Raw genomic sequence first — 72,089 nt, forward strand, 5'->3', positions numbered from 1 at the left:
ATTTACTTCCCGTTGCTATTTTTGATAAATGAGTTCAAATTTGGTAATCGGTTCAATGTGGGTACTGTGACGTTACATTATTTTCGTCTGCAAACATTTTCTTCCTCTCCATAAAATCAATTCGTCTAGTATTGAAAAGTATATTACACCACTTTTTCGTTAAAATCTGAATTGCATAACGTAGTTCCGATTTCATACAGTATTCAAACCAAAGATAAAAGGTGCACATCAACACAGGATTTCCTTAGTCATAGATTCATATCATTCACTATCGCATATAGTTCGTTAAGTTCAGTTTACAAAATCAAACGTTTGATATCATCGAGATTATACCTTACAATTTCTATGTTTAAAATACCAAATACAATCAGCATAAACAAGTGACGGGATTTTTCTTCGCAAGTATTTTCACTGACAGAGGAATAAAAAAGAAAAGCAGGTATTTGAAACTATTTTTCAGAGTAGGTGGAACATACGGTTGGGAAAGAGAGTAACGGACAAGGTATTGGTGTAATTCCATGGTTGATATATTCCCTTTTTTAAATTTTTTTACTTCTTAAACAGGAAATGTGGGGTATACGTCGATTAAAAAAATTGCCTTTGGATAAACATTGCTTAATTGGTTTGGGTCCTCAATGCTCTTCGACTTTGCACTTGTTTGACTTTTTAACTTTTGATATCAGCTGATGAGTCTTATTTACACGAAACACGCGTCTGGCGTCTTAAATTATATTCCTGGTAATTTGATAACTATTATATCAATTAATCTTTAATTTGTTATCATTGACCGATAATTAAGCCGACAACAACCATTTTGTTTTAGCTCAACGGGCCCAAAGGGCCAAGTGAGCTTTTCTCATCACTTTGCGTCCGTCGTCCGTCGTCCGTCGTTAGTTTTTACAAAAATCTTCTCCTCTGAAACTACTGGGCCAAATTTAACCAAACACGGCCAAAATCATTATTAGGGTATCTAGTTTGAAAATTGTGTTCGATGACCTGGCCATCCAACCAAGATGGCCGCCACGGCAAAAAAATTAAACATAGGGGTAAATGCAGTTTTTGTCTTATAACTCGAAAACCAAAGCATTTAGAGCTTATCTGACTGAGTCAAATTGTTGATCAGGTCAAGATCTATCTGCCCTGAAATTTTCAGATGAATTGGACAACCCGTTGTTGGGTTACTGCCCCTGGATTGGTAGTTTTAAGGAAAGTTTGCTGTTTTTGGTTATTATCTTAAATATTATTATAGATAGAGATAAACTGTTAGAAACAATAATGTTCAGCAAAGTAAGATTTACAAATAAGTCAATATGACCGAAATGGTCAGTTGACCCCTTTAGGAGTTATTGCCCTTTTTTTAATCATTTTTCGTAAATCTTAGTAATCTTTTACAAAAATCTTCTCCTTTGAAACTACTGGGCCAAATTAATCCAAACTTGGCCACAATCATCTTTGGGGTATTTAATTTTAAAATTGTGTCCGGGGACCCGGCCATCCGAACAAGATGGCCGCCACGGCTAAAAGTAGAACATAGGGGTAAAATGCAGTTTTTGGATTATAACTCAAAAACCAAAGAAAATCTGACATGGAGGTAAATTGTTTATCAGGGCCAGATCTTTCTGCCCTAAAATTTTCAGATGAATCGGACAACCTGTTGTTGGGTGCTGCCCCTGAATTGGTCATTTTAAGGAAATTTTGCTGTTTTTGATTATTATCTTGAATATTATTATAGATAGCGTAAACTGTATCATGTGTATACAGCATTAATGTTCAGCAAAGTAAGATTTACAAATAAGTCAACATGATCGAAATGATTAGTTGACCCCTTAAGAAGTTATTGCCCTTTATAGTCAATTTTTAACCATTTTTTGTAAATCTTAGTAATCTTAGAAAAATCATCTCCTCTTAAACTACTAGGCCAAATCAATCCAAACTCAAAATCATCTTTGGGGTTTCTTGTTTAAAAAATGTGTTCATTGACCCAGCCATCCAACCAATATGGCTGCCATGGCTCAAAATAGAACATATGGGTAAAATGCAGTTTTGGGCTTATAACTCAAAAACCAAAGCATTTAAAGCAAATCTGACAGGGGGAAAAATTAATTATCAGGTCAAGATCTATCTGCTCTGAAATCTTCAGATAAATAGGACAACCCGTTGTTGGGTTGCTGCACCTGAATTGGTAATTTTAAGGATATTTTGATGTTTTTGGTTATTACCCTGAATATTATTATAGATAGAGTTAAACTGTAAACAGCAATAATGTTCAGCAAAGTAAGATTTACAAATAAGGCAACATGACCGAAATGGTCAACTGACCCCAAAGGAGTTATTGTCCTTTATAGTCAATAAAGTTTAACAATTTTCATAAAGTTTGTAAATTTTTACTTACATTTTCCTCTGAAACTACTGGGCCAAGTTCATTATAGATAGAGATGATTGTAAGCAGAAAAATGTTCAGTAAAGTAAGATCTACAAACACATCACTATCACCAAAACACAATTTTGTCATGAATCCATCTGCTTCCTTTGTTTACTTTAATATTCACATAGACCTAGGTGAGCGACACAGGCTCTTTAGAGCCTCTAGTTTCTATCCCCCTTTCTTATAAACAAAGGAAATATGTCTCAACGATATAACTCATCTTCTTAATAAACCAGTTAAGTTAGTGTAAGGTTATTGAGATTTTAAAACAAATCCCTCTTCAAACAAAAATACTACCGCACGAAGATTAAAAAGCAGTCAAACATATTTAAATACAAAGCAATATCAAAAGCCGAAACACCAAAATGTCTAGGCAAATTTGAAAACATATTCGAAGAAGAAAATTATGAAGTATTGTCTCTTTTGTTCAGATCAGCGGATATATGGTTTGAATAATATCAAATATGTTAAAAGATCTACTTGTTTTTGTCGGTAAATCAGTGTGATGGATTTTTGCTGTTTTTCATGCCTGCTTTTTTGTTAATTAACCGACAGTTGTTGTTTTTTGTTTATTTAATTTATCTACGTTTGTCATGCACAGGCCTTTAATGGCGTATGGTATAATGTTTACTCATTGTAAAAGAACGTACGGTTACCTATTGATGATTACATCTGCGTCTTTTCCTCTCTGGTGGATAGTTGTCTCATTGCCAAGCTTACCATAAGACCTTGCTGTAGGTGTGCCATTTTGATATGTTGAATGTATTAATATGCATTTATTTCTCTTCGATATACTGACTTTAGCTCGTATAAAATAATTCTCTGTACACTATGTATGTGACCTTTTGGAATTGTAAAACATATAAACCAGAAAAAGTTTTCAATGAAGATTAGGCTAACATAAATCAATTATTAAAATATATTCTATACAAACAGTTCTGTCAATAAAATATGATCGTTAAATGCAAAACAATTTACTTACGAAATATTATTAGGAAATTTTGGAAAAAAAAGTCTAAACTCAAAACCAGTTCGCGTGTTTATGTATGGTATCTGATAAAAACCACAATCACCACAATAACAATTATCATAATATCCTTCCATCAATGTGTTGCATACATGTCAGATGTTCACTGAGACGTTAGTACATATCATTATATATGGCCAATTTAGATTAATTGATAGATTTTCATCCCCGCCTGCCACCCTTAAGTCGTCCCGCCCCGATGTTTTTATTTAATTAAAAAAATGCTCTTCCTATAAGATACCGGTGACCACAGGTAATTAAACCAACATAATCTAGGGTACATATTCTATTGTTCTATGATGACACCATTATCTTCCGAGATTAGAGCTTGATTACCGGAAGAGCTTGAAATATTCGGGTTACGAGTAAAAGGCGTTGTCCAAGAAATCAAATCGAGGTATGTCACACATTTTAGTAATTAGAAAACCATGGATTTTCTTTTATTAATACAATGACTTTGTGTCAGGAATGATATCCAAAGCACAAGCATCGTGGAAAATATTGGAACAACAACAAAAAACAAGACTTGAATACTGAAATTAACACAAGCACGAACTTCAGCGATGTATGACAGTATATTGAGTACAAAAGGTCCGCCAACTTACAAAATGTATTATAGCAAGCCTTTTGTTCGAATGATGTTTGTTCTTTGTTGATAAACAGCAAATCCGCTCTGTCCCCTGACCCCAAATAGAGTCATTTAACTTCTTTTTCTTTTTTGTTTAGTACATATTTTACTTTGTACATGTATTTATATTTGCACTTAAAAATCTTAAAAATCTGACAATCTTAAAAGCATCAACCCTATTATTTTAAACACAGTTTGAGTGATCATTTCACGCGTACTCATAACACTTGTGTTGCATACCCAATGCTTCATTTTGTTGGCACTACAAACCATAGCTTAGAGGGCAAAGTAAATTGGATGAAGGTAGTCTAAAAGAGAGCATTTCTCCACGGCTTTACTGAAACAAGTAATTCTGTCATATTCCTTACTTGGTACTGGCATTTCTTTATGCAAAAAAAATATTTCTAGAGCAGCAATTTCATGTAGAACAGTGGTTGCCAATCAGAAATATGTATTCAAGAATTTGTAAACTATCTAGAATTTCTCATAGATACCTGATATAAGCTTATTTTTAACCTTGCATATGAAGAACACATTACAAACGGGTTACGTAGGAAATAAAGATTAAAAAAATTAAATCCTCCCACCCAACCGATTAAAAAAAAACCCATCTGAATGAAAATCTACTAATTAATTTCAGGTGGCCTTATTATGAATACGCCTTGATGGGAGACTGGTAGATTTGAAATCTCAATGTCACTGATTGTACAGAGAGAGGTTATTGAAAAATAGATTGTAACGAATTTCAATTACACATTTATATAAATGTTTACCATTTGCAACCGGATCAATGATACTAGCTCTATCAACATGCATAAAAAACCCGAAATGATGTATCTCGCAACTGCAAACTTATGTAGGATGACCACAAAAAGAGACAAAATAATGAGAAAACATCGAGTTAAACAAACATCATCGGTATGGAATATTTCAATTTCTGCATGATTTCTTTTCATAGATAATGAACACCGATGCTCAAATAGGTCCAAATCATCTACACCTACCAGCGCAATCAGATTTACCCATATCACGAATAAGAGCACTTCAAAAACTGGGTGGACTACAGATCAGTCTAGGTGTAATATGTGGAATCCTTGGTATTGTTGGAGCTATTTTAAGTACCACCGACATGGACAGTGATTGCAAAAAATATAACCACTACAACAGCTACTATAATTGTGGAAATGCACACACTATCTTTGTACTGAATTTGATTGACATGGCTTTTTCTGGTTGGGTAAGTTACTTAGAAATCATATTGCTTTTAAATAACACATATGATTAGCTCTCATCATATATTTAAACCTATTGTGTTACATTTTAAAAATGTCACGGTAAGTTTATGATTATATTAACTTTATCGTATATTGTTGTAAAAGTTCGATAAGGAACAAAACCCAAATTGCGAGGTTTCAGAGGTCATTCACTTCATTTATAATTCCAATGGTGTGTGTTATTTCTCTTGTGAACATCATGTCAATTGAAAGGACGTATTTTCTAGTGTCTTTGATTTAACATGTCTATTTAAACATACAAGTACATGCATACCGAAAGCTTGGGCTCTTACACTTAAAATAAGCTAGAATATATTATCTAAAAGGTAGCAATAGATTATAATATTTGAATATCAAAATAGTCACAATTTTGTGATTTATTACATGTCGTATTGATTATCGTATTAATCATTTCATAAGTGCAATGTTACTTTAAAATCGTTACCTAAAATAATATCGAGTTAACCTCACGTAAACAAAATTTTAGGAAGCATTTCAGCTTATCCTATGGACAATACAGTGCTCATTCTTTAGATTTTTGTGTTTTGTTGTGTACCTCTCTTTTAGTTCTTATCCACGGCGTTGTTAGTTTGTTTTCGACTTATGCGTTTGAATCTCCCTTCGGTATCGTTCGTCTCTTTTTTACAGTCATTAATGTAGATAAATACTATACTAGCATACCAAGATTACAAATTCTAATAAGTTTGTACATATAACTTCCACTGACGCAAAGTCCCATATGTAGAAGAAAATTTGCCAAATGAACTCTTCAACGATACCCGGCTTATAACTGTGCACACCGGACAAATGTTTCGTCTACAAAAGACGAAATAGTGCTGCTCGAATAAAAGCAATTTAGAGTCCAAATAAAGCACAAAGTTGAAGAACATTAAGTACTCTTAATTCTGACTTTTTTTGCCAAAACGAGCTAAGGTTATATATTTATGGGTTGGAAAATCAAACAGCTACTGATAAAAAAGCTGTTAACAGTGATAAGTTCAAACAATGTAATATATTAATAATTAAACACAAAAAAAGTAATCTGCATTTTGTCGTGATTGTCTCGAGTTATTGATTCACGATGCTGAGGTTGTGCAGTTTTTTTTATTCATTTTAGTGTTCCTTTTATTTTCCTTCGTGCTATTATGTTTCTGTTGGTCTTATGAATTTTGAAGAGACTCGGTATTTATGTATCCTGCTATCGTTTTTTTTTTATTACTTTGGCATCCCTGATAAGTCTTGAGGAACGAATCGGACGCACGAGGTTACAGTGTTGTTCCATTTTGTTTATCCTTGTATTTATATTTTACGCAATTCGTACTTTATCTACAACGTGTATATTATAGTGATTTATGTTAACACAATTTGGGCTGCTGAATCTCAATTAGTATCATATTTACCTATTATGTCTGTTTAGGTTGTTTTAACAACCATTTTCCTCGGAAAATGCATGCACCAAGTAAGACATATGACCGTTGTTTTTCCCTAGGTTCTTTATATACTGACCTTCAGTTGGTTGTTTTTGGGCTGTTTTGTTTTTGGGAGTTTGGTATTTTTGTTAGATTTTTTAGTTCATATAAAACTATCAATATATCTTACTATACTAAATTAATGCATTTACAACTCACATTGAACTTTTTATCACATAATGTGACACTATATATATACTGTTGATTAGGCTGTTCAACTGTTGGTGGAGTGTTTGAATGTCTTCATTGTCTTGGTAAGCTACGTATACAGCACAACCCTCTGAAGCTGTCTCAATTAATAGTTACGCTTACAGTTTCGATAGTACACTAACATATATTTTTGCAGAACATGTTGTGTTTTTTCTTTTCGTTAAAATGTCCTTTTTAGTAGTGGAATTGTAAATATACCTATTGTAGTCATTACAATCGATACAAAATTTTAATCCTGGTATCTATGATGAGTTTATTCCTTATTTATACTTAAACATTTTGGCAATATGGGATGTTGTAAGGCATTTGAAGGTAAAAAGACTAACATTTTTCATATAGGGACCAGACCTGTCAAAATATTGATAATACTGATAAACAGCTCTTTTACCACGATACATATATATATGGCTAGTATGAAGTTAAACATAAAGTGAAAAAATAATTCATCCCGAGCATCAGTGAAATCTTTATTTAAAATGTGTTTTATTTATTGATAATGGTGCGATGCACTCATTCCTGCAACAATGTCCGATATAGATTGCCATTTATACAATTATAATCAATGTTTGTATAAATATGAAAGCAAGCGTAAAAATGAGAAACATCAACGATCAGTTGCAGTATCTAATGATGAATTTAAATCTTTCGCTATCGTCATGATATAGGTTTGTTTTGGAAGAGATTAGATTATTACGATATGTTTTGAAGATAGATTGACATATGCATGGAAAGAATAAAAACATAATTCCTCCACTCATGATTAAAAATAATTAGAAAGGACCCTTGTAATTTCAATTAAGCAATTGAATTTGAAAACAATGTTTTCGTTCTCCTTGAAAAAAAAGAAGATAAAAGGGGGACATATTCTTAACTAGAAATCGACGAAACACAGATAACATTATAACCATCAACAACAAAAATGCGAAACACAAACAGCATACCACAAAGCACTATTGTACACCAAAATTTAAAATCAAACACAACCTCATTCTTGATCTGGATCTCAGTTACTCAGGCAGGTATTCAAATTACAATATCAAAATAGTTTGTCATAATTAATCAAAACAACTTCCTCGTTAAATGCTTTTCATGTAATTGTGGTTTCTAATCGTATGGTGCAAACCCTTTTCATTTGAATATTGAATGAGATTAAACTACTCAAAATGTCCGACACAAAATTGCAGTAACATTTTTTTTTTTTTATAATTATTATTTTTTTGTTCTTTGGTTTCATGCAATAATATGAACGGTACAAATTTTATAGCGCTTTTTAAAATGTAAAATTGATTTCCAGTTTTGCTATTGATAAAGGATCAATTTCACATTAGCATTTTACTACTAAAAAATCGGTAATGTTTAGCGCCGTCAGTAATTCCCGACATACTATAAGTGGATCTTTATTTGCGCCGTTTGTGAATTCGCGATTTGTGGCTGTACACAATTTAGCAAATGATTTAAAACGATGTTGTTATCATTTTAAACGTAAAGGTGTCTAACTGTCAAGAGTGTTGTTTATACAAGAATATAAATAATTGCCGCTTGTTTGAAATAGATTTCATTTTATTTCGATTGTCATGAGTTGGCAGATTTCAAATTGGTTTTTAACACTGCCTTTCATTCAGAAGTAAAATTTTAATTTGTGATATACATTTGTCATCTTAAAAACCCGTTTTTATAAATTGCCCCTGTACATAATCCTATTTGTCAAATTGGTATATGTTCATGGATGGTCTTAATTCTGTGAATCAATCAGATATCCATGAAATACTCGAGGAAGATTAGTTTTGGCGTTTTCATTCTTACCGCGACAATAGCGAAATAAAAACTGCAGCAAATATTTCCCTGTTAACAGTATAGCTAAAAAGGTAAATCAGTTCGACATCATAGGCTTTAAGGACTTTATATAATTGATCGAAAATTCTGCTCTCTATCTATTTTACTATGTGAATCTTCTTCAATTAAGGACAATACAAATGTTTGTTTTTTTCAAACGTAGAAAAGAAAAATCCTTTTCATATATAGATGGACGCATTTGGGAAAATATAAAATCGTCAAAAGAAAATGTTTCCAGAACAATATACATTAATTATGATGAAATAATTATGTAGAATATTCAAGAAAAAAGTTTTTTTTAAAACTACTAATAATTAGAGATTCCCTAAAAAATATATGTTGCTTTCACAGCAATTTTATCGTTTGTCGGGGAATATTTTTTAAATTATAACTTTCTATAAATATTGTGGAATAATTTTTTTTGATTCAATTTGCGTTTAATTTAAATAATATTCATCTATCTTCTCGGGTTTATACATTTAAAAAGTATATATATTTCATACAAGCAGAGTACTTCTTTAATTCTCATTATTTATGAATGACTTTGATTTAACGGAAACGAAATAATCTCTGTTCACAATGGACACACACAAATAACGATAATTTTGAATTCTTTCACGTCAAATTTTTTTTTGGCTCTGGTGACACATTTTAAAGATTGAATGACAAAACTATTTTATTTATTATTATTTCTTTTACTGTTAAGTCTGTTTTTTGTTATATCTTCTTTACGTGACTCTGCATTTATGTTTGCCGTCATATTTTGAACGAAAGAATTATTTTATGTCTACCTGTGCGAATTTCAAACGCGCAATTTTACACCAGTACTGAAAACCTTCCATCCTTTATGGGAAGATTTTACAAAGATAAATAAAATCGTATAATATAAGCAAAATGAGGATGTTAAATTTGATGTATGCCTTTGTGTGCTTCTTCGTTACATTTGTTGTTTTTAAAGTGATTAAGTGCCAGTCTTTGTAAGAATCAGACAATTTAGGTAAAAATTACAACATGATTAGAAAAAACCCACCGAGCTAATCATGCCATTTAATACAAACCACCATTCTGAGTTAAAAAGTATTAGTCTTTCGTTTGTGTGTGTCTGGTAATATCAAATGACTTGGTTAGAAAATTGGTTAGAATAAAAGCAAATTACAGAGTTATCTCCCCTTATTCGTTAATTTCTAGTGCATTTCAACCAAAATGTATCTTCTATTACCAGATCTGAAAATGGAAATGAATGTTATTTTTGTGCAAAACTACATATTTTGAATTGAAATCAATGTCAAATTGGGTGGGTTTTTTTTGTCATGTTTTTACCACTGTCTGATTCTTAGGCAGACTGGCACTTAAGATGATAACACAATGTTGACTGCTGAACCACTATTTTTGACTTTATTACTTATTGTGTCTGTTTGTTTTGTTCACGCATCGTTGAAATTGTAATGGAATTTAATGCGACTGTCATACAAGTGAGAGGTTTCGCTAGCTATAAAATAAACCCAGGTTCAATCCACCATTTTCTTCATGGGAAAATGCCTGTACCAAGTCAGGAATATGACAGATGTTTTCCATTCGTTTGATGTGTTTGAACTTTTGATTTTGCCATTTGATTTGGGACTTTCCTTTTTAAGTTTTCCTCGGAGCTCAGTATTTTTGCGTTTTTACTTTTTAATACGACATAAAACTGCCAAATGGTTCCGTTTATGAACTGCTGCTGATCAAAAATCATTCTCAGAAGGTAACAAAGGCCAAGAGCCTATATGAATACTTTCTTTCGCGTTTGGCCATTTCCATACAAGGCCATTTTGTGGAATTGAATTTCACGATTGTCAAATTTACTAGATGTATTAAAATTAGGAAAAGATCCAGGTTTTACATAGTCGCTACCATAATCAAAGCTACCCTTTGTTTTGGCTGTTTGATTTGCTCTTTTTGATTTTCAATTGAACCTACTGAAAAAAGGGCTTCTTCGTTTTTGTCTAACATAATCAACGCTAGCAATTGTTTTGGTTGTTCTGATTTGCTCTTTTTGATTTTCAATTGAACCTACTGAATAAAGGTATCCATAAATTATACAGTGGAACGGCAAAACCTAAGAGTTTATAAGTTTACAAGATATCAATTGCTAAATGCACAATGCCTATTGGATACACAAGTTTTTGTTATTAACTTTGTGATCTCCATGTTATGTAAAAAGATGTTATTGCTCTCGACAAAATATTGTCATGCATTACTACGATATTTCAAATGCTGCTTTTGTTCCATCAAAATTAAAAATAATCTAACATTTACATTTGGTTTTTTCCCTCATCTATTTATTTATTTTCAGTTTATACTTACAGGTTGTTTTCCACTATTTATGACAGAACAACGTAAATCTAGCTGGAAATGCTTAGTACGTACTTCTTATATTGGTAGTTAAGTAAAAAAAAAAATCTAAAGTTTTATAACGAAAGGATTAGTCTTTATGATCTAAAAATACATTTTGAAGACCTTTGTTAAAATACCCATTATAAACAAGTCGCCACGATCACCGCTTTATTGTATCCCTTTCCTAACAAAGAAATTGTCGGTATTTCGTTTCTATAGTCCTGATGTATTATGATTTATTAACAGAATCTTATACACTAGCATGGTATGGTAGTATTACAGACTATCTTGAAAGTTTAAATTTTCTAATAAATTTCCATTGAAATACAGAATATATATAGTTCATCAGTCTGTTCGCAGAAATATTGTAGAAAGTTGTTGAATTTCGCTAAGATTCTAAATATGTTCTGTTTATCTAAGGAGAAAAAATAAATATATGAAATAAGGAGACGTGGTATCAATGTTAGTGAGACAATTATACGACAGAGTTGAAATAACGTCGATTAAACAAGTATATGTCACCGTACGTCCTTGACAAATGAACAAAAGTATTCCATCCCTTATTGTCGGCTAGAAAAGACCAACATTAACTTTGTATGTGTCTGTCCCAAGTCAAGAGCCTGAAATTCAGTGGTTGTCGTTTGTTTATGTGTTACATATTTGTTTTTCGTTCATTGTTTTTTTTACATAAATAAGGCCGTTAGTTTTCTCGTTTGAATTGTTTTTACATTGTCTTATTGGGGCCTTTTATAGCTGACAATGCGGTATGGGCTTTGTTCATTGTTGAAGGCCGTACGGTGACCTATATTTGTTAATGTTTGTGTCATTTGGGTCTTCTGTGAATAGTTGTCTCTTTGGCAATCATACCACATCTTCCTTTTTGCAAGTTGTAAGAAATGAAAAAATATCTTCAAACACACAAAGCCATTGATCTCATTTATTTCCAAATAATAACCTTAATATATCACAAGAGACTTCAACGACAATGGACTTACTATTACTTTAAATAACTTTAGTTATCGGCAGTTATACCTATATTCTGTAATTTATATTTCTGGTTTAAAGATGTTCAATAAGATCAAATTAGTCTAGTAATATATTTTAATTTGTAGACCATTGCGTTTCTGGTTTGTAATATTATATCAGCAGTTGTGTTTTCATCCACTGTGTTTAGCTTGGCAATGGTCGGAATATCAATTGTGAGTATTATGAAACAAAATGAAGTAGTCCATTTCATTTCATTATATCTAACACTGTCTTTGACAAAACAAATGATAAATAACAGTGGTATATGCATAAATCAGACTAGTATGGTATTAAGGTGTTTTTCTATTATTTTAGTTTTTGTGTCAACTAGTACACATTTTTGTTTAGGGGTCATATTGTTGATATTTTCGATATAAGAACAATGAAATTGCAGTTGATGGTATTCATTTTACGGTATTTGATGCACACATCGAAAAATAATGTCTTATGAATGGTGCGCGATGTCTAGATAATTGAAATTCATAAACCTTATAAAAACTTAAAAGAGCTGATATGATAAAAACAAATGTACAAACCAAACTCAACGAAGATACCTGGCTTGTAATTGAGTTCTTCAAATGCGGGTTTCGTCTTCCAAATGACTTATCAGTAACACTCGAATCAAAATGGTTAAAAGGCCGAATAAATAAAAAAGTTGAACAGCATTGAGGACAAAATATTCCGAAAGATTTTGCCAAATACATCTAAGGTAATCTTCTTCTTGGGTAATAAATCCTTAACAATTTGAACAATTCACATTTTGTATCAGGAACAGGACAAGTTATACATGTAATAAGAGTAAGAGATGCTTGTTATATATTTTTTAGTATTAATGTTTTCTTTTTCTTATCATTGTAAATTTTATAAAAGCAATACCGGTTTTTTAATATCGTACTAGAGTTATAAGCTAATGACTGGGCTTGGAAAATTTCTACAGTCTGTTTGTACATAAGCAGTGAAAAAATAGTATTGATAATAACATTACACAGTACCAATTAGACTGAAACAGATTAAATCAATTAAAATCAAAGTTGGAACGCTTTGTTTTATTTCACTATTTCTTTGACTTATCATCTAAAAATTCTTTTCAGGCTGCTTTTGATAATAACACTGGAAGTACCGGAGGTGTTATTACAGTGTCTGCTTTCCTTGTTATATTGTCCTTCGTCGAATTTATCGTGGCCATTGTTGCTGCATCATACTGCTGTTGCTGTTCACAGCTCAATACTGGAGATGTCAGTTTATTTTTTCTCTAAGTCATATCCTTGAACATTGAGTATTTAATTACTGTATTATGTATATATACTTTCTAAGCGGTGTATTTATTTTCCCGAATTTCGCGGTATGTATATTTGCAGAAAACAATATACACGCGAATACAAATGCAGCATAAACTAATGTAAACACCTTTGAATAATTGTCTACAGAACTTAAAACTGTACATTCTGATCATCTGGTTTCCCTTTACATTACCTCATTCGAATAGTGAAACTGTGAAAACAACACATATGATCCATTCAGAAAATCAATTAAGAACAAAAGGTAACAAATAATGACCCAAGCCAAGTCTGACATTTGTAGTGTGTAACTACAAATTGATCGTATACAAATCTCTTACTTACAGATTATTGTTTTGAGGATTGAATAATCTTTCTTTAATTTGTTAACAATATCACTGGCCTGTTCTTTGTTAGTTTTGCTATGAGTGATAAATAAAGACGTAATTAATGAAAATCCAAATATTTTATGAAAAAATTTTTAAACATAGGAATGTATAAATGTGATATATTCGGCAATAATGCTAAATTGAATACACGCGAATGCATAAGAAATACCGATTTCGAGAAAACAAGTACACTCGAATTGAATATATCAACATGAAAGGTAATACATAAGGCTATTTATATTTTTAATCCTAAATAAATATATATCAAGCAATTTGTCAAACGATAAACCATCAGGTTACTCACTTTGAATTCATGTTGAATAATTTATAAATATAAGGGTAAAACATTCAAACAATATTTAACAAAGTGCGCTACATAACAAACAGTAGCACAACATGCCCATGCAATAAATCGACTGTTCACGAGAGATTTCTGGAACACGCATTAATATGTATTCATTTTATTTTGTTTCAGCAACAAGGTGTCATATTTATAGACATAGCACAATCTGGAATGATGTATAACATGCAAAATACTTCAATAGCCACAGAAAACCAGCCAGGAAACTATCAAATGCCTATACCCCATATGCAAGGATATTATGGTCAACAGCCGACGATTTTACCTAATAACCAACAACAACCAGGTCATTCACATGGAAATCAGATGCCAATACAGGGATACTATGATCAGCAGGCGGGAAATATGATAATTAAACAACAACAACAACCTGGTCATTCACAAGGAAATCAGATGCCAATACAGGGATAAAATGGACAGCAACCACCATCATTTGTGACGGCTAACCAGCATCAAAACATAAACGCACAGCAGTTTTAACACCAAACTGCACCTACTGTAGATAAAAAAACATTTCTGTTTGTCGATAATTGTATACGAAGTGAAACGAAATAATTTTCAGATTTAAAATTACTCAAATATTACAAGCGTTCTGTCCTATGAGATAAAATTGTGTGATAGTAAGGCTTAAGAAATAATTGTTACCCAGTGAGAAAACCACTGTAATTTTGTTTTTGATATATCTCCTCACTAGGATCACCTTAAAGTAAAATTAAATTGTGCATATTATGTTCAGGACAGATTAAGTTGTGTCATTATCGATATGTTTTTTGATAAAAAATAATATCGGTATTCTATTGGAACGTTGATTTCTTACACTGTTTAATTCTGCAACTCCGTAAGCCTCATGATCATCTAGCTGTTTTGTTTCGATAATTGTGCCATGTTGTTTTCCATTTCTTAAATCTTAATCTGTTTTGCTTATCTTTTGAAATCATTTTGCTGAAAACAAAGTTGTTGAGGAGATTTCTTACAATTACATTAAATGCATAAATTAAAGCGACAGTAGTATATTGATGTTCAAATTTAGTAAATCAATAAAGTAGTGACAAATCATGATAAAAAATATAGTGATAGAATCGCACAAACGAGACCGGATGTACCAACATGGTAAGCGTCTCTTTCTTTGCATGCAACACCCGACATACGAATCCACAGTCGTCAGTCATATTGTCACAATCTGGTAAAGAACGCAATCAGTAAAATAGCAGATAATACAACCTTACTGGTTTCTTAAGTTCTATGACCGGTCACTACTGAGTTGAGGCACCGACACATCGTATCAGTCAACAAATTCTTGATAGTGATCGTAAATCTTGTGTCAATTTCAATCGTCCTTGCAATAACCTTGCTGGGGCAGTTTTGTGTAAGGATCAGACCCCTGTTAACAAAGCCCGTATAGTCTGAACATTCGCGAACGTAACGTACTTACTTAGATATGTAAACTGCATGTTACGGAGCAGAGAATATGTAAATGCTGAGAAATTAAAAATGGACAATTGAAAAGTTAAAATCATCATACTTGTCATCGATTCTTGTTTGAGATATTTCCATCTGTGGCAATAACTTAGAAAAAAAATCAAGATATGAAACAGAACTTACTGTATCGATAGTATCCTGAATGTCAATATATATATATATAAAAGAGGGAGATGTGGTATAATTGCCAATTAGACAACTAGCCACCAATGTTCAATTGAAGTGGATGTTAACAAGTTTATACATTCTTATGGCCTTCAACAATGAGAAAATCCCATACGTATAATCTGCTATAAAAGGCTCCGATATGAATTCACTTGGATATATGAGATGTAAGCATCATTGTAATATGGTTTTTGAGTGACAGGACATCATCAATATATCTGAAAGTCAAGTCAGGGAACTTAATTCTTTTTATCATAGAAAAATTTGAGAGTACAAAAAGAAATCCGCCCGTAGTGGTGCGCAATAAGCACTCGTTGGAATTTCGACAGTCGGCTAAAATCTCAATCAACCACGTTAAAATTCATGTTGTCTATAAAAAAGTCAAGCATCATGGGTTTCTTTTTTTTGAAAAAACAGTGTATTTCCTTAAAACTACATTTTAATTGAGTGTTCATCATGTACATTGTCTGATTCAATTCATGAAAAAAAATGTTTAAAGTATCGAAAAAAAAATATTAGTATAATTAGTAGCTGGATTTGAATTATTCCTGTTTATGAATATGTTTCGCATTTATATTTGTAAAAAAATAGCATTGAAATACACTTTAGTGCTGAGACTGTGAATACCCTGTAGAACATATCAGATACACTAGTTACTGTCAGATGACCTTTTGAATTATCTACATTGTACATGCATAATGATTTTATTCTAAATTAAGTTGATTTTGCAGACATTTCGAATTAACTATGTTAATGTAAACAAATCATGATAACTGTAATAAAACCTTTTCCTGTGTTGTCTACAAAACATAAAAGAAAAATATGCATTATACAGATTTAAAGATTAAGCCTTCTGATTTTTATTCAACATGATTTTCGTAGGAACAAATCATTAAAAAAGAACGTACTAAGCATCGCCAGCTTGATTGACGTTGTCCTGAGATACCTAACGGTAAACAACGTGTTAGTATAGATCAAAGTCAAATAGGTCAAAACATAACAAATACCAATAAAAATATAACGAACATATATTTTTCTGTCTATCTATTCTTTAATCTGAAAACTATTATCAGTCCTTTTAAAATATTTGATCAAATATTAAATATGACGAAGCATATAAAAAAAGGTAAAAACATACCTTAGTCAAAAGTAGATTCAAAAAAGGGAAGTCCATAAAAACTGATAAAATCTAACGTTATCAAACAAACTGTTCATATATCATTTGGCCTTTTAAACATTTTTGATTCGAACGTCACTGATGAGTCTATTGTAGACGAAACGCTCGTCTGGCGTAATATACAATTTAAATCATGGTACATGTATCTATGATGAGTGTATAGTACAACTATCTAATAATTGATTTTGATAAATGTATGCAGCATGCAAATGAGAATAAGTTAATTATTCATTACAAACAAATGACTTGTCGATTATCGAAATGAAACAACGTGAATTGAATACATGTATGCAGTGGCGGATACAGGATAGGCCGTACGACTCCATTTTATCCTTGATCGCCAACAAAATATAGAGGATTCATGTTTTTCACATTCAATATTATGCGCTAGCATAAAATCGTCCAAATGTTATTTGCATCGCTCCGTTTCGGCAGGATCTATAACGGGTTTTTTTAATGACGTTCCAGGCATAGATCTCCTTAGCCATATTTAGGACAACTTATTGGAATATTGATCCTCAATGCTCTTCAACTTTGTAATTGTTTGGCTTTATAAATAAATTTGATATGAGCGTCACTGATGAGTCTTGTGTAGACGAAACGCGCGTCTGGCGTACTAAATTATAATCCTGGTACCTTTGATAACTTTTTACACCACTAGGTCGATGGCACTGCTGGTGGACGTATCGTACCCGAAGGTATCACCAGCCAAGTAGTCAACACTTCGGTTTTGACATGCATATCAATAATGTGGTCATATTTTATAAACTTCCCGTTAACAAAATTTTAAATTTTTCGTAAAACGAAGGATTTTCATATTCCAGGCATAGATTTCCTTAGCCGTATTTGGCACAACTTTTTGGAATTTTGGATCCTCAATACTCTTCAACTTTGTAATTGTTTGGCTTTATGAATATTTTGATATGAGCGTCACTGATGAGTCTTATGTAGACAAAACGCGCGTCTGGCGTACTTAATTATAATCCTTGTATCCTCGATAACTATATCCAACCCCTTTAAAAAAAATAAAGTAGGGGGGAAGACATAAGTGTTTGTACCCTTATTTACAACTTCACAAAGCATAATAAATCTATCTTATCGAGTCAGTCGAATATAAAAAGACATTACCATTTTAGATATATGTTACTGTGTTATTTAGTACAAGGTTTCTAACTTGTTCTGTTTTACGAAAATGATAATATATGAAGATCAAGATGTTGACGACAATTTACCTATAACATCTACGGGCAAATATTAAATATAAAAAAAAATTGGCAAAATCAAACGATAAGCCTGAATTTTTACGTGCAAGCTTACAAGGTAAGAGGCACCAACAGACATGTCATCCTACCGGATGTAACTATTCCGAGTCGATCAGTCTTACCTACAAAATGTCACACCAGTTTCGGGAAGAAGCATTAAATATCAAATTGTAAGTTAATGTTTCAAGTTAACCCGCCAGTCGATTGAACTTTTGACCTCCAGCAAACAAACTTCTGTGTATTTGTTTCACGACAAAAAACGATGAAACTAACCAGATAGCATCATACAACATTTCCCATTGTATCGTGAAGTTATTTCATGAATAAGTCCTCGTGTTAGATTCTACTTGTCCTTTAGGAACATCTCAGATCAATCCCTACTGTTGGTGACAAGTTCTTATTTTTTTTAATGATTGTTAAGTAGACTGCTGATAGCGTTTTCTTTGTTTTACGTTTGTTTGGCCGTCATTCATCATGCATTAATCCCTGTACATTCGGGACGAATAAGTCCCATATTTGTTTAATAGTATTAAAAATCGCCACACAAATTAAGGAAATGAAAGACTAATTAAACACAGTTCGCTTTTATTCATATTTAATCCATTGGTGTTTTATCTGTCATAGTTAAAGCAATATTAATTTTGACAAAGCATCGTATGTTAAAATAAAGAAATTTTAGTTAAAGGGGGAAAACGTCATTAGACATCAATCAACTAATCTCAAAACAAATAAAGTCAAAATCACAAAAAAACTATTGTCAAGGCTTCTGACAAAAAACACTAACCTTGTTTTATTTGTTACTTATCAATTAAAGAATAATAAATGTTCTGAAAAAAATGTGCAATACACCAAGTTTATGCCAAAATTAATATATGTATCAAAATGGAGCATACCGAACGGAAAATCAAAACTGATAACTTGAAGAGACAACGACAACACAATGACAAACACGAAAAACGAAAAGAAAACACTCGTACCACATCTTCTAAGATCTATAAACAACAAGGTACACACAACACTACAGATAAAACTAGTGACTGAGTAACACGAACACCAACACAAACCTGAATAATCTCAGGTGCTTTGGAAAAAAATTGTTTGTCAGGTTGTTTTTTCACAATGGTGTTGTCTGTTTTTCGTATGTGTTTCGTACCAGGGGGTTCATGCTTATATATTGGCGAGTTTTGGATGTGTCTATGGGCCACTCGATATCTCACGGCCGGAAGTCAGAATAAAATTCTCGGAACGTCTCGAAAGTTTTCTGTCGTTTATACAGGTCTTTACGGTTGTTATCTACGTGTTTGATATGGTCCCTTGATGGCTAGGCTACCACGTGACATTGTAACAATCAATAAATTGGAAAGTTAAACAATAAAGACTAAGTTGCAGTCAATAAATTGTTTATTTAAATATAAAAACCAATTTGCCTTTTCACAAAACATATGCGGTGTTATTAATGTGAATATTTACAAGCGCTTTGATTTAGGGACAAGTATAATGTCGACGCAATTATGTTTGTTTTAAAACGACCACTGTTCACTTGGAGTATCTAGGTCAATTATAACGAAGTATTCTCTATTGTCTCGATGACATGTAAACTAATTATGTTTGAAGATTTAACCACGGGATATTGTGTATTTTCATCATAGACTACGGGAAAGAACATTCTGGTTAAAATATTTATATTAGATCGGAAAACAGAAAGATAATATTTTTATTAAAAGTATCTTATTTAATGAATTCAATATGTATCTTTTATATCTACATACTTTTTTTAATTTAAATTGGTTTTTTTGAAAGTGAGTACAGATATTCATCAACTTCTGAATTAAGAAATTCTTCGGCAAAACCAAGTTTTTCTGTAGAATGTTTGAATTGATCTTAGTAAAAACAGGAAGTTCTTAAAATTGGGGATGTTTTATGAGACCTAAATAAGTCTCTTCATAAGAGGTCACAATCAATTGCATGCCACAGGATTGACCGCTTACAACATCTACCATGAGTAAAGACAGCTTCAAATACGAGTTGAGAATATGAAGACATTCATATAGGAAACAAAATATAAAGATATGATAGGTAAAAGAAATGCATCCAGAATTCCAGATTATAAAGCAAACTAAGTGCATAAATTTGTATTGCGATTGGTTTGTGCAAATTCCATAAATCATCCGGTTTGTAGAAATTAGGATCTGCCAAAGGGTTATAATCGGGAAAACATATGTACATTTCCAAATAACAAATAAAATAGTCGAGCTTTGAAATAACTATTCAAATAGTAGATGTAAATATTCACTTTCAACTGGCTTCTGCTATTCACAGTCAATTATTTCAATTCAAAAGCAAACACAAATTCAGCAACAATATTTTGGTGACCCGGCAGTCAGCGGTCCTAGGTTCATGTATTGCTTTTCTTTTTTTTTTTATAGAAGGCAACTTGTTTTTATAATCCCTTGGTATCTTGTTTTTTTATAAAATTTTCCCTTATTAGGTTGTTATACTAGTACTGATCATTGCCATAACAAACAAATAAACGAACTATATATAAGCTAGAATATGTAAATTCCATGTTTTTCGAGTATTTATCGATATTTTTTTTTCAGTTCGAAAACAAAATTAATTTGAACAATTTCTATCTGTGAACTATACACAGATTGCAAAAAATCCTACTGTCAAATCTGTGCAATTCATCATTTCAAATACAACACAAAACATCGTATGTGTCACATTAAACATGTTGCTGTCTATAAAAAAGGATTAATTGCGTAAAATGTGTCAGCAAACTGGCAGAATTTCTCTAAATTGGACGAATAATTATATTTCACTTCTTATTGAATTGTAGGTAATAGGAAATGGTTGATTTTTATCTACAGCAGATGCAGTTGGGTGTCCGAACTGCTGTGCGTTTATGTTCTGTTGCTGGCTGATCATCTCAAATGATCGTTGTTGCTGACCGTAGAATGCTTGTATTGACGTCTGATTTCCATGTGAATGACCTGCTTGTGCCGACTGTTGACAATAGTACCCTTGCATTTGTGGCATCCACATTTGATGGTATCCTTGCTGGTTTCCTGTAGGTATTTGAGTGTTTGGCATGTTATTTGTCATTCCAGATTGTAATGTGTTGATAAATATGACTTCTTGTTGCTGAATAAAAGAATGACTACATATAAAATGCATTTTCCACACATATCTAACTGAAAAATTGTTTTATAGTTCTGCTTGTATGTGTAGCCCTTGATTTATCTGTTTAATGATTGATATTATCATTGATTGTTATTCAACAGGATTTACCATTAAGTAAGATGTTGATTTTCACTTGTGACCAATTGCTTTTCTATGTTTTTATTTCATGAGTAAAATGAATGTGTATCTAATCTTTTTTGTTAATCTACTACTATATATTTTAATATATTTTTGAGTGGAGTTCGTGTTGTTTCTTATTTATTATTTATAACTGTTGATGTAAATGTTCTTTGGTCTTTTTAGTCTTTGTTTACTCCTTGGTTTTGATTGTTATTGTCCTAATATTAAAACTTTAAGCATACTAGAACAAAACCACGATGAGTTAAAGGACCTTCTCCTTACTAGTTATCTTTGGTTTTAGTGTACCGTTTGATAAAGTCATGCTGATTAAAAGCTGCACTTTTTTCGCTGTTTTCATTTTTCTTCTATAGAACCCATCTAACTACAATGTAATAGTGGTAATCTAGATAGTGATGGGAAGAACAAGAAGATCCACAATCGGAAACAACATTTGATAATTTGACTGTTTATTTGAGATATTTCTGACATATATATAGCTCTTCAACGTTTTCGATACTTATACACCATCGGATTTGAACGCTTCGGACGCATGAACATATTAAAATTGTTGTTCATTTTTTGATATATATATACATGTGCCATTAATATCGGTATCGGATTCGACCAGGAACTTGTTAATTATTGTGAAAATTTATTATGTGAAAAAAAAACATCCTGGAATGGTGTATGTTTTTCTTTATTGAGAACAGTTGTCCTATACTTTAGTAAAATATACAGTTGATTTCCTTGATTCTTTGTCTTGACGTCATGATAAAAAAGGGACGAAAGATACCAAAGGGACAGTCGAACTCATAAATCTAAAACAAACTGACAACGCCATGGCTAAAAATGAAAAAAAAAAGAAAAAAAAGAAAAACAATAGTACACGTGACACAACATAGAAAACTAAAGAATAAACAACACGAACCCCACCAAAAACTAGGGGTGATCTCAGGTGCTCCGGAAGGGTAAGCAGATCCTGCTCCACATGCGGCACCCGTCGTTTTGCTTATGTGATTACAAATCCGGTGAAAAGTCTTATTCGGTAGGTCAAATTCATGAAATGGAAGGGGATTGTAGATAACTATCACATTAGATTTCTTTATTTTAGTTATATAATTATATAGATAGTTAAACAAAGTCGATAAACTTTTGTACTAACATTTCCCGTATTGAGCTGTGAACAACAACAACAGTGTGATGCAGCAACAATTGATATGATGAATTCAATAAAAGAAAAAACAGCTAGAAGAGAAGACACCACAATAACACTTCCGGTGTTTGTAGGAAAAGCAACCTAAAAGAAAAATAATAAAAAAAGTATTAAGTAAAAGAATAAAATCTTAAGTGTAATTCCTTCCTTTTTGATACTGCATGTGTAATGTTATTAACAGTGCAGAGGGGATGTTCCACTTCTAGTACTTTAGTTTGTATGTTATAACCCGAGTAGTTTTTAAATATCAATAACTCTAATAGTCAATTTCAATATGTACTATTCTTTGCAAGCGAACTTAAATAGTGTTTTTTTTATTCCTTCATAAAAGGTTGAGTTAATATTATTAATAAACATTATTTTCTTCAGTCTAAGTGTGCATGTTATTTCTTAAATTGTTTTTAATCTGACACCTTATTTCATTGATTTTATATTTACATTGTGCATGTTGTGTCAGAGATAAGATGTAAGCATTCAGTGTATATTCAATTGTTTGTATTTATATGCCTGTTGTTTGAGTTACGTAATTTCAATTGATGTATTGTGTCTTTCTATGTTGTTATGTTACATCGTGTTTCAGGTTATAAAACAAAATGTTCGTCTGTTAAAAAGTTTCAACCTACTGCATTTGTTTGCACCTGTTTCAACGTTAGGAACATGTTGTTCAATAGTTGTCGTTTGTTGATGTGGTTCATAAGTGTTTCACGGTTCTGCTTTTTTTATTTAGATAAGACCCTTAGTTTTCCCGTTTGAATGGTTTTACACTAAATCATTTCGGGGTCCTTCATAGTTTGTTGTTCGGCGTGAGCCAATGCTCCATGTTGAAGACCGTACTCTTAAATTTAATCCATTATAAGTTGAATTTGAACTGATTGATGATTTATTCTTAGAATCATGATGTAAGTTATATAGTACTCTCAGATCAGATCATATTCTCTTTTTGTTATTGGGCTATAAAAGTTCCCGACTCGTTCCCTCTGTTAAATGCATTTCTTTTTGTATCCATCTGATAAGTTAAGCCTTTTCAACTGATTTCTATAGTTCGGTCTTATGTTGTACTGTTATCGCACTGTGCCAGGTAAGGGAAGGGTTGTGTTCCTGCTAACACGATTAACCCCGCCACATTCTGCATGTATGTGCCTGTCCCTAGTCAGGAGCCTGTTATTCAATGGTTGTCGTTTGTTGATGTTTTGAATATTTGGTTTTTGGTCATTTTTGTACATAAATTTTGGCCATTGGTTTATCTCGTTTGAATTGTTTTACATTTGATATTTCGGGACCTTTCATAGTTGATTATGTGGTATGGGCTTTGCTCATTGTTGGAGTTCATACGATGATCTATAGTTATTTATTTGATTGTAATCTTTTTATTGTGTCTTGTGGAGAGTTGCCTTATTAGCATTTATGTCACATCTTATTTTTTTTTATATTTGATTTATAATGGTTTACTTATACAAATTTTGACTTGGATGGAGAGTTGTTTCATTGGCACTCATACCAAATCTTATATCTATGAAACTTTATGTTCGTTGAAGCTAAAATTAAAATGTGTAGTTCTCCTCAGCATGCTAGTTTTTTAAATAGTTCTACTTATCTTCTTTTTTTAACTGCTAATAGAATTGTAAAACTAAAACAAAAAAGATCTTCTATCTGATAGAACACATTTAAAAATAGAGAACAACTGCTGTAATACATGGCGTATTTAGTATTTGAGAATTTTTCTTAGATGTTGAGAGAGCACAAAAATATCAACTCATGATTTATGCATATACCACTGTCGTTCATTTACGTTTGTCGAAGAAAGAATTAAACGGTAAAAACAGGAATAAATAGTGGTGACGGTTCTCAATGTTCTTCAACTTCGAACTTTATTTGGCCTTTTAAACTTTTTTGGAATCGAGCGTCACTGATGAGTCTTTTAAAGACGAAACGCGCGTCTGGCGTAGATACTAAATTTAGTCCGGGTATCTATGATGAGTTTAGTTAACTTCACAAAACTTACAGTAAGAGCTCCGATAACAGCTAAACCAAACACGGTGGATGAAAACACTACAGCTGACATAATATTACAAACCAGAAACGCTATGGTCTACAAATTTAAAATGATATTGTTATACTGCACTGACCGATCAGGAGTAGATTACCTTAGCCGTATTTGGCACAACTTTTTGGAATTTTTTGGTCCTCAATGCTCTTCAATTTTGTATTTGTTTGGCTTTTTAACTGTTTTGATCTGAGCGTCACTGATGAGTCTTATGTAGACGAAACGCGCGTCTGTCGTATTAAATTATAATCCTGGTACCTTTGATAACTAATTAGACATTGTTAAGACAGAAACCCATATAATGGAATACATTCATAATCTATAATTATTGATCTTGAAAAAACTTGACATCCGTATCTATTGCATGTATGCAACGTCTCCTAATTCAATATCAATATCAACTTCTATCTGAGATAGGCATTGACAAACGAAACAATCACTAATGGCATTCTGTACTCCTATCACGTAAAGGCGTCATTTTAGTTGAATTTTCAAAACTGTACTATAACAGGTTTTGCTAGCGATAAAACAAGGTTCAACCATTTTTTTCATAAACTTTCCTGTACTAAGTAAAGAGTATAACATTTGTTATCAAATACGTGTCTGTGTATGCTGGGTTTTGTTTCGTTAGTTTCTATTGATTCAATGTTTTTCTCTTACACTTGTGTTTCCCTGGGTTTCGGTGTGTGACACGGATTTCTTTTTAATAAATCAATTTATGAATATTGACCAGCAGTATACTACTATTGTCCGTTTATTACCATGATATAGTCTAAAATTATTTGAAAACCCATAATTCATCGGTAGTTTTTTAGTAGAAATTTGTTTCTTATGATTGTTATGAACTATAAAATTAACAATGTGTGAAGTACATACTAAGCATCTCCAGCTTGATCGACGATGTTCTGCCATGCATATGGGTAAACATCCTGTTAGTACAAACTGAAAATAAAAAAATAAACAAACAAAGGTAAATGAAAACATAAGCAATGTTAAGGTTAAGGAATTATATAATTTTCTTTCAGTAATTTTTCAGTGTTTGAAAATAACTATTTTAGTGTAAATGTTGATTTAACAAGAATGCATTTCAGATGATATCGAATTATTACTTTCAAGAGCAATCATCCACAATACCTTTTTCACATGACACGGACATCAATAGGTAACATTAAAAATGTCTATATAATTGGCAAACTCCATGTGCATTGAAGTGTATTCATAATTCAAGCCCATTATTTTATTCAAATCTTTTTAACCGCCAGGGTTTGTCTCTCTGCTCTAGTAGCTTTTTGTGAAATTTTTCAAAAAGAATCTTTTGAAACACCCAGACAGTTTATTATAAACGACAATTTTTTAGTTTTCTGTTTCACCTCGAATCACGAGCAAAACGCGTGTGAGATAAAAACTAAAAATTACGCAGTATTAGAGCGATTTACTTATTTGTATTTTAATGCAGAATAATTGTTAGATTGAGTATGTTCAAGGTCAAAATGAAAAAAGAAAATATTCAATATGTTAAGACAGGTTCTCTTTTATAAGATATTTAGATACGTGTCTGCTTTGTATAGAAAATTTCAACAAAATTATGTGAAATATTACCAACATATATATCGTATGAGCCTCGGTGGCAAAGTGGTCTAAGTTGTTGCTACTTTAATCACTAGCCAATCAACACTGAGGTTGTGAGTTCGAACCCTAACTAGGATCGCCTTTTTTCCTATCGAAGGTCGGTGGGTTTTTTACCGGACACTCCGGCTTCCTCCACCAATAAAACTGGCCGCCACGAAGTAGCCTAAATGCCCAATTTTATTAAAAACCGATCTCTCATCGCTCCCATTTTCTGATATGTCACGTGGAAGATCTAACGAAACCCGCTTTGAGGTCATATGTGAGTGAACTAGAAGTTATGAATTTATAATGATATGCAGATGAGTTGACGACCTATCAATAAGCCAATCAAAAAAATGTATTCATTCGTAGGACTGACGATTTCTTCGTAAATAAAATGAGTTACATCCCTTTACCTTACGATGAACTTTCAGGATCGTCGAAGACTCATTTTCATTCGTCGAAAAATACACACCTACAAGGTCACTCACATGTGATCTCAAAGCGGGTTTCGTTTACTTAGATCTCCCACTCGGCATATCGGAAAACGGGAGCGATGAGAGATCGGTTTTTTAACTAGATTGTCTAAATGCGGTGCTTAAAAGTGGCGTTAAAATACCAAAAATCAATTAAAGTAAACCAACATATCGTTAATATTTTACGTATATTTTAAAAGTAAAGATTAGATACACTAAATTTTGCGTCCTTTGTTTGACATAACATCAAAAAAAAATAAAAAAATTGAAAAAACAAGAGTTTATATTTGTAATTCTGGATTTAGAAAATGATATTTGAAACTTTCCAATTTTAGTTTTTTTCCTCTTCAAATTTTAACAAAAATATTTGGTAAAAAATTAGATAACAAAAATACCAAACTCTAAGCAAATTCAATTCGTAGATAAGTTATTGAAATTCCAAACGAGAGACGTACGCTATCATTGGACATCCAACCTAACAAGTCAAACTGTAAATGAGACCGCAATGGCTAAAGAAAAGACAAACAAATATTCACAAAAAAAAAACAATCAAAAGTTACCATCAAGTATTAGACATGTACGTCAACATGTTTAAATCTAAATTAGAGATATATTTCTGGGTGTGACTTAGTGGCATTTATGATTAAAATAATTTGACTTACCCAACCTGATAATGCTATGCCAACTAGATTCAATATAAGGATAGTGTTGGAATCGCCACAACTAGTAGATTCAAATCCGGAGAAATGACTACCGTAATTGCTGTAGAAGCTATAGGATTTGCAACCACTGTACAAGTCAGTGTGGCTTAGAATAGCTCCGACAATTCCAAAGATTCCACACACAACACCCAGAACAATCTGTAGTCCACCCAGTATTCGAAGGGATCTTACTCTTGATGTACGTACAGCTGCTTGTAGTTCATGTGTTTGATTTGGACCTATTTGAACATCAGTGGTCATTATCTATGTAAAGAAAGGAATGCAGAAAATAAATATTTTATTTCAAGATTTTGGTATCAGTCGACACATTCGTTTTTCTCTGTAATGTGGTAAACTTATCTAGATTTAAGATGATGTGTTAAACTTTACATGATTTTGTTTATAGAGATAAGGTATATGATGTAGTAGCAAGTTTTCATCCTTCATCAGTCAAATTCAGAGAAAAAAAATCATGTACATAAATATCATTAACATTTTGAATTCGTAGCTAATGTTCTAAACATTGATCGGTGTTTGTGATCTATGAAAATCAATTTAAGTAGAACCGCTTTCTGTACAAATTGTTTATTGAATTTTCACAGTAATTCCAGTTTTTCATAAAGGCATATAATCAATAAGTTATATTATGAATCGAAGTATCATATGACTCATTTCAAAAATGAAAATATGAGTTGATTGTGTTTTTTAATGATTTTATCAGATAAGAGATGAAATGTGTTCAACTGCTGCTCTTCCCAAACTCAAAAATGATATGTTGGTACTAATTTGTTTTGCATTAAACATATAAATTGATAGAACTATGTAATGGTTACGTTATTTGCCTAACCTCTAGTGCTTCTATGTCCTAAAGAAATCCCGTAGGTCATCTACAGATTCTGCAGATAATTATTGTTTAAATTCTATTATCCAGAGCTTGTGAGTTTTCGGATTGGAGTATACGAGTTTACGTCCCCTTGTCTATGAGAAATTATTGCGTATCCAATTGTTCAACATAGCAGAATAAGCTCCCGATACATGTTGGTTTTAGATTTATAAATTAGATAACTATACATCACAGAAGAAAGGACGCAGATTTAACACATTCAACATGTTCAACAAGAGCAAATAAAATATGATTAGAAAAAAATTAAAAAATTGACAAAAAGTCATTTATATGCTTCAATGAGAAACAAAAATCAGGTATGACAGACATTAACCACACTAAAGTTAATATCTACACTGTCTATATTTGAGCAGAAGAGTAAATACCATTGATAAAATGTATCTGCATTTGCAATGATATGCTCTAAATACATCTTATACGATTGATTCATTTTCGATCAAGAATGATTTTCTAAATTATATATTTATCAAGAAACTACAGCTAAAGAAGTACAATCAAAATCGGTAGTTAACTGTACCCCACTGCTACGTTCACAATTATAATATACGTAATAACAAGTATAAAAACAAATCTACCTTCAAAATATTTCAAACCCTTACCGTTTTTAAAATAACCAACTCCTAAGCAGTCATTACAATGTTTAAGATCAATAGATTGATTACTTGTTTAATTAGATTTAATCAATAAATATGCATTAAATTGAATCAATTTGAAAGTATCGTCTGCTAAACAAGATTTGTTTTTTTCTAATCTTGATGATATTCGCACGTTACTTTTACTATTATACTTGTTTATAAGTGATCTATATAAGTATATGCTTTTATTCGGTATTGAATTACATGATGTTCGTGCTTTGTTTTAAACAAATCGTAATTTGGTAAATAGTTCACATTGTGCACATATAGATTAATTATTGAAAAAAGTGTTTTACTACAAACAAGTAACATGTTAATTTCTATATATTGGATATGTGAGTGATACATCTTGCACAGGTAATTACGTAGTATGTGATTTGTTTTTCATTAAAACATGCGTGGATACTTGTTTTCCAATTTCACGTTAATCTTGCCAAAGTTTGGTAGCGGAAGAATGTAGACCGTTAATAAACGATGATATTTGTTTTATATAATCATATGTATACAGTAAAGTGGATTTTAGATATGTTTTGATATTTAATTGTATTTTCGTAAATGCATTATCATTTATTTACGTTTATTTTAGATGACTGTGTGTGCATACATACATATTAAGTAATTTGTTCTACTTAAGTGAAATTTATTTCATATTGGTTTAAAAAAAAATATTTCTATAGTATCCGTTTAAACCCCAATTGCCAATGCAATACGGACATTAAATGTGGTGTCGAATAATCTGGCTTTAAGATGTCGTAAATTTATAGACAATGAAACTGAGAATTGCACGTCAAATAAATTTAAAAGATAATAAGTTTGTTAATTTTGATAAAAAAAACCAACAGGCGGTTATAACAGATTTATTAATTTTCAGAACTACAGCCGTCCTGTTCAAATGGTTGACTCCATGATAATCTCCGTTATAAACGTGAGGTAAGTTTTCAATTACTATATCTTGGTAATTTAAGGGCTGTGCAACTTAAAATAGATTTAAATATTGTTTAAAATCTATTATTTAAGTCCTAGACACTCATGTGTATATATAAAGTTGCAGTTTGAGTTACCAAACCCGATAAAAGCTTTCACAAAAGTTAAAAGATGAGATATTGTTAGGTGAAATTGCCAGCTCAATTAATTTGATATCAAATCAGCTTTTTCTTTGCTTAAACATCGTTAGATAAAACCGTGTAATTTTGATTGTTATAAAGCTGAAAAACAATGACTATATTCAGAAATCGACGTCCGTTGAATGTACTATGAGGCGTCGGACGTTTGAGAAATTTTCAACTTTTTCGCATTAGTTAACTATAAAATGCATTTGGCAAATGAACATCATTATCATGATGATGTTTAGTTTGTTAGAGAAGTTCATTGTGATGTCTTTTTCCTTCTTTCCAATGCATTTTCATAATCGCTTAGAAGTAACGACATATATTTAAAAAAGCTGAGGGTCCTTGCACACAACGTAAATATTGAGGTTTACATTAACAATAAAAAAAAACAATAAATAAATGGGGCATTGGGAAAAAAAGCCATAAGGAAATACAGTATTTAACAGGTTCCGTGGCTTTCACTCCAAGGGCTCCGACTTTAGACAGGACATTAATGAAGTGACTATGTGGCTCTTTTCAAAATGCTAAGAGACCCCAATAATCTGAGTTATATCGACCTAAGACATATAAGAGATACTTAATGGTCTGGAAATCAGTTAGTACTTTCGTAATGAATATGATAGCGGTACCTGTACCCAGATGAAGCATAGGATTCAAATTCTAGTTTATATATGTAGACAGTGCAGATGGTAATTCATAATTATTCCGCTTATGTATATCAATTGTAAAATGGCTAAATAATTGTGACAAAGTTCTATTACGTGACATTACTTATTTTACCTACCTTCATTGATAGAACAAGTACAAAATCTTCAAATGCTAGGATTATGTGTATTTTAGGAAAATAAGTATGTGAACGTTATTATTCAAATTTTGTTTATGATTATGCAATATTAGAAGGACAGATGACGAAATTGAGAGAAGAAGCCAGTAAAGTCGACCTGACTTTTCCACATTAGTTTTTCGATCATCTTTTGATGTAGACGTTCCAAATTATCAAATCATTAGATTCGTCAAAATTGGACGAACGTTAATGAAAGCGCATTAGTTCAATTTGTTTAGAATGAAGTATCCTATTTCCCTTATGCTGCCCCCCAAAAACAAACAATGAACAATTTAAGACAGATAGATAGTTCATTCTCATAAAACCATGCAAGTAAAAAGGTTACAGAGAAGTTGAAAAATAATATACATAAATAAACAAAATATGCATTAAAAATGCATAAAATTCAAAAATTTCAAAAAATAAGGACACAAATTGTTACATTTGAAAAAGAGATGTAACTTTATTCTATTATACATATCTTTCTAAAATATAGTACTCTACACTATATTAACTTTTAGATTTGGATTTTTAATTTTGTTAATTTTTAATTGTTATTATAAAAAAATACCACAATATAATTAATTGTAGTCCCGAGATACATGTAAAAAAGAAATTTGTCAATGTTTCACTTTGAGTTATCTGCCGTTTACCAGTAAGCAACCTAAGCTAGAATAATTCAAATATAAATAACTTGCATATGCTTATTACTCATGAGTTATACGGATATATAAAAAGTATATCAAATCACTACTGAGTAAAACAAAATTGAAATTGCATATTAAATCTTTTGCAGATTAAATTAGGTATTCAGTTCGAAATAAATGTGTGTACATTATGCTGTAAATTGGAAGTAATATGAACTACAAAATATAAATAAATATTCAAATTGACACAAACAACACAGGCTATCTTTAGACTTATATATCAATTAAATTGTGCACCTTCATAAAATATACTATATGCAACTTCCATATAGTTTGTTGATTATCGATTATTTGAACAGTAACCTATTTGCAAGGTAAACTTCTTTTTTAGACATGTCAGGTAAACAGTAGATAACAAAAACGTTATCAAGTACATTACTATTTATTTGTTGAATATAACCGTCATAACAGGTGAAGGACTTTCTGACTTAGGATTATGAAGACGTAAAAGGTTTTTAACTGATCTTTTTTGTATGCGGCAGCACAGAAGATTGGGGACATACATACAGGAAAACTACCCAACGGTGTGAGTTCAATTATGTGATTTCAACTTTTTCCTATTAAGTTCCTGTTTTCAATTTATAACATTTATACAGGAAATATGGGATGAACATTGATTTAAAAATAATAAATAAACAGACTATGCAATGGCAGTACACATGCATTATAATCAGCTTTGATTTATTTTTAGATTTAGTTAATATTTTAAAAGGTATCTTGACTAAGAATTGGAAAAAATAACATAGTGTGTTCTTCCTTATCAACAAACAATATTTTCTAAAGAATAATCCACCATCTTCCCAATAACAAGAAGACTTCAAATAATAATGTCAGGACCTTTCACCGGATAATTTTTCATAATTCAAGTAATAATTAAGAAATTACTGATTTCAGTCTAATCGAAATAACCTTCAAAATGTAGTGCCCGCGGATGATTTTTTTTTCTTTCGAATAGACAGAAAAAAATATAACCGTCATTGAAATATAACTCAAAAATCATTTTAAGCAGTAAATCATGAGTAAACGTTGATGACGTCACGGTTTCAATAGACAATTATGTATATGAGCTGATAGAAAGTAACTTTGGGCTAATCAGAAGACGTTTTACGTCAAAACATATTCATTTAAGAAAAGAAACAGTATTCATAACCAGGAATTATCTGAATCTGAGATTTCGAGACCGCTTCTTTACAAATTGTAAAAATTATGAAAACAAATATACCGAGTAATATAGATAATAAACAGAATCATATTATAATAAGTGTTTTAGGTTCAAAGCAAGTTTGTTTTAGTTTATAAAGTTGTCGAACAAATTGCAGAAGACATACATGTTTTAACTAAAATATAATGTGTAATCCACAATTAAACAAACTTAAGCTTTTTAAAAAGTATAACAATCTCAACATATACTGTGACACTAACTGTATTTATCTAATATCGATCAAACGAAAACATCTCTAAAAACAAAATGCGTATTAAAAATGTAAAACATTTGTATCTAAAGGGCCAACTTGGAGTAAAGTAATATTGTCAGCTGAATTTTACTCTACAACTCTGTTTACATTTTATCAAGAACTTTCCAATTGAGTTTGATATTTTTGTTTGAATGTAGTCTTTTACTGCCACTACCAAAGGCGAGAGTATTGGATGCGCACTTGAAAACTATTAAAACACCACCAATATTTGTATTTGCCTTTCAACTAAAATTCAAGAGTCTGTTATTTAGTAATCGTCTGTTCTACCGTCTAATAATGTTGAATCGTGTTTTGTTTAAGAAAAAAAGGTCTTTTACCATCTGATTTGCATTGTTTATTCCGGAAGTCTTTATTGTTTACGGTATACAATGTTGTCATTATTGAAAAAAAATTAAAAGCATTCAATATCATTTTGCCGTTTTTTGTAGAAGACGGGCGAAAGATACATGAGGGACAGCCAAGCTCATAGATTGAAATTAAATAGACAACGACGTGGCTGACAAAAAAGACAAACAGACAAATAATAGTTCTGAAGACACAACATAGACAACTTAGGACTAGGCAACATGAACCCCATTAAAAACAGGAGGGGATCTCAGGTGTTTCGGAAGGGTAAGCAGATCCTGCACCAAATGTGGCATCCGACGTGTTGCTCAAATAATTTCATACCCGGTAAATGGTCTAGTTCGGTAGGTCACATTCGTTGAAACGGAAGAGGATTGTAGTTACGACACAAGGAACATATCCGATATCATTTCCGAAACTGATATTCCATACTGGTCAACGAACTTATGGTGGCGTCCGTACAATTTACGAAGGAATGATTACATCTTCACCATTTGGAACTCTTGGTTTAATAACCTCATTGTTAGCAGTGACCTTCTTTCACGGAAATAATAAATGGAAATACAAGCCCTTGAATATCGTATTAATTCGCTGGTATATACTAGGTATGCAGCAGGTATGCATTGCTGGAATTTTGCTACATAAAAATGGAAAATTCACAATTGTTAAGCTGACATTATCTCTTATGTTGTCAAGTTTTGTTTTCAACCGACTCTCATTGTCAATTTCTAGATGTAATTCAAAATATGACGCAGACTGCATGACGATGATGTCTGGAAATTTAAAATCTCCGGCCGTTCAAACATACTCTCCGTTTGAAGTTAAAATTTTCAATATCCTATTCTTCATCACAAAATTCCGCTAACTAGTCAATAGATCCTATATAATTATTGTAATGATTTAAAATATTCCTATCCTGAATAACCAAATATTATTTAAGACTTGATGTAGGGCAAATGTTTTTCATCATAACAAAATTAATCTGCAATACCATGTAAACTGCTGGTAAAATGAACGACTCATTTTTGAACATAGCCTAACATATATTAAGAAAGACCGTAACCGTAAAAACAAATCAGTGTAAACCTTCACTAACAAAAACATATCCTTAATAATACATGCATGATTATCTTTTCATAGATTAATAAATGAACACCGATGCTCATAGAAGTGTATTGCAAACACACCAAGTGCAACCAAATGTACGGACATCAGGGATAAGAGGACTACGGATAATAGGTGGACTACAGATTATTTTTGGTATTGTGTGCTGTATCCTTGGTATTGCTGGAGCTATTATCAGTAACACTGAAATAACTAGTCGATGCAAAAGCTTCTACAACAGCAACGGTTATCAAGTTGATGTGTCTACACATCTAAGTTGTAGACAATCAAATAATATCCTTATAATGGATCTTATTTGCATGGCATTATCAGGTTGGGTAAGTAAAACGGATCATACTATAGGGCTTCTTTCATATATTATGATTTTCAAAATACTTTCAATTTGATATTTAAACCTGTTGTCAAAATACCTGTTGTTTAATGGTAACCATGTTAAAATATCGAACTTCAAGGTATAATGAAAAGGCTTTTAACCAATACCAAAATCAAAAGCTCACACACATTCAACAATTGGAAAACAAGTGTTACTATATCATGTATATATCGCAACGACATAAGAATAAATCGTAAAGAATATTTTTTTTATATGATCGTCACTGATGAGTCTTATGTAGAAGAAACGCGCGTCTGGCGTACTTAATTATAATCCTGGTACCTTTGATAACTTTTTACCTATTTCATATATGTCTGTTTTGTTCAGACTTTAAATCATTTTTTAGTTATTTATATATCTCAGATAGACAATAATGACTGTTCATTACATCTCTTTTATTCGTCCTTATATGTTATGCTATTTTGTTTTATTCTACTTTCAGTTTATACTAACAGGATGGTTACCGTTATGCATGACAGGACAACGTCAATCAAGATGGAGATGCATGGTATGTTATTCATAGATTATATTATTTTTAGAATAAGAATCATTATTAAAAGTCTTATAGCCTGTATAGCTAAATCATTAAAATTTATTTTGTTGACATTGTATAAATGATACCAGCAAGAGCTGCACAAAAGCGGAATATTTTACTACTCCGATGAAATAATGAAGTATTTTGTTTCTTTAGTCTATGGTAGCAATAAACAGTTCGGAAAAATATTAAATTTTGCCTTCATGAATTTTACCATCTCCTTTTCATTGCTTTCTTGCAGTATTAAGTTTACTGTTTGTGTCATATATTATGTACATATGTACGCTGATATTTTATATTCGTTGTAGAAAACAATAAAAAATATTATTTCTTTTGGGTGTATCCATGGCAACAATCTACATTTATTTGCTATCAAATATTGCAAAAAGGGAGGACACGATGTCACATATTTCCCCAAATTTGGCTAAACGTAGAATTTCAATCGCTTGAGATAATACCTTTTCTGAAACTGTTTACATATATCTTTCATTAAATCCAATGAAAATCATATGTCTTTAATCTCATTTTTTGGTAAAAATGCGTCAGAAACTTCGTGCAGAAAAAATAGTGTTAGGAAACATAGCATTGATTTCTTGATCAATGAACGGTCTAGCTATGAAAATATGTAGAGTCAAACAGAAAATAACCCATAAAACTTGAACAAATAATCTTGATGTTCCTTAAAACCACCTTGATAGGCTAAATTAGTACTCAGCTGTCTAAAAATAAATTTTCTTTCATAATAGTTTTCGTATTTGAAAAATCCACTATACACTGCTATTAAAACTAGTCTTTGTATCAAATATTAAGAATTTCAGAATCAAATCAATTGGATGTCAAGTGTAAGCAGTTCCTGCTTTATAATAGAACTAGTCGAGCTACTCAAGTTGATGGGTATTAACCGGTGAAAACCATCTCACAATAGCACATTGGTAAATGGCACTTGTCGAATCTTAAAACATCAATGAGTTAATTAACCATCAGGATAAGGACAGAATTTAAGTGACTTTTATCAGCCAGTGGTTGACCATGATCGCATTATATGGCATTTAAATCAAAACAAGTTATAAAACAGGCTAGAAAGAAGTCACTTATATCAATTTTGTACTATTGGTGACGATCTTGCACTTAGTGGATAGTGTAGTTGATGTAGATGTTGAGAGGACCTTTTTTCAATATTAAACATATTTGATTAATAATCACCTGTTTCATCAATATTCAGTTGAGAGGACATTCAATATAAACACTATACGTTTATATATCTTTTCGGAATGATCGCAGTTCAGTATATTTAGAGTCTTAATTCCTTCATATCTTGTTTTTGTAGTTTTAATAAGTATCTGCAACTGATATATGTGAATGGCTTTTTAACTACATACCTATTACGCCGATTGCATTGTGGTTTTGTAATATTGCTTATCATTTGTAGATAATAGCTTATTTGGTTTGTAACATAATATCAGCAGCTGTATTTTCACCAATCGTGGTTGGCTTAGGAATTGTAGGAGCACTAGATGTGAGTATTTAACCAACTTTAATATCATATCATCCATTGTTTTGACAAATATGATAATGTTTGACAGTGTGTTATTCTTAAATCTAGATAAAATACATATGCTATTCACATGATAGTATTGAGCTTTCTTAAAATCTATTACAAATTCAATGCTCAATACCAATTACTATCAATTCATTAGTTTTTATACAACCGCTAACATTTTTGCGGTCGTATATTGGTATCACATCGTCGTCGTCGTCGGTGTCGTCGTCGTCATCAGCGTCGTCCGAATACGGATGGTTTCCGGATAATAACTTTAGTGTAAGTGAATATAAATTAATAAAATTAACACAATGTTTATAAACACAAAATGAAGCTTGGAATTGATTTTGGGGCCCCCCGGTTATGGTCCCTAAGGTTTAAGAATTAGGGCCCAAAGGGGCCAAAACAAACATTTATCTAGTGTCAGAACAACTTTAGTATAAGTAAATAGAAATCAATATAATTTTAACACAATGTTTATAACCACAAAAGGACGCTTGAGATTGATTTTAAGGGTTATGGTCCCTAAGGTTAAGGAAAAAGGGGCCTAAAGGGGTCCAAAACAAGCACTTATCTAGTGTCATGACAATAAGTTGTGTATAAGTATTTCAATTGTTCTGAAATCGTACCGCCATCTTTAATACCATAAGTAGAAGGTTGGGATATATGTTAATGGTCTATGAATAAAGGGAAAACAAGGGGCCAAAACAAGCATTTTTGTAGTGTCAAGACAATAAATTGGAGTTATCTTTTTTTGCCAGAATGGTTGTTAAATCACCTAAAACCAATACTTCTAGAGTTATGCCCTTTATAAGTGGAAAATTGAAGAATTGTTTTAGTTTCTGTTCTCTTAACTTACGTTTGTCTTAACTAAATTTAATGAAATGTGTATATAATGCTTATTTCATTAAACTCAGTTCAAGTTCAATTATTGGCAGCTTCACTTTAACAGTTCTAGAGTTATGACGGGGCATTGTCTGGGTCCCTTTTAACATATTCCCCATTTATTTTTTTAAAAGTTACTATTTATTAATATTAATTTTGACCATGACTGTATGACATTTTATATTTTGATATTTTATTCTATGTTGCATTTAAATGAGTAGTTATTGTTGCGAACTCCATTAGTATTTGAATTGATATCATTTTTGGAATAAAGGAAAGGGGAGGTGAAAACAAAAAGGTAGGGGGGCACATTCATTCTGTGTCAGAAACCTATGATGTGTCAACTATTTAATCCCAATCCAAATTTAGAGCTGTATCCAGCTTCAATGTTGTGTCCATACTTGCCTCAACCGTTCAGGGCTCGACCTCTGCGGTCGTATAAAGCTGCGCCTGTGGAGCATCTGGTTACTGTTAATATTAATTTGAAATTATTTCATCAACATGTTCCTTTTAACGCTATTAAGCTATTAACGAATCACAAAAATATTTTAATAAATTACCGACTTAAATCAAAATACTATGGATTGATTTAATTCGTGTGTTTCAATTTTCTTGGACAGCAAAAAACTTACACTTTCGTTTATATCATATTTCGTCGTTTTGCCATAATCTACACGCCTATGGAAAATGTTTGAACATTGAAATTCATTGTTCTCCTGTACCCATGATATCCACGATAATTGCTATCCAACAAATACTTATCAATTAAATGTATACAAAATATCCAATTCCAAATCAAAAAGAAATATCCCATTTTGGGATCCGTCTGTGATAAGACGATTAACATGTGTTTAGAGTTGCAACATTCCTAGCAGTTATGTGTAGATAACAAAGCTAGTAATCCATAGAAGTTGCGATTTTACAGTTTGTGTTGAAGTTGTTAATTACGTAAAAGATAAACAATAAAGAGTTATAAGTAGGGATACATTGAAGTCATATTATATTATCTGCCATTGTGCTTCAGACCAAGCCATTTTAAAGTCGTCGATTTATTTGATATGATAATAAAAACACAAATTGAATCCAGACTAGTATAGGAAATCAGAGCTTTCTGTCTCGGAGAAACATTCTTTAATGTGAATCGCAAATTCTTTAGTTTGAATTTTATGAATAAAAAAGTAATATAATTATTTTCATCATTATTTCATCAATACCAAAGTACTTAACGACTGGAGTGTTGAAACTTCAATGAGGTACCAGTACGCAAGAAGAGACATTGCTGCGATAGATGGTAATGACTACATTAATCGGTACCAATTTGCCAATACAAGGTGAAATAGCAAATAAATAATGTAGACATTCTTTTTAGGTGGATTTGGAAACGAATACAAGATTAGTTATTGTACTGTCTTCCCTCCTGGCTATATTTTCTTTCTTTGAGTTCATCATATCAATTGTTGCTGCAACATACTGTTGTTTCTTTTCACAGATCTTAAATGGAAATGTCAGTATATTAATTAATGTCTCTCTATCTTGCTCTTCAACATTGATTTTGTTTTTAAATATGTAGAATTATTTCAACATGAAAGATGATGAATAAAGTTTTATTTTTTGCGTTATGAAATTTATACATAAGCAAGATGTCACACGTTTAAACCATCACGTAACTCAATGAACCATCCTGCTGAATCACCTTAAAAAATCAGTCCCTTACATCAAAAAAATAAACGAAAAAGCTACAACAAATATATTAGACTTCTTTTACCTCAAACAAATTAGATTTCATATCTATACCATGCATCTGACAGCAAAAGACAATAACAATCAAAGCCAAGAAGTAAACAAAACCAACGGTCTTTTACATCAACAGTTATAAATAATAATTAAGAAACAATACGATCTCCATTAAAAAACGGGAGTGATATCTGGTGCTCCGGAAGGGTAAGCATTTCCTGCACAGCAAAATATGATGATCTAACCAATGACTTAAACGTCGATCTTTCACGATAAATATATATTGCAGCTAGTTTGCTGATTTGTAAATATTCACCGTACACAAGTAAATTATTGACAATATCTTTGTGTAGGCATTTGATGTACAAACTGAAATTGGCTTTCATATATAAATTGAACAATAAATGCTTGATTTAAACAAAACTGTTTTCAATTTCCATCGTCTTTCCGTAATCATTTATGGATTATTTCTAAATTATGAATATTGATTTTTAACAGCATCAAAGTGTCTCACTCATGAACACGGCACAATCTAGAATGGTGTATAATATGCCAAACAATTCAATACCTTCAGAAAACCAGCAAAGATATCATCAAATGCAGTTGCACCAAATGCACGGATTTAATGGTCAACAGCCGGAAACAATGCAAGATTATCAAGAACATGTAGACTACTTACAGGCCAATCAGATATCTACACAAGAACACTATGGGCAGAAATCAATGGCATTGGCGACCTCAGATGACCAGTAACAAAACATAAATGCATGTCACCCAACGAAACCTGCTGTGAAAACAGATCAACCATTTCAGGTTGACAACAAGTAATTAAAATATTACAAGCGTCATGTCCTAGGATAACAGTGTATGACAATAAGACATATTTGTTAGTGAAAGTTTAGAAAAAAAAGTTTATGGTTTTGTTTGCCAAATTTTGCCCTACAGAGTATACATACATGTTGATGATTTTTTTGTATTGTTAACATCATTGTTCGACCTTCCCATCACATGTTATAACAACACTGGATTTCCTTAGTCAATACTGCATACTAAATATCACTGCCGTATCAGTGGCGTAGCTGGGTCATTTTTACGTGAACGCCGAGACCTTGGCGAGGGATATGAGGGGTGCCAACCACTCAATGTTAAAGCACCTGCTGGTAGTGGGTTCGAAGCCCCCGAAAGCTATCGAGAATGAGATACCGTAATGATTCCTGTCAGTAAACAATCATTGATAGCAACATAATTTTGAATCTAAATGGTTTATTTGTTTTGGTTAATTTTTGTAATATGTTAACTTATTCATCGTGTTAAACTGGAAGCTAGCCTAATGGTTATTGGTTTTAGAGAAAATGCCCAAACCAATATTACTTTTAAATAAGTTTAAAGGGTGCCCTGAGTGAGCATACAATCGACAAAAGCACCTTTTAATGAACACGGAAAACAATATTGGTAAGAGATGCAATAAAAAAAAAATGGAAAACCTCGGATTTCTTTCCACAGAAAGTGAATCGATTTATCATTCCTTTAAAGCCCTTAAGGGATTTAAAAAAAATCAAAAATTTTAATTTGATATTTTTTCTTGATCTGGAATATTTCACCACAATCTATGAAGGTTTATAAATTGAGCATGTAAAACAATTAATTGCGGAAAGAAGAGTCCGGCTATCTGTCTATCAGAAAAGAACAGAAAAATGAACAAAAACAATTTCTTTCAAAATTTTAGATTTAGAAACATTAGTCATAGAAAAAGCTTCTTCGGCATCTTCATAAAGTTCGATGAAGGTTCAACAAGTAGTTAATGTAATTGAGAAATGACCAAATGTAAGCCCAAACTGCGACCACTTATTAATTGCAGAGAGAAATACATTTTGTCCTTAAAATGCCGGAAAATTAAAGATATAATTGCATTATTATATTGCTCTGAATATACTCATTTGATCATAAACAGTTTCTGTCCAACTTTCGTAAAATTTCACGGAGAGTCATTCAAAAGACTTTATCCACATTCGGAACCTACATATTGATGCCGCTTTGTGTCGCTTTTGGAACATAAATCACAGGCTCGACAAAAATACAAACAGCATATCGAATCTGAGCAGATAGTCAATTGCTTTAAATATAAGAAAAGTAGAATTCATAGTACATGTAGATTCAGACTTTTACAAAAATTCGAACAAATATATTAAATGATCTATTTGATTAAATGTAATCCCTTTTTATTCAAAGTTGCAATCCATTGAGAAGCACAAGGTTGATGTGCTTTTGATAAGTTTTTCTTATTCTATATGTCGATTATTTGTTTTAATTTCACAATTCAAGTGTACGCCCGGGCGTTTTGACGTACACGTAGCTACGCGCATGCGTATAATTTATTAAGAAAACAATTATAAAAAACAAGAATATATCCCTAGTACACGGATGCCCGACTAGCACTATCACTTTCTATATTTATTGGACCGTGAAAATAGAATAAAAACTCTAATTTGGTATTAAAATAAGAAAGATCATATCATAGGGAACATGTGTGTAAAGGGGCACTAGCTACGAGATATATACAAAAAATCAAAAGTAAGATTTTTTTTATTCAATCAATAATGAATGTGAAATATTAATTCGCTCTTAGCAGCCAAAATGATTATATTTTGTCAAATTAAGCGAAGAAACATTGATAATTACTGATTCACTTGCAAGTGAATCAGTCGACCTCATTAAATCCGTATTCATGTGAACTTCAATTTAACCCCTAGCAAGGGATTCACATCGCATGCATTGTACGTGTACTGGTTATTTTTGAAAGAAAAAAGTATGTCAACAATGAAAGTGAAACTACGGTTAATCATTTGATTACTGATTCGATCCATATAAAATCAGTCTTATACGGTTAAAACAATGAGAAACATATTGTTTAATCTATAAAATAAAATCAAACAGACCTATAAAAATTCAATTGCACGTGTTGGTTTAATCTATTCATATCTTTGTTTATGTTTACATCGCTTATATGGTCATCTGAGGTCAAATCGATAGTTAATTAGATGGCATCTGGAATAAAATTCAAACACACGAACCTACATATTCTCTACCCCATGCTTTGTAAACTGTTTATTTTAGACTTTTGGTCGTTTGGATAAATGTTTTACATTGTTATAAATCAAATATGAGAATTTGAGTCAAATCGGTGACCATGATTTTGACAGCTAGTGCCCCTTTAAAAGTTTAAAGTTTATTGGACTTCAACTTCGTCAAAAACTACCTCGACCAAACATTTTAACCTGAAGCGGAACAGACGGAAGAATTGACGAATGGACGTAAGGGGAACTAACAGATGTACAGAGCAGACAACATAATACATACATAACATATTCCTACACTGAAATCATAAATTACATTCAATGTGACTGTTCTAGCATCTTTATTTGTTTTTAAAGAAATTGTTTTAGTTGGTAATAGTCTACTAGATAAGATAACATGGATTAAATGCACCAAAACTTTACGATTTATAGATTATATTTACAAATGCTGAATGAGTTATAATATTGTACTGTGGATTCATTAATATTCGTTGGATACCAGTTTTCGTGGATTTCGTGGGAACAGGGGAACCACGAGTTTAAATGTTCAACGAAATACAAAATTTCAATAAGAATAAGAATGTATGCAACCTTTTCTCAAACAACGAATTTAAATATCCACGAATATGCAAGTTTTCCGCAATCCACGAAAATTGGAACCCACGAAAATAAATTAATCCACAGTATAAGGTATCAGAATAGAAGTGGCTGATGTATCTAACTACGACCATTAAATTTATCAGTGTATTGCTTAAATATCTTCCTCTTTCTTTTCGTTTTTGACAGCAACGGCATCGAATTGTCAAAGTATGAATTCGGAGAAACTGTATTGGTTTTTTTTTTAATGAAAACAAATCCCAATAAAATAACCATGCTACTTCACGGGTACAACCTATATAATACTATCAAATAGTTAATAAGAACAAATAGCTAAGTAACCGCAATGTAAATTTATGCTTTTTTTCCAAAATATCAGCTTTAACTTTTGATAAAATCGAGACGATATAATACAATACAGTTTAAATGTATTTGGTGAATATACTGGTATTGGTTATAATCGTCATAAAAAGTTACGTCAAGGACATGTTTATTGACAATGGAATACCAAGACATATAAAGGTATCAGTAGTATACGGTGTTCAAAACTCATGTCCGGGCTACAAACTAAAACTGAGGGAAACGCATTAAATATAAGAGAACAACGACAAAAAAAATAAATGTAAATAAAGGGAACAGTAGTATACCGCTGTTCAAAACTCATAAATCCATGGACAAAAAAAAATCGGGGTAACAAACTAAAACCGAGGGAAACGCATTAAATATAAGAGGAGAACAACGACACAACCCTGAAATGTAACACACACAGAAACGGACCAAGCATCAGACAAAATCCCACGAGAATAACAAATAAAACATTAAAACCAAATACATGAATTTGAGATAGACAAGTACCGTGCCACGTCTTATCTTAATATCTCAAAAATAAGAGAAAACAAACGACTCAACGTCAAAATGTCACACACACAGAAACGAACTAACCCTTACACAAAATTCGATGAGAATAACAAATATAACTTCAAAACTAAAGACATGAATTTGGGATACAAAAGTACCGTGACACGTCTTATAATAATTTGAATTCACACATAAAATTTGTGTCGTTTGTTTCCACTTATACATATATTTTAAATACATGTATAAGTGGAAACAAACGACACAAAAAACGCAACGTTAAAATGTGACACACACAGAAACGAACTATATTACAACAATGGCCACATTCCTGACTATGAACAGGACATTTAAATTTATTCTTTTTAAAATGGTTGGCTGAACCTGGTTTTGTGGCATGCCCAATCTCCCGCTTAAATGGCAACGTCAAACATAACATCAAAATGAAAACTGTTCAACTAACAAGGAAATGTCGTACCTCCAAATTTACCAACCTCCAAAATAAACTACTACTATAGTCATTTAATTTTGAAGCAAACTCCTCTTTAAAAATAGAATTGTAAAATAGAAACCATGTTTGAAAGAAAAAAAAATATACTTAAAAATGTCAACACACATAAAACAATTGGAAAAAAACCTCCTCGATGTCTCATTGTGTTAATTGTATGCAAAATTGTTTTCTTGACATGGTAGAGGTGTAGAAAAATTGTCACATGCCCTTTCTTTCAACCAGCTTATATTTCAACCCATTTCAACTGATTTTTATAAAAAATTTTAAACATTTGTGTTGTCACAATACCGTCTCGAATTGGAGTCAAGGATGAGCGCTTACAACAACTGGGCAACCCACTATATTCTGTATATGCCTTTTCAAATTCAGGAACGAGTGAAAAATATGAAATAAGTGAATATCATGACTTTATCAATTCACAAATTTGTCACGAGATCCTTGCGGTCTGTGTTGATTGTTTATCAATGTGACGATCCAGAAATTGTCGGGACCAAACTCGCGAATGTCTACGCTTGGGATCAGTTATCATTGTATAAAATGTTATTTGTCGACAATACGTTGCCAATTTGTAATCAATATACATTGTACACTAAAATAAATGCATAAAGGATTTAGTTCAATATATATGTATGCATTGATTAATTGATTTTGATAACATTTCAACTACAAGAAAATCGTGTCATATGACTTTAATTAGTAAATTAGGTCTTATATTTCCATATAATTATTATTTTTATAACTTTTACATATAGGTTAATCAGTTAGCAAATTACAAAAACAGCATCTGGCAAGAATATTTCTTCTTGAAAGACATTTTTATAATTATCTAATAGAAAAGTTATATTGAGTGTTGTTTTTATCATTCAAACTAACATAAAACCAGGTTGTGATGTAAAAGAACTAAATACAGCAAGAAATAAAGAAAAACTACTCAACTACAAGAAAAATTTAAAACCGAAAGTCCCTTAAATAATTAGCAAATGGCAAAATCAAAAGCTCAAACACTTCAATGGAGCGGAAAAGAACTGTCATACTATTTTGATCTGAGCGTCACTGACGAGTCTTATTTTGTACGTCTGGCGTATAAAATTATAATCCTGGTACTTTTGATAACTATTTACACCACTGGGTCGATGCCACTGCTGGTGGACGTTTTGTCCCCGAGGGTATCACCAGCCCAGTAGTCAACACTTCGGTGTTGACATGAATATCAATTATATGGTCATTTTTATAAATTTTCTGTTTACAAAACTTTGAATTATTCGAAAAACTAAGGATTTTCTTATCCCAGGAGTAGATTACCTTAGCTGTATTTGGCACAACTTTTTGGAATTTTGGGTCCTCAATGCTCTTCAACTTTGTATTTGTTTGGCTTTTTAACTATTTTGATCTGAGCGTCACTGATGAGTCTTATGTAGACGAAACGCGCGTCTGGCGTATAAATTATAATCCTGGTACTTTTGATAACTATTTACACCACTGGGTCGATGCCACTGCTGGTGGACGTTTCGTCCCCGAGGGTATCACCAGCCCAGTAGTCAACACTTCGGTGTTGACATGAATATCAATTATATGGTCATTTTTATAAATTTTCTGTTTACAAAACTTTGAATTATTCGAAAAACTAAGGATTTTCTTACCCCAGGAGTAGATTACCTTAGCCGTATTTGGCACAACTTTTTGGAATTTCGGGTCCTCAATGCTCTTCAACTTTGTATTTGTTTGGCTTTTTAACTATTTTGATCTGAGCGTCACTGATGAGTCTTATGTAGACGAAACGCGCGTCTGGCGTATAAAAATATAATCCTGGTACTTTTGATAACTATTTACACCACTGGGTCGATGCCACTGCTGGTGGACGTTTCGTCCCCGAGGGTATCACCAGCCCAGTAGTCAACACTTCGGTATTGACATGAATATCAATTATATGGTCATTTTTATAAATTTTCTGTTTACAAAACTTTGAATTATTCGATAAAATAAGGATTTTCTTACCCCAGGAGTAGATTACCTTAGCCGTATTTGGCACAACTTTTTGGAATTTTGGGTCCTCAATGCTCTTCAACTTTGTATTTGTTTGGCTTTTTAACTATTTTGATCTGAGCGTCACTGATGAGTCTTATGTAGACGAAACGCGCGTCTGGCGTATAAAATTATAATCCTGGTACTTTTGATAACTATTTACACCACTGGGTCGATGCCACTGCTGGTGGACGTTTCGTCCCCGAGGGTATCACCAGCCCAGTAGTCAACACTTCGGTGTTGACATGAATATCAATTATATGGTCATTTTTATAAATTTTCTGTTTACAAAACTTTGAATTATTCGAAAAACTAAGGATTTTCTTACCCCAGGAGTAGATTACCTTAGCCGTATTTGGCACAACTTTTTGGAATTTCGGGTCCTCAATGCTCTTCAACTTTGTATTTGTTTGGCTTTTTAACTATTTTGATCTGAGCGTCACTGATGAGTCTTATGTAGACGAAACGCGCGTCTGGCGTATAAAAATATAATCCTGGTACTTTTGATAACTATTTACACCACTGGGTCGATGCCACTGCTGGTGGACGTTTCGTCCCCGAGGGTATCACCAGCCCAGTAGTCAACACTTCGGTATTGACATGAATATCAATTATATGGTCATTTTTATAAATTTTCTGTTTACAAAACTTTGAATTATTCGATAAAATAAGGATTTTCTTACCCCAGGAGTAGATTACCTTAGCCGTATTTGGCACAACTTTTTGGAATTTTGGGTCCTCAATGCTCTTCAACTTTGTATTTGTTTGGCTTTTTAACTATTTTGATCTGAGCGTCACTGATGAGTCTTATGTAGACGAAACGCGCGTCTGGCGTATAAAATTATAATCCTGGTACTTTTGATAACTATTTACACCACTGGGTCGATGCCACTGCTGGTGGACGTTTCGTCCCCGAGGGTATCACCAGCCCAGTAGTCAACACTTCGGTGTTGACATGAATATCAATTATATGGTCATTTTTATAAATTTTCTGTTTACAAAACTTTGAATTATTCGAAAAACTAAGGATTTTCTTACCCCAGGAGTAGATTACCTTAGCCGTATTTGGCACAACTTTTTGGAATTTTGGGTCCTCAATGCTCTTCAACTTTGTATTTGTTCGGCTTTTTAACTATTTTGATCTGAGCGTCACTGATGAGTCTTATGAAGACGAAACGCGCGTCTGGCGTATAAAATTATAATCCTGGTACTTTTGATAACTATTAACACCACTGGGTCGATGCCACTGCTGGTGGACGTTTCGTCCCCGAGGGTATCACCAGCCCAGTAGTCAACACTTCGGTGTTGACATGAATATCAATTATATGGTCATTTTTATAAATTTTCTGTTTACAAAACTTTGAATTATTCGAAAAACTAAGGATTTTCTTACCCCAGGAGTAGATTACCTTAGCCGTATTTGGCACAACTTTTTGGAATTTTGGGTCCTCAATGCTCTTCAACTTTGTATTTGTTTGGTTTTTTAACTATTTTGATCTGAGCGTCACTGATGAGTCTTATGTAGACGAAACGCGCGTCTGGCGTATAAAATTATAATCCTGGTACTTTTGATAACTATTTACACCACTGGGTCGATGCCACTGCTGGTGGACGTTTCGTCCCCGAGGGTATCACCAGCCCAGTAGTCAACACTCCGGTGTTGACATGAATATCAATTATATGGTCATTTTTATAAATTTTCTGTTTACAAAACTTTGAATTATTCGAAAAACTAAGGATTTTCTTACCCCAGGAGTAGATTACCTTAGCCGTATTTGGCACAACTTTTTGGAATTTTGGGTCCTCAATGCTCTTCAACTTTGTATTTGTTTGGCTTTTTAACTATTTTGATCTGAGCGTCACTGATGAGTCTTATGTAGACGAAACGCGCGTCTGGCGTATAACATTATAATCCTGGTACTTTTGATAACTATTTACACCACTGGGTCGATGCCACTGCTGGTGGACGTTTCGTCCCCGAGGGTATCACCAGCCCAGTAGTCAACACTTCGGTGTTGACATGAATATCAATTATATGGTCATTTTTATAAATTTTCTGCTTACAAAACTTTGAATTATTCGAAAAACTAAGGATTTTCTTACCCCAGGAGTAGATTACCTTAGCCGTATTTGGCACAACTTTTTGGAATTTTGGGTCCTCAATGCTCTTCAACTTTGTATTTGTTTGGCTTTTTAACTATTTTGATCTGAGCGTCACTGATGAGTCTTATGAAGACGAAACGCGCGTCTGGCGTATAAAATTATAATCCTGGTACTTTTGATAACTATTTACACCACTGGGTCGATGCCACTGCTGGTGGACGTTTCGTCCCCGAGGGTATCACCAGCCCAGTAGTCAACACTTCGGTGTTGACATGAATATCAATTATATGGTCATTTTTATAAATTTTCTGTTTACAAAACTTTGAATTATTCGAAAAACTAAGGATTTTCTTACCCCAGGAGTAGATTACCTTAGCCGTATTTGGCACAACTTTTTGGAATTTTGGGTCCTCAATGCTCTTCAACTTTGTATTTGTTTGGCTTTTTAACTATTTTGACCTGAGCGTCACTGATGAGTCTTATGTAGACGAAACGCGCGTCTGGCGTATAAAATTATAATCCTGGTACTTTTGATAACTATATATTCCTGACTTGATTCAAGTATTTTCTTATGTAGACAAAATTTAATTAAACCTTGTTTTACGCTAGCTTAACTTCCAATTTGTTTGACAGTGGCGTAATGCGACTTCATGTAGCCATCAGTGAAATAAACCCAGACAGAATGCCTGGAAGACACCAAACAGCTAACCAAACACTACAGAAAAAACTAAAGTTCAAGTTACATGCAACTCTCACAGATTCGCTATGAAATTAACTGATATGTTCAGATTAGAAACACTGTTAAGTATACGTAAGAAGGAGAGAAAAACACAATAATATACATTGACGGAATAACGTATTATTTATCCCAACAAAAGCTTCATATGTTTTTCTTGTTTTCTTAGCATATCTGATTAAAAATCCCCTTTTGTGATACCTCAATAAGTTCAATTAGAATTTCTTCATTTATGGAAGATGTTAAAAAAACACAAGTTTAGATAAGAACCAGCTGCATATTATGCAACTAAATATTGTGTTTAACGCTAGTCGATAGTATTGATGTATACTATTTACATGTAACATGTTTGAAGTTAAACAGCTTGTATTGTACAAAGAACAAAGAAATATAATCTGTAATTGAAAGTATTAAAACTGGATGAAATTTTGTAAAGATTTTATGACTGGAGAATTTCTGGAAAGGTATCAAAAGAAATATGTACTTGTGAACGAGACAAATTTGTTTAGCCCTCAAATTGTTTTCTGAAGTCCGTTATTTTTTAGTTTTTTTCTGTTTCTGTATACTACGAACATACTACATATACTATAAATAAAGTGTATTTTCTAGTATCTATCAATTTCAAGTTTATTATCCACGGCGGTCACTGATATATTATTTGATTTGAGCGTTAGTGATGAGTCTTTTGTAGACGAAACGAACGCCTGGCGCAAATACATTATAATACGCCAGTAGCGCGTTTCGTCTAAAAAGACTCATCCGTGACTCTCATATCAAACAAGTTCAAAGTTGGGGTGCATTGAGTGTCATAATTTAAAAACAATTGTGCTAAATACGGCTAAGGTTATTTATGCCTGGGATGAGACAATCCTAAGTTTTTTTTCGAAAAATTCAAAGTTTTGTAAACAGGAATTTTGTAAAAATTACCACATTATTGATATTCATGTCAACACCGACATGTTGACTTCTGGGCTGGTGATACCCTCGGGACAAAACATCCACCAGTAGTGGTAGCATAGAATCTATGATGAGTTTATTTATATAGAGACTCTCTATATAGTATATCAGTGACCGCCATTGATAGTAACCTTGGAATTGATAGTAAATAGCAAATACACTTTATTTATAAGATATGAATGATCATTGTATACAGAAAAATGTATAAATAATTGTCCAATGAAAATTATATGTAATTTTGAAACAGTCCTAACACGGAAGTTTTTTCTATGACAGAAACAATATCCGGACGTCATTGTGACGGTATTTATAACATTGCCATACCAGCGGGAGGTTTGGATAGCAATCAAAGCAGGTTCAGCTCACCATCTTTCCTTAAAATGTCTTTTACCAAGTTCGAAATAGTGCAGTTGTAATTGAATAGTTCGTTTTTATAAATGTTGCATTGACGTTAGTTTTTGTTAAACCGTTGTTTTCCTCTAACAGTTGATATGTTTGCCTCTATTTTAGTTTGTAACACTGATGTGTTTTCTCTCAATTGATTTATGGCTTTTGAACAGCGTTATACTGCTCTTGCTGTAATTTAAGGCATCATTGACTTCAGATAGATTGGGATAATTTTTAAGGTTCTTTTTTCATCATACAGCTCTTCAACAGTTTCGGTTTTTTATAAATTCAAGGCTTTCAAATATTTGGCTTTTGAGTGTTCCTCATGGAGCAAGCCCAAGAAAAGCGATCCGTATGCATGTGTTTTTTCCGAGATGTCAGTTATTGTGGTTGATATAATCTGTTTTGTGTCATAGTGTAGATAATTATATCCCTTTATGTTATATACTAGTAGTTCCAAACTTTTCTACTTGGTAATACACCTACATAGAGCTTCATATATTTAGCTTTGAGCCTTCCTGGTAACGGTAAATACATAAAAACTCTTTACTGGAGATAAAAGTTTATAAAAGTGTATTAAATCTATTTTTACATCTGTTTCACATAATATGCATTATCACTACTAAAAATTGTAAATCATCAGCAGCTGTGCGTTTATTAATATTGATTATTATTTTGTAACGGATAGTTATACATGTATAATAAAATGGAAATTTGTAGATCCAGAGTGTTTTCCCTAGGAAGAAAGTTTTTAAAACCGGTGTTTTTAGTAGTTTTAATATATATCGTAAGTATATATTTAATTGTGTCACAATACAATAAAGTGATTTATAGACAAAGCATTTCCAGATATGAAAAATTTACATCTTTTCAAGCCCTTCAGTACATTGAGACATCTGACTCAACAGTGTATATGTTATCTGCTTATATCATTGAAAAGAGAAAAAGAAAAGATCAAAATGTCGTTAGCGTTATTGGTTTGGAGGACAATAAAAACAAATACAGTGACTTTACATGTTGTTTTCGTTCAAACAATGGTGAAACAATAGTCGAACACGTTCGATCATTAGAACATCACGTGTTTTCGTATGAAAACAGCCCTTTTCGTCGAGTACAATATACGTGTCCGCTACCAATGATGTCAAAATCGCCCAAGTGGGTATCAATTACAACTGCGTTCAACAAAACTTGTAACAAAGATGCGAAATATTATGTCGCAGTACAAACACCATCACAAGGTGAATTAGCTGTATGCACTACTGTTCTGTATGGATCTCTATCTGCCAACTTGCTTTTAGAATGGTTTGAAGTTCAACGGGTCTTAGGAGTTGACAAGGTAATATCGTATACAAAAAACCTGAACGATGATGCGATGAAAGTATTGGAATATTATGAGTCATTAGGATTAACAGATATCATTCATGTTGCTGGTTTTCCTACTAGAGGTAACGTTTGCTTTTAAGTGCATACAATACAGTTTCAATCCCGCGATGAATTTTTCGAGAATTTGCATACTATCTATTTTTTTAGCAATGCAATACAAATATGTTATAAAGAAAAAAGTAAAATCACAAAAATACTGAACTCAGAGGAAAATCAATTAGGAAAGTCCATAATCACATGGCAAAATCAAATAACAAAACGCATCAAAAACGAATGGACAAGAACTGTCATATTCCTGACTTGGTACAGGCATTTTAAAATGTAGAAAATGGTTGAAGAAAAAAGAATATACCTTCATGTGCTACTTTAAGAGATATTATACATTTAGTTTTACGACGAGTTTGCTTTAGAATAATAAATCAGTGGTATAAATTATGCCGAACATTCTTTTGCAATCGGGCCTTGTGGGAAAATCATGGAAAAATGTATTTATTTTTTGTATATTTTTGCGTTTTACTATTTGATTTGAAATGATCTAAAAGTATTTTTCAAATGAAAGCGAAGCACGGGTTAAACAGGCTATAACGATGAAGGGATCGGAATTCACATAATGTTTAACAAAACAATGTAGACAAATGAAGACATAGAATATTTTACTGTTGAAGCGTACCAACTTTTTTTCGTAAAATATGTTAAATTTATATCTATTTAAAGGTGTTTACAACTGAATATTAGTATAATTATACATATAATACGGAACAGCTAAAATAGAAAAACAACCAAACAAAATGAGCTTGACGCTATCTTTCTAACCGCAAATTTATTTCAAATAAATTAGTTTATGTACAAGTTATGGAATAGAAACGTTCAAAAATGTAAATTTTTTAATTACCTGGTATACACAAAATAATTCGTATTTAAGAAAAGGGGGTCGAAATATATTGTTTGTACAATCATCTTCTTAATTTCCATCAATTCATATGTGATAACTGTCGGCATACACTATCAAGATTAAAAAAGACATAAATAGACTAAAATCAACATTGGACGAATGACTCTATACGGCAGCGTACAGAAGCAGATTGTAATGTGAACTATTCGGGTTACTTCTGACGTATATACGACAACAACCGGTCTGTTCGTAATTTTACGTGAACACGAAAATGACCGGGATTTGTCAGTGCTTTAATTGATTACATGCCGTAAATCGGTGGTAATACAGATAAAATCTATGAACTGACGTTGTGGTTCTTCCTGTCAATACACTTCAATGATATAACGAACCAATAGTCAAATTTCATTTAAGTACGGGTAATATATGTATCAAATCAGGAATATGCCAGTTGTTAACAAGTCTGAGCATTGATTGATATAGTCGAGCGTTGTGTTTTGCAATTTTTTATTGACTTCCGCATATTATTGTAACTTGACTTTTTGCACATTGACCTCAGAAACATCATGTAAAACATTCTGTAATCAAAACAACCATTTTTTGATATAACAGGATTGTTTTCATATGTTGTTAATTGTTCATGCCTTCATGAATAAGAACAACTATTTTTCTTCCAGAGATTTCAGTGGTGATCTTGAGTATTAGTTCTGTATAATATTTATGGACTGTCAAACATAATATGCGTATGTTATTCTTTTCTGTATTCCATCATGTTGGTGTATGTTGTATGCTGCTTTTGTAATTTGTGTTTCTTCACTGCCCAGGTGATGTATCTCCCACTTTTTCATGCACACAATATCAATATATCTAATATATTATATTTGTCATAACTTAAACATTGTAAAAATTATGACCCTTTCTTTTTTTACAAGTACTAAGCTAAATGAAATAATGAATATTTTTTTTACTTCAGATAAGGATATACGATTGAGCGATAATACTGACAGAGTATGGATAAATCAAGAAGTTTTTGCGCTTGATTGTCATACACGTATGTATGGTTACAAGTATGTAATGGGAATAGATAGAGACGAATTTGTCGTACCAAACATAAGAAAATATGGATTCTCTCTAAAAAGAGTACTAGTAAGTTTTATTCTTTAATTTTTAAAACTAATGAAAGGTTTGCTTTTTTTTAATTCGCATCACTGCTTAAAATCTTTATCTTTTGATCATCATTCTTATAAGGATCTGCTTAATCTTCAGAGCGCCTGCTATCACTTCCGTTGTTTTATTTTCCTTTCTTTATGTAGTTAGAACATGTGCAAGGAAATATTGATAATCTTTCAGGAGAATACCTTTAACAGTTATGCATGTCTATATTGATAAATGTTGTGCCTATTGTAATTGACATCCCCGATTATAGAATATAACCTTTATGTAACTGAATAAACGAGCTATGCAATTCCGATATTAAGGGCAAGAATGAAAGTATTAATTTTAATATTTCATTAACAGTGGGATATTTTATGGTAAATATTTACTGCTTTCCTTATAGTTTTATTAAATTTATTATTATATTAGATTGTAACACAGTGATGACTGATGTAACCATATTTTGACTGTTTGATGCGACTGTCATATAAGTGAGAGGTTTAGCGCTATAAAACCAGGTTCAATCAACTATTTTCTACATTTGAAAACGAAAATGTCTGTACAAAGTCAGGATTATGACAGTTGTTGTGGATTCATTTGATGTGTTTTATCATTTGATTTTGCCATTTGATGAGGGATTTTCCGTTTTGAATTTTCCTCGGAGTTCAGTATTTTTGTTATTTTACTTGCAATATCATGAACAGATCAAGTTCTAAAAGAGTAAACTCGTGTGTAGTGCACATAATTATTTTGTTTGGGGAATCATATTAAAGATGCAAAACAAAATAACTTATTATGTTTCAATTTGCTAATTGTGTTTGAAATAGATATAAGAATATGTGGTATGAGTACCAATGAGACACAGGTAATTATTTCGATCCAAAATCTGCAAAAAAGTATCACAAATATATGAGACTGATAATTTAGTATAACCAATACTTGTACGCGCTTTGTGAACATAATACTCATTAGTGACTCGCGACTCAAAACATTGGGTGAGTCAAATCAGTGGAGTGAATACTTCAATTTAGATTCTGCTCCATAAAACACGCCAGTGTTATTTTCTTCACCAAACACTTATACCAATAACAATACACCAAACACTATACACCAAACCGTATACACATACCCCATAAAAATAAGAATCTTTTATTCAAAGTATAAATTGTCTTTGTTTGAATTCTAAGGTATTTTAACATTACATAGACATGCATCTACAAATCCTTGTAAATCTTAATATTTCAGGATGAACTCATCGATAGTTCAACTGCAGGTTTTTTAATAAAACCAAACATTCATATTACAACGAGGAAACCTTACAACGAATCAAGCTCATTGTTTATAAGGAAATATCTTAATGGTACTATCCCCGTATACGACAGACTCAAGTATGTACATGTGCCGAGTCGTACACACATAGCATCACCAAGCCTTCATTATTTTAATCCGGAAGATGGATTCAAAAGGTAATATCTCTTAAATGACAATACAATTTTTTTAAAAGACATTGTGACACATACATCCAAATGCATTTAGATATCGTCATCGTAAATTAATGAATACATATATTTTAACAAGTATTCCATGTATCGTCAAATTTCTACATGTTTTTTTTTATCTCAAATTTTTCTCAAAACTAAGGATTTTCTTATCCCAGGCATAGATTACCTTAGCCGTATTTGGCACATTTTTTGGGGAATTTTTGATCCTCAATGCTCTTCAACTTTTTACTTTATAAATATTTTGACAAGAGCGTCTCTGATGAGTCTTGTGTAAACGAAACGCGCGTCTTGCGTACTAAATTATAATCCTGGTATCTTTGATAACTATTTCTTCTAAATGTTTTCCGATAGAAATGAAAACGATATTTTCAACATATTTGTTTTGTTGAAAAAAAGTATATGTTGTCTTTTTGAAATTTTGAAATTACCAAATAATACCTGATTAGAGTTCAATATGTTCATTGGTTATAGATGTGACCGTTATTAAAACCTGAAATTTTCGAGTATTCATTGTTTTTTATTAAAGGAAACAAAGGAAACAAAATAACTGCCATCTACTTTCAGTTTTATTTCCATTAAAATGTTCTAAAATGGATGTTAAAAAAATTAAAGTCTAAGATGTGTGCCTGTTGATCTTGATGATGTCCTTGTACCGATGATAAACTCGTAAAAGTTTTGACAAGTTTGTGAAAACCTTGTGTAATAAGGCCTTGCGGTCATAAAACTTTCGAGCACGATTTTTGTACTCAGCCTTGGAAATCAACTAATCAAAATACTGGATTTGGTGTTTTGGGCACAATTTTTGTACTCCGAGTTCTGAGTAAAGTTTTATGACCGAGGACCCTGGTTTCTCTAATACAGAGAAGTCTTTCGTCAAAATCAAATACGTTTGTTACACACGCGAGAGGGTTGAAAAGTGTTTCCCATTAGTTTTAAACGAGATAAATGAAAAAAATGCAGGTTAAAAGCAGTTAATAATTATCAAATTATTATCATAATTAGTTTAGATTTTATATGTATACTTTCATTTTTAAAGGTATGTAGTATCGCCAACTGATGTTACCCTTCATCATTATAGATCTTGTCAGAAATACTTCGGGAAACTGTTCAACTCTGATAGTACGAATGAAGAAGAAAGGAAATTAAATAAATATGATACAGCAGTCAGCACATGCCAAACAATTCCACAGTTCAAACAAAACGACATTGAAATAATTGGCCAAAATATTGAAACCAGGGTATTGAAACTCAGACATGAGTTAAACATAACAAAGTTACTAGTTTGAATAGTGCACGGTGATAAAATACTGACCGCTCTCATATGGTATGAACTGTTCATTTATTTATAACTATGATAAAGTTTAATTGTGTCGACATAATGCATTTTTTCAATTTTTATACATCTTGAGAAACAGCTGGGTTAAAGGCAAAGTGTATACCTGTATACATAATAGAATGCCTTCAGATTTTTTGTTATTTCATGTATGGGTTCTGCTTGTAAGACTACATAAGTAAATAAAATAAAAAAGAGGGTAACCGTTTACGTTTATTTCTATATACCAGCTGTTGAAATGTTCAACGTGAAATGCAAAAATAACACGCACTATACAGGAAAAAAAGTACATATGGAAAGAGTGTTTACCTGATGAAGAAATTCTATGTAATTAGTTCACACAAAAAGTGAAATCACAAAAATACTGAACTCAGAGGGACATTCAAAACGGAAATCCTCTGATCAAATGACTGAATGAAAAGCTCAAACACTTCTATCGGATGGATAACAACTATCGTACTCCTGACTTGGTACAGGCATTTTCTAAATATGCAAACAATGGTGACTTAAACCTGGTTTTAAAGCTAGCTAAAGCTAGGTTCACACTGCCCATTAAACCAAGGCGATCAATATCGATCAAGACAGACTAAACCATCGGGAGAATGATCTGACTCAATCGAAATGAATGTTCGGGGTGGTCATCGATCTGACTTTTTGCTCGAGAGTTTTTGACATGTCAACAGTATTCAAGTAAGTCACTCGACAAGAGATCGAGAATTCGTCGAGTAGCGTTCTAATCAATCGGGAAAAGATCGGGAAAGGATCGTGCAAAGAGCTTTAATTTGATCGACTAATATTCGATAATCATCCCTGATAAACGCCAACCTGTTAGATCATGTTGATATTTGGTCCTGATTATTTCGACCAATGCCCAATCGCTTCATGATCACTATATGAATAAACTCATCATAGATACCAGGACTAAATTTATTATATACGCCAGACGCGCGTTTCGTCTGCAAAAGACTCATCAGTGACGCTCGAATCCAAAAAAGTTTAAAAGGCCAAATAAATTATGAAGTTGAAGAGCATTGAGGACCAAATTACCGAACAGTTTTGCCAAATACAGCTAAGGTAATATATGCCTGAGGTAAAAAAAAAAAAATAAAAAATAACACCTTAGTATTTAAAAAAAAGTTAAAAATTTGTTAACATTAAATTTATAAATATAACCATATCAATGACAATTCATGTCAGCACACACATTACTGAACAACTATATGTCACTGTACAGTCGAATGTTTACAAACATTTTTTTTCAATTCTTTGACGGAATTTCTCACACAAGTGAGACTAAAGAAAATGATTTGTATTTGAAATCTTGTTAGATTTGTGTAAACAGTTTCATAAAAAGTATTTTACCAGGGGATCGAAATTATATTTTTTGTTCAAATTGTGTGGAAATATGTGAAAAATTTACTCCCTTTTTTGTAATAATGTTTCGCAAAAAAAAGCAGGCTCTCGCCTTGGGTACGCCAACAAGATATATATTTCCATGTAGATATTTAAAATGTATGATTCTAGTGAGACCTTTTGTGAACTACTGAATATAATATTCGGCCGATTGGAGCAGATATAGAGCAGAATTGCTCACTTGATGAGGAAAGCATGAAACTTTGCATAGTAGTTCTTAGTTATATAACTTTTGATTTCAGCTATGGACCCACTCTGAAAAATACAATATGACTGCTATTTTCAAGATGGCGGAAAAACGGTATAAATATGAAGATTGTTCCTAAGGTTTTCTATATTATTTCGGAAATTATAGTAATGATTTTTTTAAAATGGACTTTGTTATCAATTAGTTTTAAAATATAGAAAAAATTATTCGGTAATTTCTATAACAAATACATTAGCAAATATGGCTGCATATCATATACAAAAACAAATAGTGAAATTCAAAATGTTGATCAATATGTTACATATTATTGCAACTGTTCTTTAAAAGCTTTCAGTTTTAATGATTGGAATGAAGTAGGTTGAAACGAGTCGATTGAACGTTGATATAGGTCGGTTAAATGTGGTGGAATAGTAGGTAGCTCATCCGAACTTTGAGGCAGTGCAGAAGGCACCTTGTCCCGGGTCTCTTCAATGCCATGTCTAACGTCACTTATCGTGTTTTCATCTGCCGTACCCACTGCATCGTCCAATTATTCTATGTTATCAATAGGTGTACCTTTCGTGGATTAGACGATTGCCATCATTTAAAATGGTTAAGGAGCAACTATTTCATTTCCCAACTACGTGCGAAACCAACTCGCAACTATTCAGCGAGTATGGTCCTAAAATGCAATCCTGGTCAGTATTTTTATTAGTTTTAATGGTAACAGTTACTACTAAGTTTGGCGGAAATGTGATTGTTTGTTTTATGCAAACTTGATGAGTTGAAATCTGGTTTCCACTGTTAACAAATGCCGCACTTATCACTTTATTATTAATGGTAAGTGTGGAAGTTCTCAAGTTTGTCACTGCGCTAAGTGTGTCTAAATATCTAGCCTAAGTATAACATCGTCTGTTAATTGTTCTTGCACACATCCCATTGTATGTTTACTCTATTAATGTCGAGAGTCGTTCTTTATAATCTTCCTTAAAACAAGCTGTTAACGCAAACCACGTACCGTTACGGTTCCAAAATCTCCATTTCTGCCGATATTAATTTCTCAGTTATCATTGCAGCAGTGTCCACAATCATGCTTACATTCTGGTCATGTATAGTACCTCGTAATGCTTAGCTCTTTCGAATGGTTCGTCTGATGACTATATCGGACAAGGCCGTGTGCCTCTCAGACTGTTCGATTTTGTTTTGAGGTGATGTTTCATGGCCAATAGACTTTGGACTCGTGTGTTGGCCTGCTAGCCTGACCCTTGCTGTGGGGTCGGGTTGCACTTTAATTTGCTTCGTATCCTGGTGAAGGTGACCGTTGTCTGAAATAACCGGGATTTCTTGAGTTTGTCGATGGTGATGCTAACCGTTGTCTTTAGTGACTATATGAACTCTAGCTTAGTGAGGTGTTGTGTTGCTGATCGATACTCTTTGAGCTTGGGTGTATATCTATCTGGCGATCTACTGCGATTGTATTGCTCAGGAAATCTTTCGCGTGCATATTGATCAGGTGATCTTTCATTGAACTGGTTATCTTCCATGATTATCAGATCAGAAGAACCGACTATATCTTGATCGTCCAATCCACAGTCGTGCTGATTGTTTAAAAGCATAACTTCAGCTAGTTTTGTAACAATTTGTGTGAGGTTATGCATGCCGTTATCCAAAGGATTGTCGATGGTCATAATTGGCACTTTTTGATTCATTTATCGCCATCTGGTTTGCTATTGAGGTTTTCAATTGTTTTAACGCCTTGTTGAATGTTACTGGGTTCCTCTTTCTAATGATGACTGCTGTACCCATATGTTGACAATTTTACTTTGCATGTCTGTTTAATTCAACGCATCATTGTAAATATAACGGAATTTGATTAGACTGTCGTACGAAGTGAGAGGTATAGCGCTATGAAACCAGGATCAATCCACCATTTTCTACATTTAAAAATGCCTGTACCAAGTCAGGAATATGACAGTTGCTGTCCATTCTTTTTTAAATGTGTTTTGTTACTGGGTTCTTCTCTATTATGATTACTGCTGTACCCATATGTTGACAATTTTATTGTTCATATCTGTTTAGTTCAACGCATCATTGTAAATACTAGTATAACGAAATTTGTTTAGACTGTCGTACAAAGTGAGAGATATAGCGCTTTGACACCAGGATTAATCCACCATTTTCTACCTTTGAAAATGTCTGTACCAATCCAGGTATATGACAGTTGTTGTCCATTCTTTTTTAATGTGTTTTGTCATTTGTTTTGCCAAGATTAGGGACTTTCCAATTTGATTTTCCTCCGAGTTCAGTAGTTTTGTGATCTTACTTTTTACATGCCATGAAGAATCTGTGTCTTAACATCCTCGGTGAAATGCTTCGGTTCCTTTCTGGTTTGGTCGTCTTTTTTACTTAAGCGCTGCTCCAATGTTTTTTATGGCTATGGAATCATCATATGTGTTTACTTTGCGAGCGTACTCAAAGCCTGGTAATCTGGGGCCTAAACCCATTTTTCATGTTTCCCATTGTCATCTACAGGCAGTTCGTGCAAATTGTTAAATGAACGCCTCCCAATTCAAGGATCCTCTCCAATTGAGTTTTTGCATTTCTTTGAGCTGTGGGTTTCGACTCCGGTCCTTTGCACCAAAATTTTCTTGCCATCGTGTATATTCTTTCTCCAATGAGGAGTCTGATGAACAGCTGTTGCCACACTCTTTTGGTTTCCTCTGCCCTTTCCTGGATCGGTCACTGGAGTCAGCTTGTTGTTATTTGAAGCCTGTTAGAACTCAAGGAGCTGACGAGATTGTCATAGTTGGAGTGATAAATGTGGGATTTGTCATTGATTCGACGGAGATGATACTGTAAATAGGCACTGCATTCAGCATTTGAGAAACTTGATAGGATCCACTTGCATGCAGTCAATTGTTTCTGTAAGAGTGTGCTGCTCTAGACCAAATATTTTTGACTAATAGTAGATGGTAAATGTGCATAAGAAGACACACACGCCTTTTGTTGGTATCCTTGATTAGAATAAGGGGTTTACAGTATGTTCTTAAATGGAGATAGTCGTTGAATAGTTTGAATTGTCTCGTGCAGGGATAAGGGCCCTGACATAGGAATTTTGACTTTAGGTGACGACACCTTTAACTGAGTTGGAGCGGTTGATGATTGATGCGAAATACAATTGGAGAAAGACCCAAGGCATGGATTTTGTTGTGTACTTTTGGCAAACTTGCATTGTACTGGCTAAGGTTTAGATGATTTGCCCATTGCAGGAATCTAAACTTCTTTATTTCGATTGTCCAATAATTCATTTACAACTGATGCCAGTTGTTGGAAGGTACCCTGCTGTTCGAATACTAGTACACTTTAAATTGAACTGTGTCTTCTTCTTCAGTTGTTATCAGCTTGTCAGTTCGTCTCACCACAACTTTGAATATCTTATAGGTCTGACCATCAATTCCCCAAAGCAATTACCACTAGCCTTGTGGTCTATCCTGTCTTCAGACTGCTGATGTTGCTGAGATATTATGCATCTGTTCGTTATTAATGTTCATTGCCTCTTTCTGTTCAGCTTGAATCGTAATGAGACCAACACATATTTTATCAATTCGGGCTTCGCTCTGTTTTATATTGCGGTAAATCTTAGAAGAGGGACGAAAGATTCCAAAGGGACAGTCAAACTCATAAATCTAACACAAACTAACAACGCCATGGCTAAAAATGAAAAAGACTAAAAGACAAACAATATTACACATGACATAACATAGAAAATTAAAAAATAAACAACGTGAACGCTATATTCTTTGAGCATTAGTTTTTTCTATCTGCTAAAAATTCTAGGTACATTTCTGAGCTGTCATCTGTTAAAGTGTCTTCGGCGGTGGGTTTCTGCATTTCCCCAAGTGATTCAGTTTCAACCATTTCAAAAGTGTTGTCCTTGTTGTCCTACATTCCTGCCATTTCACTGATATATGTTTAAATGATTCTCAATTCACAGTATAATATCCCGAATTGCAAAATATTGCGACCCAAGAAATAAGATAGGTACTGAATAATATTTTAAGGCAGATAAATCCCAAATCACAGCTTTAATGTGTGACCCAAGACAACAAATAGTGTAGCTTTTAATGAAAGCTACTACTGCAGCTTTTTATGAAAGCTACTACTTTGTGTATTAAATGACAAGCCAAGCAAAATCAAAAAGGACATAACTGGGACAGGTGCTTTATGACACTATACGTCAATAAAATGCTTATATTCAGGTCAATTCTCAATAATGAATAATTGAATATTTTTCAAGGCGGCCATTTTGAAAATGCCGCCATTTTGTAGATCAAGACAAAATCTTGCTAAGTACACCAAGTCATTAAAATATGTTGATTTTTGGGCTTTCAGCATCAAATCCACTGTGGTTTTTATATTACTGGAAAATATTTTAGAACGTACGGCAGCCATCTTGACATAAGCCGCCATATTGAATTTGACGGTGGGTTCATAGCTAATATTGCTCAATACACAAAAATGTACCATCATGCAAAAATTGGTGCTTTTCTCATTATTTGAGCATTTTTTTCACCGATCGGCCGGACTATAACCAAATAATTGGTGAATATGTCCATGGGACACATATAATGCCCGAGCCTGTATGTAACGTTATAAAGAGTCATTACTCAAGAACGGTAAATGTGACGCCACCCAAATTCGCACTTGATCGTGGTTGTTAATTGGTAATAAAAAGTTATCAAAGGTACCAGGAGTATATTTTGACGCTCATATCAACATAGTTATAAAGCCAAACAAGTACAAAGAAGAAGAGCATGGAAGATTCAGAATTTAAAAAAAGTGTGCCAAATACAGCAACGGTAATCTATGCCTGGAAAAAGAAAATCCTTAGTTTTTCGAAAAAATCAAAATTTTGTAAACAGAAAATTTATAAAAATGACCACATAATTGATATGCATGTCAAAACCGAAGTGCTGACTACTAGGATGGTGATACCCTCGAGGACGAAACGTCCACCTGTGGCATCGACCCAGTAGTGTAAATAGTTTATAGATTATAATAAATATTGTTTATGTGTTTAATAAAATTTGGTGGTGGCAAGGTAAAATTAGAGAAAGGATGCTAATTGTTTGGTGGTACTAACGTAGTTAAAATGATCACGGGGCTTGGTTTTACTCAACAGGCTGCTACAAGTGCTATTTTGACACCTTTTTTAGGCATTTTTAGCCTTTCAAATACATGTACATGTACCTTCGTCAAATTCAAAGACTTTGAGAATTATTTCAGTATGATAATCATTTTAAAAAACATTTAAATTCTGAATTTTAACGTTTTTCTTGGATGTTTTAGAATCAAAATTTGTTTTAGTTTAAAATTTATTTCAAAATAAGTTTCTAATTTCAGTTGAACATATTTATATTTCTTTTGTTATTTTTTGTCTTAAGCGGTTATGTGAAAGCTATATGAGTTTTCGTGCATGTTAAGGTAACAATAAATCACGACCACCAGACATTTAAAGTATATAGTTATGGACTTTTGTGTTATCCTTGTACCTCATAAGGACTTATTTCAATGTAAAAGATTCACCTCACTTCAAGATTAAAATGGAGTTTTGGTTTTTTACTGTGTAAAACAAACAAACCATTTAGTAAGAAATGTGTTACTCAAGTTTCGATGGTATATAAATTTCTTATTCAGATTCTTACACAATGGATTTGATATTTTCCTTTTTTCATCCCATCATGGTTGGCACATTAATGGTTAAAACAGAAAACATAAAATAATAAACTGAGCAGTGGCGGATCCATAACTTTTCACGAGGGGGTGCTGACTGACCTAATGGGGCCCTTTCCAGTCATGCTTCACTGATTTTCGACATAATCAATCCAACTTTTTCCCCAGGGACCAGAAATAGAAATTTTTTTAATATGGTACAATTATAGAACAAGAGTTCAAAAATCATTATTGTGTTTTAAAAAAAAACATCTGTTGGATACCCTATTCACGCTAAGGGAACAACTATCAAACTTCCAGGTGTTGGAAAGGGGGTTACGCTTTTCTACAAAAATATGCTGATCCCCAGTGTGATGAAACAAGTATTCTGGTCAAGTAGATGACAAGAAAATGCTAGTTTGATTCCAGATTTTCCCCATACTTTATAGTGTTAGATTTTTAAAAACAAATGTGATTGACAGTGTAAAAAATTTGTCTGACTCGAATCCCCCCTATGAAGTTGGTAAGCCTCATGTGTTTTTTTATACACAATAAGTATGGTGTAACGTTCTAGTTATCTTTTCATCCATTTGATCCCCCCTTTATTATTAGTCATTCACATGGGGATTCTGGCATTACTCCAGAGACAAGCTCCTTATCCGATTTTTTATTGTTCTTTGTTAGCTCATTGTTTACCTTAGTTACATAATTAGTTCAATCCTGTTTTAATGTTAGTTTTAATTGTGAACGTAGATTTTGACATAATGTGCATATTTTCAATTCATCTTCTGCAAAAATAAAGTCTGATATCAAACTGAATTTTATTTGGCAGACCTGTTGGTGGTGTAAATGAAAGATAAATGTACATAGATCTATACAGTGTTTCACGATAAACTTAATGAATAACGGGGAAATGTTCAATGTCACCTAGTCCAAAAATTTTCAATTCTGCCAACACGGCATTAAAGTTTGCGTTACTGTCATTAAATGTAGAAACCTTCACAATATCAAACGTTTAACTGTGCGGAGGAGCAATAATGTATCTGATAATGTCATATCTGATGGACTCCAGTGACGATGCTATGTATCGTTCACCATCCCCTTTCCGTAGATCAACATAAAAATGACCAAGAGTATCATTCAGCCGGACACATTTAAATGTTTCAAAGTCATTATCTTGTTCTTTCTCCTGACGATATTTCCGGAGTATATTTGCACACTTTCTGTTTGCTTTCAGGGTATTATCGGCATTCACATTCAATCTATTGGTATCAATTTCTTCATTTGGTGTGCTTGCAAAATTTTGAACCACTCGTAAATATATATAAAGGGACGTAACTCTACTACTAACCATGTATGACATAAGCCTCCTACTAACCTAATATTGAATATACACGATTTCCACGCGGACGCTTTTAACCAAATAATCCTAGAAATGTATAGCAGGTAAGATAATAATGCACACAATACGGTATGAAACATTATTTCTGTTCGTCATTGTTGAAGGTCATATGGTGGCATTTAAATGCTTACATGTATAACCCCTGTATTTGAATTATTATGGATAGAGATGTTTCATTGGTATGCAATCATACCACATCTCCTCATTTTCCTATAGTATGCAATTCCTTCGTCATCTTTGATAGACTTAAAACATGTCGGTTACAATACCTCTTTACTAGCATTGCCCAAACTATCCTACTGAAGTGCTCATGCGCTAACATATGATTTGGTTCATTTAATTATTAGCATCTATTTTGATCTTAGCTCATTGACCATTCCAATAAGTTAGATACAATGCAAAATGAGTGAGTTTACACTTTACCAGGATTTTTTCAGATTGTCCGAAAATTTATCTAAACTTTTATTTTGTTGTGTTTGAGTGTACATGCAACGATCTAAAGCATTTTGTACTCAGATTTTCAAATAATTGATTATTGCCTTAACAAACACTACTCGAAATGTCTGAGCTATAACTACTAATAATAAGGCTAAATACCTAGAGGCTAAAGGCAATATCTTAACATAAAGCAAACCAAAAGGCACAGAAAACAAAAAGATATATTATGTACTTGCATTCAGTTGTACCAAAACGGGCAGCGCCTGACCTTTTCAGTAAATGTGTACTTTGGGGACGAAGTTTCAATCAAATGCACTTATCCTCCTTTTTAATGCAAAATATGTTTATATGATATTGAATCGATTTCTATCCTGGCAACTTGTTTCAATCAAAGTATAACCTTACAAGAATTTATAAAATTGAGAATTTGAGAATGAAAATTGGTACATTGTAATTTGTCAAACAGACAACAACCCGACCAAAGAGCAGATAACAACCGTATAATGCTGTAATTTCATCCTCGACATTTGTTTTTGCTTGATCCGATTTCACAACAAGTTTTCAAAGATTGAAATGAAATAAAGGAAAATAATAAAAGCGATGTTCCTTTTCTGTTAATATTTGCTAGTGTGGGCATTTTGTGCAATATATCCTTTCGTTTACTGATGAGGTTTACATTTGTAAACTATACGAGTATGTGTTTCTAATGTCATAGTGTAGCGTATACGACAATAAAAGTTGCCTCATACATACACTTTCATTTAAAACCAGCAGATTCGTACTGAATATGTATGAAATATTTGCCTTTGTACGTTAAGCAAACAAAACAAAATACCAGGTATTCATTGTCTTGTTGTACGATGAAGTTGGTTCTTTGGTTTTTCTCTTTTTAATTGTTTCTCGTTTTTGGTGTATTTTGGGTGCCATGCACAAATACGACATGTCTTAATTGTAGGTTGGTTTATTTATTCTCATTGCATGAAGAAGGTGAGATTCACAGTTCTCATCTTTTTTTGTACATGTATGTTATTTACTCGGCATGTGTTTAACTTAATTTTCGGTCGATATATTACGGAAGCCATTTAAATTAAAGGTTCAACTTGAAATTCAATATCAAGAGTTAAAATCGTTATCACGAATTGTAATTGGTTATACAGAATTTTGCAAGTATACTATAGGGTTATTGCATGAATATTGGGGAATATTGTCCCGAGTAGAATTTTATATTGCACGAGCTTGTGAGTGCAATATATGTTCTACGAAGGCAATATTCCCCAATATTCATGCAATAACCCTTTTATTGTATAGCAATATAATATTTGAAGGTAAAAATTGGTTTAAAGTAAGATTTGAACGTTGATGACGTCATGAATTTTGAAGATTTATTGCACTAGTGCAATAAAAGAATTTATTGCACGCTAAGTTTTGGTTACGTTCTGTGGGAAATATTATATTGCTATACAATAAATGTATATATAAGGTTTACAATGGAGCAGGAAGTGCTTACCCTTTTCTTACTGTAAGATGCAGGGGTATCACAGTCAGAATTGTTGTCAAATTTGTCGGCTCTTTTTCTTTTTGAGATAAGTTCTGAATTAAACAAACTCAGTGAAGGTGAGTCGTCAAATCCAGCAAAGTCCATACCAAGTCCGGAATCTTCGTCGACCAAATTTTTTATAAAGTCTGGAGTTTTTGGAATTTTGTGTTGACAGTTATCTCCGGTTAAACCATCCATCTCAGTGTCTGAAATAAAGAAAAAACTATAAAAATATGTTTTATGCTAGGTTTTGTTCATTTGTAGATTGCCGGAAAATCATTTATTATAAACCATTGCATTATTATAAAAATGTAATATTTGGATTATAAAAAAAACAAACATATCAGCACGAAATACGGAAGAATTTCTTGACATGCCGACCTTCATCCATGGTTATAGAACATGTAGAAGTTTACAAATATGTTTGAACATAAAGTTGTGTAGCATTTTATGGTATTTTGGGTTGTCTATACTCGGTAAGTTTATGAAAAATGTTACCCGGAAACTAACGATAGGTGCGCAAAAATTTTGAATTTTAAAAACAATGCAACAATTTATGTCAGAAGTGTGTGAGCATCGACAGATTTAAAAATGAAAAAAAGTGCTGTTTTATTTTTTGACTTTATTGTATGACGGTTTATGCCGTTATTACAGTATACCTGATATAAATTGATAATATTTAAAAAGTTATTGTCATTTTCCATTAAAATATGTGTATTTACTATTTTTAAACATTTTAATTGTGACCAGACAGTATTTCAAAGCACGTGAAGTAGTGACAGATGTCAGACAGAAAATGACCAGTGTTGTAATCGACAACTATATTAATATATGCAATCGGTAAATAATCATATTCTGCATTCTCAATTACATCTAACCATTTGTAATGCCCTTAATAGATCTAATTATGACTAATTATATTGTATATTCCATTGTCGTACAGGCGGACTATGTTGTAACTTATTGTTAACGAACGGTGAATCGCATAATTGACGTCTGCAGGGTGTACATTTCAAGATGTTTCAATTTAACATTGTTAATTTAATCTTTTAAATACTAGAACTATAGGGTTAGAAGATTTGTATATTACATGATATATCATAAAAGACAGTTATCTGTTTAATTATTGGATCTCCGAAATCTATAATACACAATCACATCAAGGGAAGACAATTTAGGAGGACTTTCAAATGACTATTTTTGTCTGGGGTTAAAAAGGCTGCAAATAAATAACATTTTAAAAGACAGGAAATATTCTGCAAAACGAAATGCAGGAAACAGTTGTGAACAAAAGTAAAAATAAATATTCGCAAGGCGAAGCTGCACTCATGCACGAGAATAACTCCAGTGGAAAGGAGTGCACAGGCCCCAAAAAAATAAACGGTAATGTGCACGTAGTTGGTCTGCATTTGTACGTGAAAGACATATAACTAGTTGTCGTCTGCTGAAAAAAGGCGGCGTCCATATTTTTATCTATTTAGAAAAAATATAAGACTCTATATAACTGTTCATGGGCAATCATTATTTTTCTTTGAACAATATAGCACTGACTTAGTAATACGTGTTTTGAAAACAAATATATTTCCTTACTTTTTCCTTCCTTAATTTCCTAAAACTAACTTCTGCGTTTCTCATGGAAATTTTGATCCAATTCAAAAACAAAGAAATGATAAAATGTAAGAATATTCTGCAATATCTATTATTTTTAAAATTCCAAATTATAAAAGGTGAGAAAATAAAAGACAAGTACATTTGTGTACTTAACATGTTTTAAGTATCTTACTTGACAAGTACATGGTATTGTTTTGAGCAGACACAATATGCAAACATGCAATTTCGATGTTATTATAGTCTGGTTAATTGATATTTCATGCGTGTTTAATTACAATTAGGGTGTATATTCTACTATTTTCTTTTTGTCCATTGTTCAAAGTTTAAATTTATAAGTTGTTTTTTTATTTTATCATTGTTGAATTATTTAAAAATTGTTATATTACTGTAAATCTGTAAAGAAAAAAAACAATTACACAAAACTCAATACATACTTTATTTTTCAAACTGAGGCTCTTTTGACTGAAAATTGATATAAAATTATGAGCACGTGTGGGTTGGATGCAAGTAAAAAAAATCGCCGTTCTTATAATTCTTGATAAAAATCAGAACAGTTATTTTAAAACAAAAAAGGGGAGAATACTTTAATAATTGTTGTTGGTGATCGGGAAATTGATCCGAGTACACAGTTATTTCGTAGTTTATTTCGTTTACATAATAAATGGAAATATAAAAAGAAATCCCAATTACGCTTTCTCAATAATACTTTTACAGTGCGGTGTACTACTTTTGGAACAAGTATATCTAAATTATAAAACACTTCATCGACTCTAACTCAAAATATGGAAATTTTTATGTGCAGGGGTCTTGAAATCTTTTGACAGCTTCCAAAATGCTATCATTTTAACCTTTTTCAGCTGGACCAAATTACTACTTTACTTTACTTTAAAATTCATGAATCAAATTTTTTCACAGTGTAATTTTATCCCCCTACTTGCTATTTGAGGCATAAAACATGAAGAAATAAATTTGGAAGAGGTATAAAAAAGATTGGCAAGTAACACACTGTCCACACTAGGGACTATATTCAATTTCCAAAATATCGTCTTTTTTTAAACTGTTCGAAAAAAGATATGTTTAATTGTTTATTTGAATAAAACTAAACAGTTATCAAAGGTACCAGGATTATAATTTAATACGCCAGACGCGCGTTTCGTCTACATAAGACTCATCAATGCTTTATTTCTCTTAGACATAATCACAAACGTTACTAATAATCTCAGATCGCTACGATACATATATCTAGCTGGCTGCTATAACACATACAATATACAAATAAGAAGATGTGACTTATTATTGCTTAACGAAACAACTCTCCACCAGAGACCTATTGACGTAGAAATTGTCAACTATAATAAATATAAGTTACCATACTGCCTTCAATAATGAGCAAAACCCCAAATCGTATGGTCAGAAACAATAGATATAAGAAGATGTGGTATGAGAGCCAATGAGACAACTCTCCATCCGAGTGATAATTTATAAAAGTAAACCATTCAATTTCAAAGTACGGTCTTCAACATGGAGCATTATCTCACACCGAACAGCAAGCTATAATGAGCCCCAAAATTACTAGTGTAAAACTATATATTCAAACGCGAAAACCAACGGTCTCATTTGTACGAAAACGTGAAACACTTATGAAATACTCCTAAAAACGACAAAGACTACATGAAAACTTTATGATAAGGATAATACTTACATGTATATGCCACACTATTTGAAACAATGAATATAATTGGTTAAAAAAAACGTTTCACACAGCTATTGAAGGTATTGAAAATTTATATCGCTTTCGAATGGTTTTCGAACGATATCATGATTTGTTCTATGTAGAGTCTCTATCTTAACTTACACGTAATAAAGTGTCCGTTCGGGTGTTAGTCCAAAAGAAAAAAGTGAAAGCCAAGTTTGACTGTTGCCCCTGTTCAAAAAGATAATGCACATGTTCTATTTAATCCCTAATATTATAGTCATGATTTCTCTTTCAATCCGATCAGTGCATCCACTATGCAGGATTTTTATATATAATAGTTAAACCATATCCTCGACACAGTCTGCTTATAAAAGAAATAGTGGTCACTAGACGTTCAGCATGAAATAGTACCCTTTTTGAATATAATGTCAATGAAGTTTCTGTAACGTTTTTGGGTTGATCGACTGTTCAATTTCGATTAAAGTTGACCTAATGCTTACATGTGTATCTAGTGGCAGAAACTTCATGCATATTCACTTCATGGGTGAAGACGGTAAGTAAATTAAAATATTCCGTATATAGAGTCCAATGAATAATATTTCATTGGGTCATTTTTTATTATTGCGTACTGTTCTAAGACACACATCGGACAAATTGAAATCAACTTTTTTGTTAA

At 32.4% G+C, this 72,089-nt stretch overlaps 4 protein-coding genes across 6 annotated transcripts; 3 read left to right on the plus strand and 1 right to left on the minus strand.

Annotated features, from left to right (window-relative positions):
- The first annotated feature begins 301 nt into the window (after positions 1–301).
- Positions 302–15,330, plus strand: LOC134723605 (uncharacterized). Of its 2 annotated transcripts, none has more exons than XM_063587170.1 (6): positions 302–439; positions 5,039–5,317; positions 11,199–11,264; positions 12,352–12,438; positions 13,357–13,500; positions 14,407–15,327. In XM_063587170.1, the coding sequence occupies exons 2-6, from the start codon at positions 5,042–5,044 to the stop codon at positions 14,701–14,703; spliced, it is 870 nt and encodes a 289-aa protein (XP_063443240.1). In that variant the 5' UTR covers positions 302–439; positions 5,039–5,041; the 3' UTR covers positions 14,704–15,327. The 2 variants fall into 2 exon arrangements, with proteins under 2 accessions (XP_063443240.1, XP_063443241.1); XM_063587171.1 differs by having other exon boundaries at positions 308–502; positions 14,407–15,330.
- A 4,842-nt stretch (positions 15,331–20,172) lies between these two features.
- Positions 20,173–29,273, minus strand: LOC134723607 (uncharacterized). Its single transcript, XM_063587172.1, has 6 exons — positions 29,224–29,273; positions 27,682–27,984; positions 25,812–25,877; positions 24,894–24,980; positions 22,841–22,975; positions 20,173–21,519 (listed from the first exon to the last, which is right to left on the minus strand). The coding sequence occupies exons 2-6, from the start codon at positions 27,979–27,981 to the stop codon at positions 21,187–21,189; spliced, it is 921 nt and encodes a 306-aa protein (XP_063443242.1). The 5' UTR covers positions 27,982–27,984; positions 29,224–29,273; the 3' UTR covers positions 20,173–21,186.
- A 2,971-nt stretch (positions 29,274–32,244) lies between these two features.
- LOC134721625 (uncharacterized) lies at positions 32,245–43,731 on the plus strand. 2 transcript variants are annotated; one of them, XM_063584732.1, is made up of 7 exons: positions 32,245–32,422; positions 33,802–33,985; positions 34,859–35,160; positions 35,659–35,724; positions 37,181–37,267; positions 39,546–39,680; positions 40,409–43,731. In XM_063584732.1, exons 3-7 carry the CDS (start codon positions 34,867–34,869, stop codon positions 40,661–40,663), a joined length of 837 nt encoding a protein of 278 aa, XP_063440802.1. In that variant the 5' UTR covers positions 32,245–32,422; positions 33,802–33,985; positions 34,859–34,866; the 3' UTR covers positions 40,664–43,731. The 2 variants fall into 2 exon arrangements, with proteins under 2 accessions (XP_063440802.1, XP_063440801.1); XM_063584731.1 differs by lacking the exon at positions 33,802–33,985.
- An 8,273-nt stretch (positions 43,732–52,004) lies between these two features.
- On the plus strand, positions 52,005–57,607 carry LOC134723608 (uncharacterized). The gene is made up of 4 exons (XM_063587173.1): positions 52,005–52,597; positions 54,401–54,573; positions 55,828–56,048; positions 57,121–57,607. Exons 1-4 carry the CDS (start codon positions 52,066–52,068, stop codon positions 57,368–57,370), a joined length of 1,176 nt encoding a protein of 391 aa, XP_063443243.1. The 5' UTR covers positions 52,005–52,065; the 3' UTR covers positions 57,371–57,607.
- Positions 57,608–72,089: the final 14,482 nt, after the last annotated feature.

This window comes from Mytilus trossulus, chromosome 6 (assembly GCF_036588685.1).
Source record: "Mytilus trossulus isolate FHL-02 chromosome 6, PNRI_Mtr1.1.1.hap1, whole genome shotgun sequence".
NCBI lineage: Eukaryota > Metazoa > Mollusca > Bivalvia > Mytilida > Mytilidae > Mytilus > Mytilus trossulus.

Excerpts from the sequence above, each read along its gene's own strand:
- LOC134723605 (XM_063587170.1), top strand. The coding sequence starts at position 5,042 with ATGAACACCGATGCTCAAATAGGTCCAAATCATCTACACCTACCAGCG. Across the intron at positions 11,265-12,351 it reads AATCTAGCTGGAAATGCTTA|ACCATTGCGTTTCTGGTTTG; the intron begins GTACGTACTTCT and ends TTTAATTTGTAG. Across the intron at positions 13,501-14,406 it reads CACAGCTCAATACTGGAGAT|CAACAAGGTGTCATATTTAT; the intron begins GTCAGTTTATTT and ends ATTTTGTTTCAG.
- LOC134723607 (XM_063587172.1), bottom strand. The coding sequence starts at position 27,981 with ATGACCACTGATGTTCAAATAGGTCCAAATCAAACACATGAACTACAA. Across the intron at positions 24,981-25,811 it reads GATCAAGCTGGAGATGCTTA|ACCATAGCGTTTCTGGTTTG; the intron begins GTATGTACTTCA and ends TTAAATTTGTAG. Across the intron at positions 21,520-22,840 it reads CACAGCTCAATACGGGAAAT|CAACAAGAAGTCATATTTAT; the intron begins GTTAGTACAAAA and ends TCTTTTATTCAG.
- LOC134721625 (XM_063584732.1), top strand. The coding sequence starts at position 34,867 with ATGAACACCGATGCTCATAGAAGTGTATTGCAAACACACCAAGTGCAA. Across the intron at positions 35,725-37,180 it reads AATCAAGATGGAGATGCATG|ATAATAGCTTATTTGGTTTG; the intron begins GTATGTTATTCA and ends TATCATTTGTAG. Across the intron at positions 39,681-40,408 it reads CACAGATCTTAAATGGAAAT|CATCAAAGTGTCTCACTCAT; the intron begins GTCAGTATATTA and ends GATTTTTAACAG.
- LOC134723608 (XM_063587173.1), top strand. The coding sequence starts at position 52,066 with ATGTTATCTGCTTATATCATTGAAAAGAGAAAAAGAAAAGATCAAAAT. Across the intron at positions 52,598-54,400 it reads TGCTGGTTTTCCTACTAGAG|ATAAGGATATACGATTGAGC; the intron begins GTAACGTTTGCT and ends TTTTTACTTCAG. Across the intron at positions 56,049-57,120 it reads CCGGAAGATGGATTCAAAAG|GTATGTAGTATCGCCAACTG; the intron begins GTAATATCTCTT and ends TCATTTTTAAAG.